This window comes from Pan troglodytes, chromosome 4, assembly GCF_028858775.2.
Source record: "Pan troglodytes isolate AG18354 chromosome 4, NHGRI_mPanTro3-v2.0_pri, whole genome shotgun sequence".
NCBI classification, from domain to species: Eukaryota; Metazoa; Chordata; class Mammalia; order Primates; family Hominidae; genus Pan; species Pan troglodytes.
Window position 1 is genome coordinate 35,968,606 of NC_072402.2, and position 72,089 is coordinate 36,040,694.

Consider the following 72,089-nt stretch of genomic DNA (forward strand, 5'->3'; position numbering starts at 1 on the left):
GGGCCAACTAGGAATAGGACAAGGTAGAATAATCACTTGTGTGCTGATAAATATTTAACAACCAGTTCTCTGGAGCCCTGATTTGTAGTGTTTGCCAGTTTCTGTGTAAATACTCCCACCATGGCCAATTTCAAACTACCAACCGTTTAACAATATTCCTAAAACTTGAATAGTTGGCTCTTATGAGCTGGTAGGAGTTGGCTTCAGCACACTGCTGGTTCTACATGCGTCTTTGTTTCTTGTTTTGCATAAATAACAAGTTTTGTCTTCCCAAAAATGTAATAAGCTCCCTAAGGGATGGAATTATGTTCTAGATCTCCTGTGGGCCCATGGTTTCTAAAATAGTTATAGACACAAAAGATTTAACCAAGAGAGTCTGTTTCCTGTGGACATACTGCGTTCTTCGGCTTGCACAGCCGACAGCAGGGAGGCTGCCCCAGGGGTGGGCATGGTGTGGGTTGCTGCCTTCTTTCACCAGCCTCACTCTCATTGCCCAGGCTGGAGTACAGTGGTGCAATCTCTGCTCACTGCAGCCTCTGCCTCCCCAGCTCAAGTGATTCTCCCACCTCAACCTCCCAAATAGCTGGGACTACAGGCAAGTGGCACCACACCTGGCTAATTTTTGTATTTTTAGTAGAGATGGGTTTCGCCACGTTGGCCAGGCTGGTCTTGAACTCCTGGCCTCAAGTGATCTGCCTGCCTTGGCCTCCCAAAGTGCTTGGGACCACAGGCAAGTGCCACCACACCTGGCCCCATTGGAGTTTTTGATGTAGGAGATCAGATGTCCTGGATTACAAGGCGACACACATCTCCAGGCTGTACATGAGAGGAGGTTGTCCAGAAATCCTCCAGCTCTCATGCATGTACCATTGTATTTTCTCACTGTTAAAGTCATGATAAAACTGTGGTGTTTTTTCTTCATACATAATTTAATATATCTCTAGGAATTCTGGAATAAGAAAATATATAACTGCACAGCAATATTCTTTGAAACAAAATTTCTAGAGAACTTATAAAAATTTGCTTGGATCTTGACTTACAACTGAAATACAAGAAAGGCTAGTGTACAAATTAGGCAAGTTTCTGCCCTGTACATCCAGCTACTGGTACCACAACTAGAGGATATGTTGTGACTTTTTGAGTTGAGGAGGACTTTTATGATCATATACACTCTACTGTCCTTTCACTTAAGAGGCATTCATTCATTCATTCTTCGTTTATTAATTCAGTAAACATTTATTGGCTATCTACTACATTCCAGGTACTGTGGGGATATTGATTGTAATGACATGATCCTTTATTGTCAATATGCTTACATTCCACTAGGGGGAGCCAAATATATAAATAAGCTTAAGAATTACGTTGAAGGGGCCAGAATAGAAGTCTGTGGAAGGTGTGGGATGGGAGGACAGCATCAGAAAGAATTGGGCAAATCTGTCCCAGGACTAGGTCAGAAAAACGCCTCCCTAGGGAAGGTGCCACCCCGAACACGTGTTTCTGAGAACCCTTACCCGAAATAAGGAGGCTGCCGAGGTGAGCATGGAACGGTTAGGCGTTTTGTATGGAGCAAACTGGGGGGACCCCAGCTGAGACCTCTGGCCTGGGCCTTGTGATTCACGCATAGGCTCATCTTATCGGCCACCGGGTCTGAGACGAAACCACCACCCTGCAAGTTAACAGGGATCCCTCCGAGAACGGGCACCTCAAAGCCTGAGCCACGTGAGTGCAATGTCTGAGCAACACGGTTTTTAAAAATGATCTCTTCTCCTTTATTGCCATATTCACATAAAACGTTTTGATATATTTGGGTTGGTAAAAGCCACAGTGTATATAAAGAAAATTGAAGTTAAAATATATATGGTTTTAGTGTTCCGAAAAGCAGTTACGGATTGCTTCCTTGGTTTAATTATCGAAGCGGTCGAAATTCTGGGTTTGAAACTCTTGGAAGTCCTCAGGGATGGTGTCTGCAATAGGAATGGGCACAGGGAGGTTAGCGAGGCTCCTTCCACCCCGGACCCCTGCCCGCGGCGCAGGCGTCCTGTAGGGGGCGCTGTTAGCCCGCCCAGGAGGCCCTGCAGGCCCTCGCCGCCATTTTCTCCTGCAGGCTGCTTTGCAAACCGTTGGCTTAAAGCCCAGGAGTGCTCCTTCCCGGCCCTGCAGAAAATCAGCAGGCAGAATGGATTTTGCATCTGTGATTATGTTTTAACCACATGAAAATAAAGGCTTCCTGTAAATTAAATCTGACTGGATTTCTCACTGAACCCCAAACCCTAAACCATGCAGTTAAATTCTATGGGTCTTAATTTCCACATGGATAAAATAGGATAAATGCGATCTGCTTTTTACTTCTGGTACACAGGGACTATCAGGTTTTAATGACTATGTGGTATGAACGTTGGGCTTTTGCGGGGGAAGCGCGGTATAAAAATAAGGTGGCAGTGTTTGACTAATTCTAGTAACAATGTTGAACAGTAACGAGAATGCACATTACCATTGCAGCGATACTTGAGGTTGGACCAGATGATGTTTTCTTGAGAGAAGCAGAAAACGCCAAGTCGGCCTCCACGCATTGTGGTGTCTATGGTGACTCCAGAGTCAGCCACCAACTCAGAGCCTTCATAAAATCGTACCCTGCAGACAACACAGCCAGAGGGGCCTCCATGAAATCCAACCCGGGGTAAAGTGCCCACTGTGAGGCCCAGGGGCCCCACTTCTTATACGTACCTGCATCTTTACTCTGTTTGAGGCTCCATTTTTCGCTGACCTGGATTGTACTGTAGCTGTTTCCACTTACTTACTACACTGGAAGTCCTTGAGGGCAGGGACCGTGTGTGTCCGTGTGTGTGTGTGTGTGTGGAGGGGGGTGGGGGGTGTTTCTTCCCAACTTCTGTCTGTCACAGGGCCTAACATGATGTTGGTCACACTATCAAACTTGAGTTAAAAATCAAACCAAACCAAACCTGATGTCTTGAGTGAGAAAGTTTTGTGTCTTGTCATGTGAGTTGCCTTGTCTAGATACCATGCTTAAAAACTTCGGCTTTTCCTTTGGTCTGATTTATATCTTTTGGTGGAATCTCAGAGCAATGATTCTCCACAGGAGACAGCACTCCCTAAGTGGAGTTGGAGGAATCTGTGGGGACACTTTGGGTTGTCACAGTGGCACTGAGTGATGGCAGCCCGGGATGCTGGATGGCGAGCAATGCCCTGGAGAGAACAATCAAAACCTGTCCTGCATTCCGTACACTTCTGGAGTGTTCCTCAGACACCAGGGTAGGTAAAGAGCAACTATCAGGGCCTAGAACCTGACTCACTTTCACTTGTAAACAGCAAGTATATTTTGCACAAATTTTAATATAAACTATATTTTCCAGGGTAAATTGAGAAAATTTGTTTGAAAATTAACATTCTAAAATGTGTACCATTTGAGAAATTTACATCGCTGTCATCAACACCAGTGTAACATTTAAGTCACTGACACAACAGTCTGTTAGAATGTCACCTTTGTAGTGATTCTAGGCATGGGTGCAAGTGTCTGTTTCATTTTGTCTTCTGGTGTGGCTGTGCTCAAGTATTTAAATTATTTTGTTATAAATTATTCTTATTTCTCTATGATATTGTTAGGGCTCACATTGATTTTCTAGATTATACGTGTAGGTAGGTTGTAATTTCTATGATTCCATTTTGGGACGGAAAAGGGGGCATTTCAACATATTTATAATAAAAAAGGGGCATTGGGCTTAATAGGGCTGAGAACATGATCATCTTACTGTGAGACAAAAAGAGTACATTTGACATGATGTCACAAAGAGAAACAAAACATGAATTTGCCCTCATGATTTTCTTTTTTCCACAAGGCTGCTTTCCTGCCCCGATGAGGAGAATGCACTCAGTACTCCTTCCTAAATATACTACATAGGCTAGGATGGGTGTTGATCTGCAAGTTCAAATGAAGAAGAACACTATCTACATTTCAAAGACACAGCCCTAAGCCTCCTAACTCCTGAGAATACTTAAAAAACAACAACAAAAAAAGTCCTATAAAGAACAAGACAGACTACTTTGGCTTACATGATGATCAGTTCATGCCACATGTAGTAGATGTCAGGCTTTGTGCTAGGCACTGGGGAGATCAAGATAAAATAATAAGCTATGGCTGGGCACAGTGGCCCATGCCTGTAATCTCAGCACTTTGGGAGGCCGAGGCGGGTGGATCACGAGGTCAGGAGATCAAGACCAGCCTGGCCAGCATGGTGAAACCCCATCTCTACTAAAAATACAAAAATTAGCCTGGCGTGATGGCGCGTGCCTGTAATCCCAGCTACTCGGGAGGCTGAGGCAGAAGAATCACTTGAACCAGGAAGGCGGAGGTTGCAGTGAGCCGAGATCACGCCACAGTACTCCTGCCTGGCAACAGAGTGGGATTCCGTCTCCAAAAAAAAAAAAAAAAAAAAAAAAAAGATACAAGCGCTGCCCTCATGCAGTTTGTGATCCAGTAGGGAAGACAGACTGTAAGGGACATAGTGCAGTCAGGGTGAAATGTGCACTAGTAAGTGATTACACAGGGCCCAGAGGTGCCACAGGGGAGGGTGTGGAGAAGAGACCCTGCCACACCTCTTACCTCGTACCGAATGGCACGTCCACCCTCAGGCTTCTCTGCAGAGCATGGCAGAAGGGCACAGCCATCCAAATGCACCAACCCCACAACGCTGGGTCGTCCCCTCAACTCTGCTCCTTCTATCCCCATCTTGGTCCTACTGTCCTGTCCGGGTGGTCTGACCCTGAATACCTTCTCTCCCACCTCTTTTCTAGGTTCCCCATCCTGCGGTCACAAAAGTCCTGGCATGTCCTTGGGGACTATCCTAGGTCAGAATTGCTCAGGGAAGTGAAGGCTCTGGGATGCAGAACAGAGAATGCTTTGCTTCTAGAGCAAGGTAAGGAGATGGGGCCTCTACCTACCTGATATAGCCCACCTGGGGCCTGTGCTGTAGGAACCAGCGGTAGGACACCTTGTCCTTCCAGCCCACATTCCTGGAGTCCTTCCACAGCAGCCTGACCTGGTCACTGGTGTCCCCCGTGTGCCACAGGGAGTTCCGGAGATGCTCCCCTGGACCTGTCTTAGACTTCACAGCCTGGATGATGACACAAGCAAGGTTTTAGGACAGGACACAGGCACCACCCTTCCTGCTTCCTGGATCTGAAGTGATGATCCAGGTTATAGTCATGGTTATAATCCGGCTGCCTTGGATTCAGAACAAAGCATAAACACTTAAATGTCATTTCTATGGAGGTGACCCCAACCTTTTACTACTAAGCCTTGCCCAGTATTCCATTACACATTCCATGTTTGTTCCTGCTGCACATCCACTGCTCCCTACATTTGCCCAATGAGGGCTCCTATCAAACGTCTGGCTACTTAAGTCAGCCTTGTGTCCTAGCAGGAGTGACAGAAGTAGCCCATCAGCCCTCCTGTACAAAGTTGGACCTATCGATGAAATTTATTAGCCAGTTTCCAAAACAGTGTGCCTGAAGATGCACTCTAAACCTTCCCTCTCTCTGACCTCATGTAGGCTGGGATTCCCACCATTAGAGGTTAGAATGTAGCTGGCACACAGGAATGAAGGCAAGGGTCAACTGTAGTCTTCCCTGACTCTAATGTTAGCATAAATGCATCAATTTTTTTTAGATTAACTAAGTACCACATGGGAAAACACAATATCTGAAAAAAGATGAGAGGTCCAGAAGAAAGGGAGATGAATGACTTCAAACCGCCAATACCTTGAGCTGAATGCCAGGTTCTGCAACTGCTCGGAATGGGGTGGCTTGCCAATACGTCTGCTCTGTCTGCTTCCACATGACCACGTAGAAGCTGGAGCTATCTTGGTAGCCAAAGATAAAGCCTGCATAGTCATCATCTGTCTGGGTATTCACATGGAAGGTCCCTTCGAAGTCAACTCCATTAAAAGCTGTGTACCCTGTAGGGACCAGATAAGATTAGAACAATAGACAAACCACACTAGTAGCTGGAAGAATTCTATGAGTGGCAACTGAGGCCCTGGACATACCCACTGCCAGGCCAGGATCACTGTTCATGGTCTGTACAATCTCCATGCCCTGCAGAGAGAGTTGAGGGAGTTCAGAACAGTCTTGAAGGGGCCAAGTAATCTTAAGGAAGCTCAAAACCTCAGGCACCATATGAGTGAGTGGCCGGTGATGTCTGACGTCCATATAAAGATTTCATTATCTGAATAGTTGCTCTATTGTGTTATGTGCTCAAAGAAAGCATGTGCTTGTAAAGGTTAAAAAAAAGCTCAAAGCTGAATGAAATACGTTTGCTGAGACTGTCACTTAAGCTGATTGAACAGGCCCTTAACTGGGGAGCATACAACATATACTTCTAATCAATGTGACTTGCTCTGTGACTCTGGAAAATCTACTAAGCCTCTCTGTGCCTGCATTTCTTAGTTACACAATGAGGAGGATATGCAGAAGGCAGTCTGCTGCAGAGATCAGAAGTGTGGGTTCTAGGGTCAGACTGCCTGGGTCCCAATTCCAGTCAGCTACTTACCACAGTGCTACCATCATTAAAGCTGCTACAATCATGAAAGCTGTAGCAGACAATTTCATCCTCTGTAAAATGGGCATAATTGAAGTAGTCTGTCATAGGGCTGTTGAGGAATAAGAGCGATGTGAAGAATGCCTGGCTCATTGTCTGCACCCTCTAAACATGACCTACCACTATCAGAAGGGCCTCTGTTGAGAGGCAAGGCTGAGCCATTGCCGCCCATGTGACACTCACCTGGTTCAGGACCACCCAGTTGGGATCGATCTGGGCATCCCCTTCAGGATCCAGGACCACGGTCTGGTAAGCCCTGAAGTCGGTCAGGGTGACCTCTGCGTTCTCTGGGCAGACGTCAATCCGATCAATGACCTGGTCCTGGTCAAAGTCAGACTCACAGATGTCTCCCACTCCGTCGCCTGAGTGGGGTGGAGAAAGGACAGGAGCTCAATAGCGCTCACACCCACCGCCACTCCTTGGCAGGGAAAGGGGCTGCATGAGGAACAGAAGGGCTCAAGCTCCCACAACCAGGGCCATGATTTCCCATTCAGTGTTGGGAGAGGAGCCCTGGGGACATGTCTGAGCTGGTGCCAGGCCCCATTCTGGAGTCCTTGTACTGGGTGACCAGGCCAGTCCTCCCAGAGGATTTTGAAAGATCAATTTGAGCAGTTGCCCTCCACTCTGTCCTCAAGAAGTTCTTATTACCTACAGTTGGGTTCACCAACTGGTGGATCTTAAGCTTGACCTCACATAAGCAAATGTCTACAGCACCTTCTGGACTGTAATGTATAGACAACAGGGAAATTATTGTTACCAGAATATCTCTAAGACTAACTTCTGGTGGCCCCTAGACTGAATGTGGCCCCCACGTGTGTGTTGTTCAGCTAACGTGCTGGCATTTTTGCATGTGCACTGCTGTGGATGGGCATGCCCTCTCCAGGTCACTTCAGTCCCCAACACTCCCTGCTGTCTCATGTCTGGCTTGGTGCAGACCTTTTCTTATCTGCCTGGCACCTGCAGGCATCTGTGTTTGTGAACCCAGCATATACCACTCCTACTGTGCCATTCTCTCTATCCTGCTCCTTTTCTGGGACTCCCAGTGGAAGGTGGCAGGTGACAGGTAAGATGGTGGAGCAGCTCTCCAAGCCCTTTGGGGACTGAGCCACAGTGTGTGGCTGCTTCCCTGACCTGTGTGATGGCATCCTAGGGTTGTTCAGGAAGATGCAAAGCAGCTCAGTCCTGACTGAGTTGGAGACTGGCGTCTACCAGATATCTGCTGTCCACACAAGCTGCAGCTATGCAGAGAAGCTGGGTGTGGAGAAGCAGCTGATGGGAGCTGGGGATATTCTGAGTTGGTGCCTGGAGAGAGGCGTGCCCCCATGTGCCTGGCTGAAGGGAGCCCAGGGGTGCTGTGCAGCTCTGGGCTGAGCCTGCTTACTGTTGCTATCCTCCTGGGCTGGGTTGGGGACCAGCCGGCAGTTGTCTGGTCCAGGGGGCACCAGGTCTGGGATACCATCATTGTCATCATCATCATCACACTCGTCACCAATTCCATCCTTATCGGTGTCCAGCTGGGCACTGTTAATGACGGTGGGGCAGTTGTCTGTGCTGTCCTGGTGCCCATCTCCATCACTGCAGGAGAAAGGACAGGTGATGTGGCTCACAGTTCAGCAGGGAACAGGAAGGATCCATTTTTAGGAAGGAGAGTCTGTGCTTGAGGTTTTTTTTTAAACCAGGGTTGGCTTTTAAAATCAAACCCACTGGGGTCATTCCCTTAGATAAGGCTGCCCTATGGGCCTCAGAGACAATTTTCCCATCCCCAACCTCTTGAAACAAGTGAGTCATTTCCTACTCAAGAAGATAAGGGTCTATTTATTTCTATGATTTATGACCAGATGCTCCTATCAGTCCCTGGGAACTGCTAGATGATACTCAACTCAGAGGATGTGTGAGGGGAACAGTGACAGGCAGTGGAACCAGACAGCCTCAGTGTAAATCCTGGCTCAGCCACTGGCCAGCGTGTGACCTCAGGCATGACACCTGACCTCTCTATGGCTCAGTGTCCTCATCTGTAAAATGAGAATAGTACCTACCTCATAGAGTTGTTATGGAGATTAAATGATGAAAATCAGAATGTTGCATATTAAATTTCAATATATGAAAAAGTGCTGACTCTTAGGAAGCCCTACAATGTTTTCTGTTATATCACTCTTCACAATCCCTGGCTAGTGGATCCAATGAGGATTCAGACCTGAACGCCATGGGGAGAAGGGCAAAGTGAACAGGGCCACGCCTTCTCGAGGAGAGAGTGTAGGCCGGGCTCAGTGCTGGTCTACAGGACTTCTCAGAACTCTCCTTCTCTGTCCACCTGACTTTCCGGGCTGAGGGGCCACCTGAAGATGAGTCTGCCCTGCCTCCAAGAGGTGTCCTGGAGTCTGAGACCTCTCATGGTTACTCTGGAAAAGAATGAGCACTCCTTTAGACCTGGTCCACCTGCGGCCTGTCCTGCGCCAGGAGCTGCCCCTGCACCCTTTTGGAGAGGGAAGCCAGGGACCAAACCATGCTCTAGGGCCACACCTTCCACATGGTACAGGGGGACAGAAAGGGTCCAGCGAAAGTGAAGTCAGCCTTGACAAGCAGAAAATGATGTGGCTCAAACAGCAGAATCCCTGTGCATGCAGCAGGTCTGCTTTATAAAACACAAAACTGAGCTATTTCCATTAGCAGCCGTTCTATGTAGCCCTGAACATTTTAATGCAAAAACAAGCAGTTCCTACCCTCTTCTCCAAGGTTCAACTTTGTGGGAATTAAAACATAGCACAATGAGTCATTTGTTTTGGGCAAATATCTAGAGGCTGGTGGGACAGGATATTTTAGAAATTAATGTAGATAGTAGTCAGAGTGCAAGATGACCTGCACCAGGGAACATTCTTGACGCACATCATTTAGGGCAGTTGTCAGGATACAGTCCCACCTTCCCCTCAGAAGAGGAGAGGGACATCTGATGTCAGGCTCTGTTGCTGACGTGCCTTTCCTTGTACTGTGATACCAATAATAACATGGCCCCTGTTTTCTGCATGTCACCCTTGGGCCAGCACTGTGCCGGGAGCTTTACCTACATTATCTTGAATTTTCACCATAACCTGCACGATGCATTTATTTATCTCCTCTTTGCAGATGAAGAAGTTGAGATGCGAAGAGACTGGGAAATATGTTTAAGTTCACTTAGCTAGTACAGTCAGGCCTCTGTATCCGCGGTTCCGTATCCACAGATTCAACCAACTGAGGATTGAAAAGATTTGAAAAAGAACAATAAAAAATAACAACAAAAAAATACAAATAAGAAACCAATGCAGTATAATAACTATTTACCTAGCATTTACATTGTATTAGGTATTAAGTAATCTAGAGAGGATTTTTAAAGCATATAGGAGGACAGGTATAGGTTATATGCAGATATTACATCATTTTATATAAGGGACTTGAGTATTTGAGGATTTTGGTATCCTGGGGGCAGAGGGGTATCCTGGGACCAATACCCTGGGACACTGAGGGATGACTATATGTACTTTGCAGCAAGGACACAGAGGATAATGAAAGAGATGCACACTTTGGGAGGCTGAGGCAGGTGGATCACTTGAGGCCAGGAGTTCGAGACCAGCCTGGCCAACATGGTGAAACTCTGTCTCTACTAAAAATACAAAAATTAGCCAGCATGGTGGCACACACCTGTAATCCCAGGTACGTGGGAGTCTGAGGCATGAGAATTGCTTGAACCCAGGAGGTGGAGGTTGCAGTGAGCTGAGATCATGCCAGCCTGGGTGACAGAGCAAGACTCCATCTCAAAAAAAAAAAAAAAAAAAAAGAGAGCTGTGGCTTCATAGGAGCTGTCCTTGAGTAAGGTTTGGGTCAGGAACTGGTTTTCTGCAGGGCAACCTCTGATCCAGGTATCAGGAGAGAAATTACATCTTTTTTTGCTTTGTCTTTTAGAATCCTTTCCCTCTCATCCTTGTCCTGGCTGCCTTTGTAAGAATTCCCTATGGAGACAAAAGGGTTTAGAATCTTGGGTTGCAGGTGCCGCTAGGGCTGAGTGACACACGTCTGTTTTTGGTGATGTTCTTCCAGAATCTGATCAGTTGATCCAGCCTTGAGTCTTAATGTGGGACTCCATCGTGTTGAGCTAGGAGGGTTCACAAAACTCACTTCCACAGAACAATTCCACTTAAATAAGGAAAACTGAATTAAAAAAATTTCAAGGACCAGGAAATAATAGCAGTCCCTCAGCAAACTGACAGCCTTCTATTTTGAGATGATGGTGAAGTTTTTCTGAGCTGAAAGAATATAAAAATAAAAGAGCTAATGTCTATTGAGTGCTATGTATATAACAGAAACCATAATGAGCACTTTCCATGGATCAACTCAATCTTCACGATGGTCCTATGAGCTAGATCTATTGTCATCCTCATTTTACAGATGAGAAAATTGAGGCACAGAAGTATTAGGTAATTTGCCTAAGGTTAGCTGGCATGTAAGAGAAGGAGCTGAAATTTATATCTAGCTGTCTTATTCCAGAGCCCATCTGTGAAGCATGATGCTATATTACCTCTCCTGAAATAGATCTCACTTGCTGGAGTGCCTAGTAGCCTATTCTGACACCGTTATACCCTATACAGAACTTTCAGGGAGAATTTTCATGGTAATTCTGACCAGAGGCAGGGCTATTATCCCACCAGTAGCTCAGTCCACCCAGAAAGATCCCAAGGAATGGAGCAGCAGGAAGTTCTGAAATTTAAAACCCTCTCCGGGCTGGGCGCGGTGGCTCACGCCTGTAATCCCAGCACTTTGGGAGGCCGGGGCAGGCAGATCACAAGGTCAGGAGATCAAGACCATCCTGGCTAACATGGTGAAACCCCGTCTCTACTGAAAATACAAAAAAATTAGCCAGGCATGGTAGCGGGCGCCTGTAGTCCCAGCTACTTGGGAGGCTGAGGCAGAAGAATGGCATAAACCTGGGAGTCGGAGCTTGCAGTGAGCCGAGATCGCACCACTGTACTCCAGCCTGGGTGATAGAGCGAGACTCCGCCTCAAAAAAAACAAAAACAAAAACAAAAAAAACCCTCTCCGGATGTTTGCATCTGTCTCTCTGCAGTTGGGAGACATGCCATACCTGTCCTGATTGGTGTCACAGGAGTCCCCAACCAGATCATTATCCACATCAGACTGCAAAGAGAACAGCACATGTTATTTATTCCTGGGCCTGCACGTACCGAATGTTCCAGAGAAGGCAGACATCACCCATCATCATTGGATTTGGGGAATTATTTCTCTGGAACTGGGGTGGTGCAAAACTGCAAAAGGACAACACCATATTGGTGTAGGCACAATGCTGAATTTTCAAAAAAGCCTTCTAAAATATCAAGCTACATGGATGGGCTGCCCACACACCAGATGAGCTGATTGGAAAGGGGCGCTGGGGTAGCATGGTGGCAGGTGGAGGCATGGAACTCTGGCATGGGTCACAGGGAGCCAGCCATAGGCATGGGGAGAAGGCAGGTTGATTTTGCTTTGCTTCTGCAATTTGCAATTTGGCCAAAATCGTGAGTGAGTCACAGAGGGCAACCATGACTCCCCTCTCTCAGGGCTTTAAAAATAAATGACACATCATACCCAATTATCCAGACAGGGAGGAGGAGTGAGAAGGGAGATGCAACACATCCCTGGCTGAACTTAATCTGAAATGTCCATACATAGGCTGTGTAGGGGTTTAGGGACTAAAGGGACACAAGGCTCCCAATGGTTAATTTCCATGCTCCGTTTTCCTTTCTGCAGGAAAAATACTTGTATTGAGCATCATGAAGTTCATGTTACTAACCTCACAGGCAATCGACAGCCTGGGAGATAGTCCCTAGGGCTTCAGATCTTGTGTGGTGTTCATCCCACCATCTTCAGGCCCACAGTGTGTCATTTTCCCACCTCTGCTTTGTTAGGTAAGTGGCAACAGCTAAGAGGCTCTGCTGTTTTTCTAGACACCCGTCTTAAATGAGTCTTTGCATAGAGGAATTCAGCCTGGAGTTTGAATTCCCCAGTATCCTACTAACCTGGTTAGGGTTGCTGACATCAGGACAACTGTCACAGGCATCCCCCACACCATCACCATCCTTGTCCCGTTGGTCACGATTGGGAAATTTTGGGCAGTTGTCCAGAATGTTTTTTATTCCTGTGAGAAAGAAATGCTTCCTTGAGTCAGGGGAATGTCACTGACTTCTAGGTGCTGGAGAGATCAGGCGCATGGTGAGTCGCTTCTGCCTGGGCCAGTGTCACACAGAGACTACCCTTTTCTGCAGTTATCCAGAGGTAGCTTCAAAGGATGGATTCTGGGAGACTTAAAAATGAACAGATCTCAGAGGTATTTATCGACTGAATTCTAATTTGTCCAAGATGTCAAGGGCTATGATAGCAACCATGAGGAGGGGATCATGATGGCTGTATGGGCCGACCCTGGAGAGGGAGGATCTTGTGGGTATCTGAGCTATGACTGAGACCCTAGGGCTCTAGGCAGTGTTGTGCTGGAGCTGGGTCCATTGTGTCCCTCTCTTTTCAGTTTTGTGTTTGATGATGTCACATTGGTAGCTTGAAATCAGCAATGAGGACAATACGGAGTTACATCATGGAAACTGGAAAATGCTACCAACTAGGGCTTTCTGTGATTTGCTTACCAGATATACCACTGGAAATGGGTCATCAGTTAGGCTTGCAGAAGGTGAGGTCATGTTTTAGGGGGGTGTTCATGTTCTGGAGTGGTGTGTGTGTGTGTGTGTGTATGTGTGTGTTGGGGCAGGTGGTATTTCAAAAAGGTTTTTCCTTCAAGGGCCCACAATGGGATGTGTAGCCTGTGATGCGTAGTCTGTGACCCTGCTCAATGCCTTCTCATTCACTTCTCCACTTCTGGGTCTTTCACATGTAGAAAGGATAGTGGAGAGTGAGGACAGGTAGAAATGGGAAGGGAGATGCCCCATAAAGACACACTCTGTCAAGACACTGCTTGAAGGGGTCATACAAAGTTTCTGGCAATGATACAGAGTCCTGGAAACATCCAGAGCCATTAGGTAGTGGAGTGGGCTGTGGGGTCTCCTTCCATAGACACAAGTCCACCTTGGGTCTTCCAGATGCAGGCCACAATGAGCCACCCACAGCTGGAAGGCTCTGAATCAGTCATTCTATTCCTACTCTCTCAGAGAACAATGGAACAAGGTCAACTGAATTCCAAATAAAAGACAAAAGCAAGACAAATCTACCATCTCCATCCATGTCATCATCACAGGCATCTCCTCTTCCATCCCCATCCGTGTCTTTCTGGTCGTTATTTAAGACACTCAGGCAGTTATCACAGGCATCCCCAAAGATATCTTTATCGCTGTTCCTTTGGTCCACATTGTGAATCAGGACACAGTTATCCTAAAAGATGAAAGTATAGAACATCACTCAGACTTTTACTAAATCCACTTCCCCCATTGTTGTGAAGCGTCAGCACTCTGGTGGCCCAAGTTTGTCAGTTTTATATTTCAAACATCTGTGAACCTTATAGGGTAAAAAGCTGCAGTGCTGTGGAATGCAGGCATGGAAACTAACATTTGGGATGATTCATATACATAGTTGACATCACAGGCTTTCTCCCATCATCCCTGGTACATGGCAATTCACAGGCCCTCCCAGCAAAGCAGGTACCTGCTCATTCAGGATCCCATCTCCGTCAGCATCCTCGTCACAAGCGTCGCCAATGCCATCTCTGTCTGCATCTTCTTGGCCAGAATTTGGCACATATTTGCAGTTGTCCTTAGGGGGAAAATGCAGTTCCGAGTGACATCCTACATTTGTGTTAAGCCAGTAACTGTTTCTGACCTCAAGACACTGTGGCTTTATTGTTGGTGGCTGTTTCACTTCATCTGATATGCAGCTACTTTACAAGTACAATTTTAAATTAGATCCACAGAACCTCTCCCCATAGAAGATGTGACTTTGGAAAGCCACAGTGCATGTGTGCCTACTGCCACCCCACACCCCTTACCTTTTTACAGTTCCTGGCAGAGCATGGCAGTTCTTCGTCGGGGTAACTGTCGATGTCCACATCCTTTCCACAGATATAGCCATCTCCAGCCCAACCAACTCCACACTGTAAAGGGAAAGCCCATCAGAGGCCTGGGAAGCTGAGCCTGGCAGGGAGCTGGTGGCTGACAAGGGCCTCTCTGCTCCTTTGCTCAATCCAGGGGGAGGGCCCAGAGTCACTCAGCCTTGTTGGGTGGGGCTTAGAAACTATTTAATTGCACTTGAAGAGTGTAATGGTTCACTATTCAAAAGATGTAAAGGGAGACTCAGAGAGAAAACTCTCCCTCCCACTCCCACTTCCAGGAACAGGCAGAGCAGCAGAAGGGAGATGGGAGGAGGGGACCCAGAAGGTCACAGGGAACTGGAAACGCAGAGGGAGAGAAAGCTGACCTGGGACGGGAGGTAAAGGAAGGAGGAGGGAGAGAGTCTGAGGAGCAGAGTCTGGGCCAAGGGAAATCAGACTTATGTGAGCACAGGTTAAATTTCCTGGCCTCACCACCCAAAATAAGGAGCTTTCAGACCAGTGACTTCCTCAGCCGCAGCCTGCCTATTCTCAATCATCTGTGCTCTCCCTCTGCAACCAGGATTTAGGAGGCAGAACTCCAGAGAGACCCTCCCGGGCTCCTGGTTCCTGCTCACTTGCCCCAGCAGGGCATTTGGAAGGCCTGGAAGGCTGATCCACGAGGTTGATCCTTGACTCACTTTAATGAGGAAAAAATGTCCTCTAGGAACAAATACATTTTTAATGAGCCATTTTCTGGCAGATTCAATTATTTTAGTAGTCACACCAAGTTTATTAATCCTTTACCATCTGTCGTTGTGCCTTATTACAAATTCAAAAACATATTAAGAGCCCCATCACCCACCATCCCAGGGGAGTTGTCAATTTGTTCACAGAAAATGGGGATTTCAACAGAGATATACACTTGTTTCTCAATGACTGCTTTTTGGTAATAAACAAGCCCAACCATGAGGAATTCAGGAAATTGCTGGGGTTATTCCCCCTCTGATACACCACATTCTTCCATCTGACCTTGTTACAGAATATCTGTATTGCCAAGGAGGGCTGACTTTATTATATTTATTTATTAACTCATTTTTGACTCTTATTTTTCCTATTTGAAAAGTGGTAGGCTCATTGTGGAAAATTGTGTATGCATAAAGATAAAGAAGCATAACTTTGAGATAAAGATGGAAAAGGGCTCCGAGAATCCATCTTGCTACTCAGGGGCGATCACTGTGAACCAGTGACCCCAGAGTCTGACGGGCCACCTGCCGAGGGCCTGGCACCCCAGGAAGTGCAGAGGAGGGGGGCAGCTGAAGTCTGCTGATTTTTCAGTGCCTAGGATCCCCAGGACTTTGGATCCTTGGATTTGGGAATGGATGGCAGGCTGAGGACTCCGGATCCTTGGATTTGGGAATGGATGGCAGGCTGAGGACTCCGGATCCTTGGATTTGGGAATGGATGGCAGGCTGAGGACTCTGGATCCTTGGATTTGGGAATGGATGGCAGGAGCATGCCCTCTCCTTCACATAGAGCCCACTACAAGCTCAGCATGAGACCCATGTCAGGCCCTGCTGTGACTGCTCTACTCTCTTCCCAGCCTCCCCTCCCCAGACGAGCTCCATGGCTGGAGAATGCACAGGAGGCGTGACCATTCATGGGGCTGTCCCTGATTGGAGTGGAGGTAGACATACAGCATGGCGCCGTCTGGCCCTGCCAGTCACCTGCCGAAGACGGGAGGTTTCTCCCGGAGGGACTATGACAGTCCCCACCTCTACACGATGGCCCACCCCCCACAGGAGCATCAAGGCAGACAGACTCTGGAAGTTGTAAGGATGAGGACAGTTAGAGACGACAGCAGGTATGTTGTCATTATACAGGCAGGTAGATGGGGCAGAAGAAGGAAAGGGGAGAAGAATGTTCCTTCACCTCCCTGCTGCTGGCTTCTGGGCCTTTCCATAGAAGGTGCTTGGGAGCTGGGGCTTCACCGGAGGCTCTGGCATCCAGGTACCCAAGTGGACAGGGTTGCCCCCCGGCCAAGAGGGAGAGAAAAGGCAGCTGATGGTTAGATGGATGTCAGGCTGCTCCCCACAAACTTGGTGGACCCTGTTCCTATTACACTCCATGCTCATTTAATTGCAATGCTTTCATTTTGGAGTACTTTTACCCTGAAGCACATAGAAACTGGAGAGAGGTGGTGTTAAAAATGGAAGAGGAAAAATGATAGAGGAAATCAAAAAACAACTTACCACACATGTCACATCCCCCTGCCTCTCTTCAATGCACTGGGCATTCACACTGCAAGGGTTCAGCTCTGGGTTTCTGCAGTTTCTTTCCGCTTTGCATCCCCTTATCTGATCACCAGTATACCCCGGCTTACAAGGCCCACAGCGGTAAGATCCCTGCAAGGAACAAAGATCAGGTGATGAGCTGAAAGCTGTGGGCAAAGGTACAGTTTGAGCAAAGGTACAGTTATTGTGTATATTTTCACAGGTACTCATTGCTGGCAGGAATCAGGCATCAGACCCATGCCTTCTTCTCTGCTTACATGTAAGATCATGTGAATGTTGATGAAAACACCATCAGACTGGAGGCTGCGTCCGGCCACTCAGACAAAGAAGGAATAGAAGTGAAGGAAGAAGGCTGGACTGTGAACCAATGACACTGAGTTGCCCGCGCCACCGTGGAGGGCATAGGGGACAGGCCAAAAGTTCCAGTGAAGTCCTGGGAGGTGGTGTGAGAAGTTTACTCTGGGGACAGGGAGATGATCTGCTTAAAAAGCAAGTTAATTTTTCTTATTGCTGTTCCTTTGGCTCTTTTACAATGGAATGGGTGCACAGAGAAATGCTGGTGGCCTGCATTGAGAATTTCTGATGAGGTAGGCTGAGAAACTGACAAATGAGCTGTCAGCTCTGCTGCAATGACACTTCAGGGGCCAGGTTTCTTTAGCTTTTATATATATAATATATATTATCACACTGCACACTATATATGTAATAAATATTATACAATATGTTTAAAAAATGAAAATTAAAATTTTCATCTTTATTGAGGTATAATTGACAAAACTGAATATATTTAAAGTGTGCAGTGTGATGATGTGATATACGTATACATTGTGAAATGATTACCACAGTCAGTTAAGTAACACATCCATCAACTGACATAGTTACCTTCCTTTTTTTCTTTTTCAGTGAGAACACTTAAGATCTGCTCTCTTAGCAGATTTCATATATATAATATAGTATTATTAACTACAGTCACCATGCTGTACATTAGATCTTTTTCATCTTATGCAGTTTTATTGGCATAAAATTTACAGGTCGTAAAAGACATCCATTTGAAGTATATATAGTTTAATGATTTAAGTCACTCACAACCTCTTAGTTGCCAAATCCAATGCATGCTTTCCAATGACTTGTCTCGATCTTTCAGCCTCCCTGGCTGTGCTCGCTCCTTTTTCTGGCTTCTGCTCTTTTTCCTTGGCCTAGTCCTTCGTTTTTGGGGTTTCCTGGAGTTCTATTTACTGTCTACTTTCCTTCTCTCTAGGTGGCTCAGTTATTACCTTTACACCAAGATCTCGCAAATCTATTTGCAGACTACTTTGTCCTGGTAAAAGCTGAGAAGCAATAAATCCCCATCTATTCCTAAGCAATATAGCATTGCGGAGAAGAACTCAGGCTCTGTAGCCAACCTGGAAGATGTGTGACCTTAGTCTAAATACGTAACATTTCTTTTTTTTCTTTTTGGAGACAGGGTCTCCCTCTGTCACCCAGGTTAGAGTGCAGTGGCGATCACAGCTCACTGTAGCCTCAAACTACTCTTGTACCCAAATGATCCTTCAGCCTCAGCCTCCTGAGGAGCTGGGACTATAGGCATGCTCCACCATGCCTGGACTTAATGATGTAATATTTCTGTCCCTCAGTTTCTTCAATTGTAAAATGGGGATAATAATAATCCCTGTTTATGAGGTTGTTGTGAGGATTAAAATAAGTGACTTGATAAATGTAAAGTGTTTTTACTTACAAGGAAACAAGGAACCTAGAGGCTGGATAACTTTCAAATAGTCATACACGTAATCAGTAGTTCTTGATAGTCAACTCTGGTACATCTCTCATCTTGGACACAGTTTGATAGGAACTTTCAGAAATAAAACCCATATCTGAATACTTAAGTTATAGGCATCCCTAAGTGCTAAGCACTTTAATTTAATACAATGAAAAGTTTTGGAAAGTTTTTTTTTTTTTTTTTTTTTTTTGAGAGGGAGTCTTGCTCTGTCGCCCAGGCTGGAGTGCAGTGGTGCGATCTCGGCTCACTGCAAGCTCCGCCTGCCGGGTTCATGTCATTCTCCTGCCTCAGCCTCCAGAGTAGCTGGGACTACAGGCACCCGCCACCAGGCCCGGCTAATTTTTTTTTGTATTTTTAGTAGAGACGGGGTTTCACCATGTTAGCCAGGATGGTCTCGATCTCCTGACCCCATGATTGAAAAGTTTTATGAAAATAAATAATGCCATTTGGGGATTGTGTAGTCACCAGTAAAATACTGAACTATTAATATAAACTACCAAGCTCTTCACAATTTTAAAATACAGGAGTAATAATTTACTCAATAAATAGTTATCTAATAGCCTAATATTGCAACTTTGATAGAAAATAAAGAACTTGGCACTTATAAAATTATTCTTACATAAAAATTACTTATAAAATTACTCATATTAAACACTTTTTCAGCACAAACTTTTGCCTTTATTCTGCCAATCAAATATATTATGCCCACATGTTCTAGGTGTGTTTGGAAGCTATGATCTATAAACATACACTTGTTTTAATAACCGGTTCTGCTTTGATAACAACAGCTGTGAGAAATACTTACCAAAGTATTAACGCAGATCGAGTTGGGAACGCACGCTCCATTTCGACACTCATCAATGTCAGTGCAGACCTAGTGCAGAAAAGTTCAAAGCAAGTTTAGCGAGACATGCTGCTTAAATAGAAATGCAAATAAATCTCCTTTGTTTTGCTATCTTTGTGTGAAGTGAAGATGCGGAATTTCGGGTAGAATGGTAATCTGAGGGTTATTTGTGCCATCTCCCTTGCATTTGTACCAGTTTGTACTTAATCTAATTGCAAATGAGAATTGCTTTCATGGTATTGAAAGTTATTCAGAAAAGACAACTTGTATAATTCATCTGTTCCACCACTTTTTTAGGTTAGGAAAGTTTTATTTTTTTTTTAATCTTGCTTGGGACTCAATGTAGTTCTCCTAAATGAGGATTCTTAGCTTTTTTCAATTCTGGAACATTCTCAGCTTCCCCCGACTGCTTTCTAGCCTTTCTTTGGAACTACAATTGGATGAATATCGAACTTTCTTGTTAATATCTTCTTTTGACTCCTAACCTCTTGTTTATATGCTCCATGTCGTTATTTCTCTGTGCTGCATTCTAGATGATTTCTTTAGATTCACCTCTTAGCCTATGAATTCCCTGCTAAGCTGTGTCTAATCTGTTTTGCCCATCTATTGAGTTAAGTTCAACGATTTTCCATTGATAAAAGTTTTATTTGTCTGTTTTACAAACTTATCTGTTTTTCTCACATTGCCCTATATTTTTTTGTTGTTGTTGTTGAGACAGGGTCTTGCTCTGTCGCTCAGGCTGGAGTGCAGTGGCACAATCACAGCTCACGGCAGCCTCGACCTCCCAGACTCAGGTGACCCTCCCACCTCAACCTCCCAAGATTGCTGGGACCACAGGCATGCACCATCACACCCGGCTAATTTTTTTGTAGGGATGGGATTTTGCCATGTTGCCCAGTTGGGGCATTGCCCTATTCTTTAAGTATGGTATTTATTTCTTTACCTTTTTATATTTACTTTGAATTTATCATGTTTCCTCATGGGAGTTTCTTTATATAAACTGCCATTTTTGTTTATAAGCATATCTTCAGTAGCCCAAATTTTGCCTGTGGGCATTCCATTGGCCCTGAATTTTGGCGTGTCTTTACAGAGTGGTGTGCCTTTGACTTGAGTCAGAGCCCTGGGGATTTCACTTCTTCATGGCTGGTTATTATTTTAATTTTTTGGCTTGTGTTTCTGCATTATATGTATAACAGATTTGGAACTCATAACTGTATGTGGTACAAGTGTGGTGCTTTGATTTGCTGTAGGCAATTTTCATTTTTGTCAACCATGTCTTAAAGCTGAAGTCAAGCTTCTTTGTTGTTTCTTAGGGCTACTAAAGGTTTCCTGTCTCCTTGTAATGGATAAGGTGGTTCTCTGAGGGTCCTGGACTTATGCAGGGGTGTTAGGCCTTTCCAAAGTTCCCAGACTACATTGCTGCATCCACTCCACACAGGTGGTAAAAGCCAGGTCCCTGTTACTAAGACCTGGACCCAACTCCCACCTCCCAGGATCTGCTGTGGCATCAGCTCTAGTCACAGTTCTGGCTTTGAGTTTTCTCTTTGTTTCTGGACACTGTGCCATTTCCTTTTATTTTCTTTGACTTTGGAATGCCGTAACATTTGCTGTTAAATTTAGCAAGGTGGCTCCCTTCCACTTCAGTTCTGTCTGCCTTGTTACTGGAAATCTATTGAGAAGTGCTCCTTACTACCTTACACCAAGTACCTTATGTTTCCTTGGTTTGTTCTTAGAGATTTTGTCTTTAGAGGACTCTTAACAGCTTCTTATCATTCCTATATGTCTAGCTGGCCTCCCTTTTCTAGTCTAAAAAATCATGCCCTCCAAGGACTTCATGATTAAAACACCTAAAGCAATGGCAACAAAAGCCAAAATTGACAAATGGAATCTAATTAAACTAAAGAGCTTCTGCACAGCAAAAGAAACTACCATCAGAGTGAACAGGCAACCTACAGAATGGGAGAACATTTTTACAATCTATCCATCTGACAAAGGGCTAATATCCAGAATCTACAAAGAACTTAAACAAATTTATAGGAAAAAAATCAAACAACCCCATCAAAAAGTGGGCAAAGGATATGAACAGACACTTCTCAAAAGAAGACAGTTATGCAGCCAACAGACACATGAAAAAATGCTCAACATCACTGGTCATCAGAGAAATGCAAATCAAAACCACAATGAGATGCCTTCTCACACCAGTTAGAATGGCGATCATTAAAAAGTCAGGAAACAATAGGTGCTGAAGAGAATATGGAGAAATAGGAACACTTTTACACTGTTGGTGGGACTGTAAACTAGTTCAGCCATCGTGGAAGACAGTGTGGCGATTCCTCAAGGATCTAGAACTAGAAATACGATTTAACCCAGCCATCCCATTACTGGGCATATACCCAAAGGATTATAAATCATGCTGCTATAAAGACACATGCACACGTATGTTTATTGTGGCACTATTCACAATAGCAAAGACTTGGAACCAACCCAAATGTCCATCAATAATAGACTGGATTAAGAAAATGTGGCACATATACACCATGGAATATTATGCAGCCATAAAAAAGGATGAGTTCATGTCCTTTGTAGGGACATGGATGAAGCTAGAAACCATCATTCTGAGCAAACTATCGCAAGGATAGAAAACCAAACACCGCATGTTCTCACTCTTAGTTGGGAATTGAACAATGAGAACACTTGGACACAGGGTGGGGAATGTCACATACCAGGGCCTGTCATGGGGTAGGGGGAGGGGGGAAGGATAGCATTAGGAGATATACCTAATGTAAATGACAAGTTACCAGGTGCAGCACACCAGTATGGCACATGTATACATATGTAACAAACCTGCACGTTGTGCGTATGTACCCTAGAACTTAAAGTATAACAATAACTAAAAAAAATCATGCCCTCTAGAACCCTTTGATAGGCAGCTAGGAAATAATAAACCCCTGCCCTTCTTCAAAGCTAATAATTTCCCTAAGGTAGTAAAATATATTTATAGAACAACCATTTTTAAGGCCTAAAAACATCAAAAAGAATTTCACAGTCAGTCAGTTAAATAATGACCAGAATATAGTAGAGCATTTGGAAATAAATGGAGACTGTCAAGAAGTACTCAAGTGCTTTATGGCAATTTATAGCTTACATAAGAAAAAGGGGAGGTTGCCTTGGGGGATTATTTCTACTCTTAAAATCCCCTCATCTCTGAAACAGCTTCGATTGGCAACAATGACTCTACAAAAGTGACCTAATTTTTCAAAGCTTTTGTCTCCCTGGTTCTCAACTTATTCTGCAGGACAAAATGTTCAACAGCTATCAACAAAATAAGACTGAAATTACGCCAATAGCCATATTACCCCATTTACTGTTTTTCTAGTGATACTCTATTATCCCTTCTTAAAAGCTTCCTCCCTTCTAGATTTTATAAATGTAAACACTCAGAAATGGTTGAAAAACTTCCTAATTTGCTCGTTTTGCACCATGACATTCCACATGGCCTTGGCTGCTCATGGAGGTAAAGGTTTATACCAAAGAGGTGGGAACCAACCACAGTTGTTTTGTTAAGATGAGAAATGAATAGAAACCATGACTTCAGCCTACCTGCTTGTTTGACTTGGCAAAACTGATCCCAACACCCTGCACCATGGGCCCTGTGAAGCCCACTGGGCAGGCGTCACATCTGAAGCCAGGAGACAAATTTATGCAGCGCACGCCCGGGTAGCAGGGATGGTATTTGCACTGGAGACAAAAAAGTTCAAAGTCTTTAGCCACACCGAGAAAACACTCTCAAACTTTTCTTCATCTATTTGCACATACTTGTTTAGTCATTTAACTATCTTTTGGTGGAAAAAATAATAAAAGAAAATAAAGGCTTCCAACTCCAGTTACCCACTGAATCCCTGACCACACAATCTGAGGTTGCTTTTTAGTAGGCTTTGCTGTGCTGTAGAATAATGGCACATGCATGTTGAAAGGGTCCTTGATATTAACCAGCCTACCTCTCAATGTAATAAGCTCCCTGATATTCTGACATGGAATTTGCAAATCTCTGTGAAAGGACTATGTCCCTGGACCACTTAGCTGGCTGTTAGATGCCTCCAAAAGCATCAGCAAACCAACTACTCAATCAGAAAGACCTCCAGAAGGCAAAGCCAGGGCCGGTGCCTCTTCATTACCACGTTATCCCTCAGGGCCTGTGCCTGCCTCCATGTCCTGTCAAGTCCATGCTATTCCAAGGCTCTAGGAATCTTGGAGATTGTTTTTTTTTTTTTTTTTTTTTTTAAACCACTTCAACTAATGTAAAAAACATGACCACTTCCTGCCCTTTCAGAAAGAGGAAAATTCCACCTCACAGATAAAAACCAGATGCAGTTCAGTGAAATGTATGCAGTTGTTTCTCCAATTGAGGGATTACTAGAGACCATCTTAATTGCTTACTACTAGAAGGTAATCAGCTGAGTGTTACTAACATTACCACGGGCCTGCAGGAGCCCCAGGGAGTCAGTGTGCCTAAGTTCTGTACCTGCGTCTCTCCCCTGCGCTTCTCCTTTCAGCCTTCCTTGGGCTGGGTGGGAGGAGAAAGGCACATTGAAGGCACGTTTTGGTGGCAGCCTTGCTACCTGCTATGAACACTGCTTTGCAACTGGACTGGTGATTGCCTAACCATGTTTTTTTTTGTTTGTTTTTTTGAGACAGGGTTGTACCCAGGCTAGAGTGCAGTGGTGCCATCATGGCTCACTGCAGCCTCAACCTCCTGCCTCAGGCAATCCTCCTGCTTCATCTTCCAGAGTAGCTGGGACCACAGGCACATGCCACCATGCCCAAGTAATTATCATATTTTTTGTAGAGATAGGGTTTTGTCTTGTTGCCCAGGCTGGTCTCAAACTCCTGGGCTCATGTGATCCTCCTGCCTCAGCCTCCCCAAGTGTTGAGATTGCAGGCTTCAGCCACTAGGCTGGCCTGCCTAACCAGGGTCTTGAAACAGTCTCTTCTGGGGCTCTGCCAGCCGGTCAAATAGCTGGTATTTGCTGGATGTGCCTCCTCTGGGGCCCTCCCTGGGCACGTTTAGTTACTCATAGGTTACAGGGCCTCCCCCTTGTTGGTGTGAGATTCCCCTCTGCTCCTTTATTTCAGGAAGCCTGAAGAAATCCACGGTGACTCCTGAAATATACCCTTAGAAAAATCCCCCCCTTCCACATTTGCAAAAGTGGGGGAAAAACAAAATTGTAGCACAGACTATTTAAGAGAAATAACCAATGCAAATGTCAGCGTGTAAAGCAGAAACCTCAGCACTGTAGCCAATGGAGTAGAAGAGTTGGAAACACAGAGGAAAAATGACAAACGCAGCCATAACCTTGGGTCATGTCTCCTTCCGCCATCCCTGTGTCTCAGGGTCTCCAAGCAAGTGGTTTCGATGGAGCCTGGAGGACAGCCCAAGTCAGCCCTTAATCATCAGCTTGGCTTCTTTTTCCAAAAGCTGCAGGGTGAGGAGGATACTTAGGGATCCCCTCCCAGTCTAAGTGAACTTTTACCTCATCAACATCAATACAGGTGATCCCGTTTCCTGTGTAGCCCTCGGGGCAGGGCCCACACTGGAAGCCATCTCTGCTGTCGGTACATTGGACACCTCGGAAACATGGGTTGGAGTCACACCGACGAGGTGGGCGTGTTGGCGGTGCAGGGGGAGCCGGGGGCACCACTGTGCTTGGGGTCGGAGACTGAAACTTGAGAGGACCTAGAGAAAAACAATCATCCACAGGCGTATTCACCGCCAGGAAGATATACAGAAGGCAAAACAAAATTTGGTTTCCTATTGAACTTTTCCTCCCTCCCCTCCATCTATGTGGTAGACCTTCAGAAACTGCGGTCAACACAGCCTCACCGCAAGCCCTTCATCAGCCTGCATCATCCGACTCAGGCGAGCCCATTACTAGAAAAGCACTTACCGCAAGCCTGGCATTCAGCTATGGTGTTTCGCAAAAATGATGTTTCCTTAACCTTTAAAAACGAGAAGGGGAAAAAAGGATTGAAAAGGAATGCCTGATATCATCCAGGAATGAAAGAATCCATGTGGAGCTATCTATGTAATTTTTTTTTTTTTTTGAGACAGTCTCAGTCTGTCGCCCAGGCTGCAGTGCAGTGGCACGATCTCAGCTCACTACAACCTCCGCCTCCTGGGTTCCAGCGATTCTCCTGCCTCAGCCTCCTGAGTAGCTGGGATTATAGGCATGCACCACCATGCCTGGCTAATTTTTGTATTTTTAGTAGAGACGGGGTTTCACCACGTTGTTCAGGCTGGTCTCGAGCTCCTCACCTCATGATCTGCCCACCTCAGCCTCCCAAAGTGCTGGGATTACAGTCGTGAGGCACCGCACCTGGCTCTCTGTAACACTTCTTACAGTAGCGTTAGCAGCCCTTGATGGCTCCCGCTCTGCTTAGAGCCATGGTGTGTTCATCACGAGCTTGGACCCCATTTCCAGAGAACTTCCAGCAGAGCCCTGGCGTGCGGGGCTGCGTGGGCCCCCGGAGATCTGGCTCAGAGGCTGCCCCCGTGCCTGGGCAGGCCTGCAGCTCCACTAGCTTGTGGGGAGCTGCTCTAAGAAGACCAGGGCTTTTCTGATGATATGTCCCGCTTGTTACCTGCTGTCTCAGAAGGTCCTTCACCTCTCCCAGGAGTTGGTTTAATTGTGTCATTTGACCCAAGAACTGCCGGTTAAAGTCCCCTGTAGGAACAGCAAAAGGCAAAGAGTTTTCAGCCAGTGATGGTCATTTCTAAGTGACTCAAAACCAAATTATTCCCCAGGAAATCATCCTGACAAGATGATTCAAAAACCCAGAATATTTGAATTTAATTTGGGGTAATTTCTTTAATTCAGCTAAAAAAATAATGATAATGATGCCACTGACTAAGTCTAAATTCCATGTGAATCATAAAAATAAAAGCATAATGAAAATATTCCGTGCCCTGGATTTTGTTCAAGAGACTGATTTTCGTAGATACGTTTTGTTGGGCTGCTCTGTTGACAGTCCCACTTTTCCGTGATGGGACCCAGCCTATTCAGGGTCTTTGGAGTTTGTGTTGATGAAGGTATGCAAACTGCCCAAGAGCCCACACCTGTGCCTGTGGCAGCCAGTGGCTCACTCTGCTGCAGGAAGCAGTCTTGCAGGCTGGCCACCTGGAACAGTGAGCCTCTCACCACCAGCTTCAGCTCTTCCAAGAAGTCCTGGAAGAAATCACATTCATACCACAGATTGCTGACACTGTTCAAAAGCCAATGTGCTTGCCTACTCACGCAATTTTCATAATCAAGTAGTCCTGTATACTTGGACCCTCTGACATCTTACATAATTTTGTAGGATCACATTTTTTCCTAAAGCCTGCCAGCCCTATCTTTTTGACTAAAGTGAATATGTAAGTAGCCAGTAGCCTAGGAAAATGCTGGCATTGTCACCAAGATAGCTGAGAAAACCAAAGGCTCTTTTCCCACATGGTAAAGGAGTTATTTTGTGACAGGAGCCTCTTAAGAATTGTCTGTAATTTGTTTATGGAATTTAGATCATAATAAATAAGGTGTTAACCCCAATTTTAAACAGTATTATTTTTTGGTTGTCTTGGCTCAAGGGTCTAGCAAAGCCTCTGACTTCTTTGGGATATGAGAATGAATAAATGATATCTTCTATGATCATTAGGTAGTTGGCATCATATTTTTACATTACGGGTTGATATTATTCATTGTTAGTCAAAAAGTCAATTTCCTTGCCCTTTTATCTTGTGAATTCTGCTTGCAATCACCTTTATTATATCTATATACAACAAAACGTTTATGTTAACTGCCAAAGTGAAGTCATCATCCTTATTTTAGAAATGAGCACAGCTAAGGATTTTCAGAGGAATTCTGCTTTTTGATTTAGCTAAGATTTAGGCAACATGTGCTATTAAACACACATTGTATTGGACATCAGACTATAATCTCCGCAGAGTCAGGAAAATGACTGGCTTTGCCCACGATGGTAGCACTAATGCCTAGAATGTGCCTATTTGTTGACTGACTGAATGAGTGAGTAGGTGACTATGAGACTGAGCCACTGTGATCACTACCATGGTCTAAGGAGGTAGAGCTTCTGAGAAAATTCCAATAAGTACAGTTTCTGATGACTTTGTCAGGGCTGAGTCCTGACTTTTAGAAATTGACTTATTTGGTGGTGAACACTAATTTCTGAAATAAGCAGTGACACAATTTCTGACTGTCATTCTGATTACGTGTGCTACTATGGGGATGCAGAAATAGAGTTTAGCATATCTTTCTATTAATTTTTTTCCATATGTAAATCTACATTAAAAATCTCTCTCTATATGACTGAAAAACAAAAATCCCCCAAAACCTTGGATTTTAGCTTTCTTGGAATTTCTGATTAAAAATCCTTCCTGTTGTTCAAGGGCAAAACTTCTAGGATCAGATTCATAGTTTTTATATTACTATCTAAAACTGCACAGCATTCCTACTTGCAATGGAAATTATTGCTTACACCCTGCTTCTCTGTACAAAGGGCTCAGAGTAGCTTGTAACTAAAGCATATATTAATATAATGAATTAACAAATGGAAAGTGAGGATTGAGAGGTAGCAGACAAAAATAATGTGGGCCATTACAGATGAACATAGTTACTGATTTGACATTGGCTTATATAGCGGATGAAATTCAGGAACTTTAACCAGTTATACATTATTGGAAAGGACAAAGAATACTAGTTCTTTATAGAAAACAAAGCACTGCCTAGCACAAAATTCTAAAAGAAATGTATGTGGCAATTTCTACAGCAGGTGCGATGACAGAATAATAAAAATACCATCAACATGGAGTAAAACAGAAGACAGAGGTGATGGTATCTTAAGACCAAATGCAGCTAAGCTAAGCTCCCTTTTGTTAGTGGATGTTCTGACAAGACCTGTGAAAATGCTGTTATGAAAGCTTGGCAGTTTCTAATCATTCTTTTTTATTTTCATTATAGAAAATTGAAAATAGATAATGTCATCACCCTGAGGTAGTTATTTTTACTTTTGCCCTTCCTTTTCAACGTTACAATTGTATCCAGAGTCTCTACTTATCATTGAAAGCACAAGCTCTCAATTTCGGCATCACATTAGAATTGGTGTTTTAAAAATATGCTGATGCCCCTAGCATAAAAATATGCTAGGCCCCACCCGACAGATTCGGATTCAGTTTGTCTTAGGGGCAGCCCCCTATCACTTGCTTTTCAAGCTCCGCAGGTGATTCTGATGTGCAAGCGGCATTAGACCCACTGACCTGCAGCAGAAAATTTCTCAGCACACTCCTCTGCACTCCCTAGGCACTGGCAGCTCATTTTTCCACTTCAGAGAATGGTTTGTGGGTTCCTACCTGTGGCTTCCTCTGGAAAGTCCTCAATTCAATGGTCTCAGGTTTCTGGGAGGGGCCAGCAAAGGCCCTGGGGAGATTGTGAATGGAATCCACCTGGATGCAGTCCAGGTAGAGCTCTAGGGAGCCGGCCCCTCGCTGCAAATTGCTCAGCCTCAGGAGGATCCTGTGCCGCCTTCCGTCTGCCAGCTGCAGGTTGTTGAAAACCACCAAATGCACCTTCCCATCGTTCTTCAGGTAACGGAGGATGGCTGGAAGCAAGCACAGGTCAACCAATGGTGTGATAAGTGGCAGAGGGGGAAGTGGAGGGTCAACAAATGGTGTGATAAGTGTCCTGTGCTGAACAGCCTCCTGGTAACAAGACTGGGTTGCTGGATGGAATGTGAGTGAGAAATAACCACAAATATTGATTCACCATCTTCTGTGTGCTAGGCACTGTTTCAGGCACTGGGAACCAACTCTTCTCCTGAGAATGTTTTGTGTTGATGGAGAAACAGACAATATGTGGCAAATTTGAAAATAAACAATACAATTCTCATATAGTGATAAGTACAATGAGCAAGCAGAACCCCATCTGAAAGCAAAGTAAACTCTATATAAGCGTAGAGCATGAATCCATTCATTCACCAAACACTTGCTGAGCACTACCATGGGGCTGGGGGCTGTCCTTAGGTGCTTTAAATACTTGATTTCTTCCCTTTTTTTTTTTTTTAAAGACAGGATCTCACTCTGTCCCCCAGGCTGCAGTGCAGTGGGACGATCTCAGCTCACTGCAACCTCTGCCTCCTAGGCTCAAGTCATCCTTCTATCTTAGCCTCCTAAGTAGTTGGGACCACAGGTGTGAGCCACCACACCCAGCTAATTTATATATTTTTTGTAGAGACAGGGTTTTGCCATGTTGCCCAGGCTGGTCTCGAAATCCCGAGCTCAAGCGATCCACCTGCCTTGGCCTCCCAAAGTGCTGGGATTACAGGTGTGAGCCATTGTGCCCAGCCTAAATACTTAATTTCTACTCACTGCAACCAAATGCAATTGGAATAACTATGGACGAGGAAAGTGAGTCTCAGATATATGAAGGCACTTGCTCAAGGACATAGGAAGTGGCAGGACTAGAATCTGAACCTGAGTGTGGTTCATTCCATGACTAAAGCAATGCTAGGCATGCACAGGCCTTAGTCAGCACACATCAAATCGAGTGTAATCTGTCATATCGTCCCTCAGCAACCCATCCCTGAATTTAACAATGCTCAGTTAGATAATAAGAGGTATTGGCTGGGCACAGAGGCTTATGCCTGTAATCCGAGCACTTTGGGAGGCCGAGGTGGGGGAATCGCTTGAGTTCAGGAGTTTGAAATCAACCTAGGCAACATAGTGAGACCTCATCTCTACAAAAAGTAAATTTAAAAAAATTGGCCAGGCTGGGCGCGGTGGCTCACGCCTGTAATCCCAGCACTTTGGGAGGCCGAGGTGGGCAGATCATGAGGTCAGGAGTTCAAGACCAGCCTGACCAATATGGTGAAACCCCGTCTCTATTAAAAATACAAAAATTAGCCAGGCATGGTGGTGTTCGCCTATAGTCCCAGCTACTCAGGAGGCTGAGGCAGGAGAATTGCTTGAACCTGGTAGGCGGAGGTTGCAGTGAGCCAAGATCACACCACTGCACTCCAGCCTGGGTGACAGAGCAAGGCTCCATTTCAAAAAAAAAAAAAAAAAAAAAAGGCCAGGTGTGGTGGCACATACTTGTAGTCCCAGCTACTTGGGACACTGAGGTGGAGGATTGCTTGAGCCTGGGGGATTGAGGCTGCAGTGAGCCATGATCGAACCACTGCACTCCAGCCTGGGCAAAAGAGCGATCCTGTCTCAAAAAAAAAAAAAAAGAAAAGAAAAGGTATCCATGGTTGTAAAAGAAGGACTCCCATCTTATTTTCTGTTTTTGTTTTTGTTTTGTTTTGTTTTGTTTTTCCTATGTGGGTAGCTATTCACATATCTGCTTAAGCCCACATATCTTTTGGTTTTCGGCCTTGTTTTTTTACTCCATTATTGTCCTGAACATAAGAGGCCCTGAGCTAAAATCTGCTCTTGGAAGCTGACCCTTTGTGAGTGGAGCCCATTGGCTAAGGTTTGCCAGAAAGACCAAAGTGATTTCAGCTAGTGTCTAAACACGCCTCTAGGTGCATCCACAGGTACCATTCCCAAACCCAGCACTTTGGGAGGCCGAGGTGGGCAGATCACGAGGTCAGGAGTTCAAGATCAGCCTGACCAATATGGTGAAACCCTGTCTCTACTAAAAATACAAAAATTAGCCAGGCATGGCTAATTTTCACCGGAAACAATCCCAGGAACAAGGTCGGAGGCTAATTGCAAATGTTGCTGGATAAGGGAGGTGGTAAACACATCATTGCAGCTGCAAAGCTCTGGCCAGTCTTCAGCTGTCCCAGGGTGGGAAAGCCTTAAGTAGAACTTAAAGCAGAACTTTTCTGGAGGGTAATTTAGTCACATGCATCAGAACCTTAAACATGTGTAAACCCAACAGCCCAGCATTGCCACTTCTAGGAACTAAAACTGAGGAAATTAAAGAACAAAAAAGAAGCACTTCAGCACTGTCCTGGGTTATAGAAAAAAAAAAAGCAGCACCAAGATGTATGGGTGAGAATGTTCATTTCAGAAATACTTATTGTAATCAACACTTGGCACAACATATATGTCCAAAAGGAGAGGGCTGGCTACTTAAATTACAGTATAATTATAAAATGGAATACTATGGAATAGCTGAATATTAAAAACACAAAAAGACATTCCCAGTATTTTGTTAAGTAAGAAAAAAAGGAGATATAGGTCAATATGGGTTTAGAAAAAAGTGTGCATGTGTATATATATGTACATATATGTATACATACATACCTAGAAGATTAGAAGAAAATATGTCTACATTAATATGGTTATTTGCTGGGTGTTTGGATGGTATTTTTTTCTTCCTGCTCATCTTCATTGTTTTAACTTTTCTACAAGAAACAACCATTACTTGTATATAAAAATAATAAAAAGATATATATTACACATATACACCCAGACTGTGCTGCTGTTAATCTGTGTGATTTGTGGCAAGTAACTTGGACCATCTTTCTCCTCAGGTACCTTTTCTGTAGAGTGTAAATGCCAAGATGGTGCCGCCCAGAGATGAACTAGCCAAGAATACCTATTTATGTTGCAGTATCGCCAAAGAAAATAATCACTACTGTGGAACATGAAGGATATATTTTAAGGCTTTCTCCACATTAGACTTTCTAGGTTCATTTTCCCACCCTTCTGAAATCTGACTCGATTTTCCAGTTGACCACAGTCTGAAGAGAGCCAGTTGGCGTGAGGTTCTGTGACCTACACAGATGGTGGGAGGAGTCAGACGGGAAATCTCTTATGTCGACGTGGTCACCACCACTTGCTTCTTGAGGGAGAAGAATCGGAAAGACCTGGCAAGACAGACTAGCTAGAAGGGCTTTCTGATTCCAGAACAATACTAAGTTTCCTGAAGTAAAGTATTAAATAAATATAAATAAATGGTAAGACATATATAAATGTGGTATGAAGAGGAAGAAAATAATGGAATGGAGGGAAATAGACACAAATAGAAATTCTAAGGTATTTCTAATCTGGGATAGAACAGAATTCTTCACATGTACCCCTTAAATATGTAAAAATTATGTATCAATAAAAATAATTTGTATCTGAAAATTTTTTTAATGTTGAGAATTTACAATAGTAACTGCACAGCTGGAAATTAGAACCATATATAGTAACCAAAAGAGGGAGAAATTGAGTCCAAACATATGCACTAACTCAATTTTTAAAAAACTTCTATTACATTACTATTTAGAACAGTTTTGCAAATACCTGTAGTTTTTACAGGCCAAGAAAAATACCACTTGGACCACCAAACTTGAATTAGGTCACACACACACTCACTCACTATCTCCTTATTTCAGTTATGGCCACTACCTCTGTTCGCTACATTAACTGTTTCAGAGCATACACATAGTGGCTTATAACAAAAACTCTTGATTTTTCTTCCTCAAACTAAGATTTCTGTGAAATTCAAAGGAAACATATTTTCTTGGGCATGTTGCCTGCTTTTAACAGGGCTTCACAGGGTATGTGGGCCATGGTTTATTTTCATAACTAAATAGCTGGGTTTAATTTGATGAATAGTACCTAGTGGGATACTTTACATATAGCAGATGCACACTAAATGTTGTTAATATAAACTTTAAATGAATAATTAAATGATTGTATTTAAAGCTTTTTATATAGAAAATAAAGTTTAGAGAGCAGCAATTCAACATCTAATTCCAGGTAGCAAAACCTCCTATTGTGTTCATACTCTCATTTAAGTGGATTCTGTACTTCTGCCTTGCTTTTTGTTGCAATGTAACACTCAAATGACAAATCCCTCATGCCCCTAGATCTCATGACAATAGCAAAAGAAAACGCAGGCAAGGAAAACCATGGAAACTTCCACCTTCACAATGTCTGTTTGTTAGCAGAAAAATTATCAAGTGCCTTGACATTTCCCATTCTTCACACTTGATCCAATACTCATTTCTCTTATGGCTTCCATTTTTCATTTTCTTTTTTATTGCAAATTCTTTACTTCAGTGCCTCTACACTTATTTTATTATCAGAGCAGTTAGACTACCCAGAGGGAAAGCAGGCTCAGGAAACTCAACGTTTTCACATCAGTCATATGGAGTCTGGAAAAAGCAGAAAGCTCTGGCCCCAGGAGCCTGCAGCCTGTTGGGTGCGAGTTTTCCTCACCTTCTCCAGAGGCAGCATCACTGGGAAGGGGAAGAGAACAGACAGGGTTCCCTTCCTCTTGCCAGCCCCCTTTCCCGGTGCTCATCTTGCCCTATCTTATCCCAACACATCCACACATAGCAGAAGGAGCAAAACGCAGGGGAAAACACTACAGCAGGAGGAAGATGACCATTTTGTCCCTCCAGGAAGGAAGAAGCAGCCAGGCCCCTGAGGCTGGAACCATCCCACCTCCCGACTCGACCACACCTCTGCCTGGCCACCACCCTGGAAAGCACTCAGGAAAACAGTCACTGGGTATGAAACTGTCTTTGCCAAATTATAACTCAGGAAATTATGACAGTGAGAGAAATCAGACCTAACCGACTCTATCTGGCTTCTAACACTTAAGCTTTCCTTGTTCATTCCCGGGCACGGGCCGAACTAACTTTGGGAAGGAATTCAGTAGATGGTTTGACTCTGAAGCAAAATTGATAACAGCCCTTTCCCGAAGACCCCCTTCTTGCCTGGGGACCAGTCTGCCTTTGCAGGACTAATAAATTAGCTACAGGATTAGAAATTACAGTTTAGAGGTCATGCAGCCTCTGGCTCCAAGAGTCTGAGCAATCCCCAAATTGCTCCCCAAATACCTCCAAACTGGGGGTAACATCACTATTGTAAAGCCTAACATCAGTGCTTGAGATATTTTGCAGACCCTGCACTGGATGTATCAGCTGACACCACCCAGACCAGTAATGTGGCCCAATCATTTCTGCCATCACACCCAGGAACAGAAGACGTTAAGAAAACCTAAGTTCGACCCACTATGATTTCATTTCCAGCCTGACCAATCAGCACTCCCCACTTCCCAAGCCCCTACCTGCAAAATTATCTTTAAAAACTCTGATCCCTGAATGCTTGGGGAGACTGATTTGAGTAATAATAAAACTCTGGTCTCCCACACAGCCAGCTCTACGTGAATTACCCTTTCTCCATTGCAATTCCCCGTCTTGATAAATGGGTTCTGTGTAGGCAGTGGGCAAGGTGAACCCACTGGGTGGTTCCAGGTACAACTCTGTTTCTTCAGCTGCAGCACATTGAGTTCACATCCTCGGTTTTCACTCACCACCAGCTGCACAGGTTTTCTTGGCAATTGCAGCTGGTTATTGTGCAGGGTTAGTACCCAGAATGCAGTGCAGATTGGATTGGAACTGAAGGCTGTCAGTCAGCGGGTGCTCAGATCTCAAACGGTGTCTCTGACTCTGCTCCACCTCTGGGCTGCTCTGTTAGATTCCTGTCTCCCCTTCCTACTTTAGGTCTCTTTCTGCACGGACTTTTTGGACTGAGAGATTGAACTTCTTATAGGACTGTTCTGATCGTTATTGCCTCCTCAAAGCAAGCAAGCAAATGAAATCCTTCAATAACTCCCTAGTGGATTCTAAATAATGTTTCAACTCCTTATCCCAGGACTGGCCCTAATCTTCCCACCACCTTAAGTCCCTTCATGCTGCCAAGTCTATATCTTACTGATTTTCCCACATCCCATAGTATCTGAGGGCACCACTACAACTACTTATGGGAAGTGAAAAAAAATAGATAAAATAGAGTGTGTCCACTCTGACTTTTATTACTCACAATTATGTCTTTTTAAAAATGTGGAACACTTTGTTGGTTATATAAATCCTTTCCCTCTAAACTTGGCATCTTTGTGTAATTGACAATTTGGTCAGGAGTTTGAGACCAGCCTGGCCAACATGGTGAAACCCCATCTCTACTAAGGATAACAACAATAACAAAAAAAATTAGGCGGGCGTGGTGGCGCCTGCCTGTAACCCCAGCTACTCAGGATTGCCTGATTTTATGGCACTGTCCAAGAGCTACATTTCCATGCTTGGGACCAGCAGGACACAGGAACCACATAGCCCAGTCTGATTAAATACGATTTCAGTGACTGGCAGGAGATGAAAAAGCAAGCCCAGGCAATGAAGATTTGAAATATTGCTATCTTCAGAAAGAATTTTCAAAAGATGCTTTTTGAAAAGTGGACCTGGTAGTCAAAAATATTATGATATGTTGAATGTCAAAGTTATGAAGCAGGGTGCCAGCTTTAAAGAACTGGAAATGATAATATTTTGTCTGCTTGGGCAAAGGAGTCCAGAGTGGCCTGGCCTGCAGGCAGCAAACTCACAAAGGTAGTCTGGAGCTCTTTGCTTTGTTTGGCAAATGGCTTTGCTCTTTGGCACTTTTAAACATATGATGGAAGCCATCATTGTCAACCTTTCCTCTTCTTTTTAAATAATTGTACATTTAAAAATTGCCTCCTTGACATTAATGTCTCTTGTGATGGATATTCTTGTTTGCCTTTGCTTATTTATCTTCATGCCCTATACACTAGGTCTTTGTAACTTTAGTGCTTTGGAAATACATACAAAAGGTAAATCAGCAAATTGCTTTTTCTGAAAGTACTCTGGGTGACTCCTAGTTGTGATAAATGCAGTCTGTTTCAAAGTTTTCTTATGGCAATTTGAATAAATGTAAAGTATACAGAGTATATACACACACACACACACACACACACACACACATCTATCTAGTGAAACGAAACACAGCAATTATGCTAAACATCTGCAGAGGACTTTGTGTTTTGAAAAAGTATGAGATTCATCATAGTATGCAACTATCTAGTAGACAACAAAGCAGTGAGTGTGCACAGAAGCCCAAGGTCATGTTACAGGAAAGAGGTGCAAAGCAATTTCTTAAGTGCCTATGAAACTTCTCTAGCCTTGGTAGAATGACAAAATACTAGCATTATAAGTCATCCAGCTTAATATCTCACTTCACAAATTCCTTCAATAAAAGTGCAGCCTCTACCAGCACATTTCCAGTAACAAGGAACTCATTACTTTGCAGAGAAGTCCATTTCACTTTTGGATCACTCTCCAAGATTTTCCTAATACAGAGCCAATATCTGTTTCCTCTGTCTTCTACCAATGGATCCTAATTTTACTCTTCAGAGCTAGAGAGAGATTTAGTCTGATCTTCATTCCAAATGACATTTTTCAAATATTATTTAAAAATTATTTTTAATTATTTTTATTTTTTTGAAACAAGAGCTTGCCCTGTTGCCCAGGCTGGAGTGCAGTGGCATGATCACGGCTCACTGCTGCCTCAAACTCCTGGGCTCAAGTGATCCTCCTGCCACAGCCTCCTGAGTAGCTGGAACTACAGGCATGTACCACCGAGCCAGGCTAATTTTTTTAAAAATGTATTTTTGGCTGGGCGCGGTGGCTCATGCCTGTAATCCCAGCACTTTGGGAGGCCGATGTGGGTGGATCACATGGTCAGGAGTTTGAGACCAGCCTGGCCAACATGGTGAAACCCCATCTCTACTAAGGATAATGACAACAACAAAAAAAATTAGGCGGGTGTGGTGGCGCCTGCCTGTAACCCCAGCTACTCAGGAGGCTGAGGCAGGAGAATCGCTTGAACCTGGGAGGTGGAAGTTGCAGTGAGCTGAGGTCGCGCCATTGCACTCCAGCCTGGGCAACAGGGTGAGACTCTGTCTCAAAAAAAAAAAAAAAAAAAAAAAATATTAATTTTTTACCCAGACTGGTCTTGAATGTGTGGACTCAAGTGATACTCCTGCCTCAGACTCCCAAAGTGCTGGGATTACAGGCATGAGCCACGGCACCTAGCTCTTTTTTCAAATATTGTAAGGCAATTTTCATATTTTTCATGTCTTCTGTCTGGCTTCTTCATTTCTCTAGTTCCTTTAACTTTTCTACTTAAATGTGGTAAAAACAAAAAACAAAAAACAAAACCAAACAAAACAAAAAAACGGGGTCCAGATAGGTGCTCTTTTGGTGACTCTTTTCAAGGTAATCTTTGACTTGACAGTGTCCCTGTGAAATGTGTCCAGGACTAGACACAGTATTAGATGTGGCCTGGACAATTAAGAGTACAGTGGGACTCTTAGCTTCCTTAACCTGGCCATATGTATGCACTAATGAAACCTAAAATGTAAGGAGCTTTTTATAAACAGTTGCATCACAGTATCTGTTCATTCATTCATTCGGCAAATATTTTTGAGTATCCATTATGTGTCAGGCACTATCCTCAACACTGATTAGGATTTGTTGTTGATTAGAGAACTCTTAGGACAGATGTCTCACATCCTGAACTTCTGCAATTTGCTTTTCACTCCTAGTTGATAGCTTTACATTTATTCTTGTTAAATTTCATCTGATTGATTTTGGCCCATTGTATTATCTGGTAGGACTTTGTAAATATGAATGATAGTATCCAACATGTTCAACTCTTTTCTAGCTTTGAATTGCAAACACGATAAAATGCTGTCTTTGCTCAAGTCACTGACATGTTGGACAGTTCAATACCCAAGACAGAGCCCTGTCAAAAACCACTAGATAATTTGCTATATCTATATATAGATATATATAGATATAGATATAGATTGCTATATCTATATATAGGGGACTTATCAACCCCTAGCGGTACTATTACCTAGCTCGTTCTTTTTTATATTATTTAGAAAGGTATAATAAGCGACTTCATCCAATTCTTTTCTGAAGTCAGATACATTATGTTCACAGCATGTTTTTTTAATCTATCAGCTTTGAAACTTTACTGAAAAAAAAAAGTTTGGCATGATTTATTCTTAGTAAATCCACTTTGTCTTAAAAAAAATCCCAGATTTCTTTTCTAGGCAATCCCAAAATACATGAATAATCATATAACCCTCTGGAGCTCTGTCCTAAATTTCAGTAGCCTGTGGTTTTCAGAATCCACCCTTCCCTTCTTTATAAAAATGGAAACATTTGCCTGTCCTGTCTTTTAGGACCTTTCTGTTCTCCATGATTTCTAAATGAACTAACAGTGGCTCCACTATGACTTTCTTCACTAAATATCCCAATGTGTAATTCATCTGCACCTGAATAGTTAATCTCACTAAAGAGAGTGGGCGTTTTTCTGCTATCTCCTCATCTAGCTTGGATTTTTGTTTTCTTTTAACTGTTCTTGACAATTTGAAGAACACTCCCCTTGATGGGTAAGACAGAAACAAAAGAGCCATCTATGACTTACCTCTATCACCTGTTAATCTCCCATTACCTATTCCAGGAGGTAGGTTTATTTCTTCCATATCTTCCATATCTTATTCTGAACATGGCTAAAAACATCCATTTTATTATCTTTTGTGTGAATCACCAACTTTGACTCAATTAGGTTTTAGCTTTTTTGTCCTAATTATTATAGTTTTGTGTCAAATTTTAAAATTCTTTCCATCTTCTGCACATGACCACTTTAAAATTAAGCTAATTCAAGGGCATGTCATAGGAATATTGTGAAAGTTAAAAGGGGAAATAGGCTTTGAGCTTTTAACACAGTCCTGGTACATTAAAAAGACTCCATAGGGCCGGGCATGGTTGCTCACGGCTGTAATCCCAGTACTTTGGGAGGCCGAAGCAGGCAGATCATCTGAGGTCGGGAGTTTGAGACCAGCCTGACCAACATGGAGAAACCCTGTCTCTACTAAAAATACAAAAATTAGCTGGGTCTGGTGGCGCATGCCTGTAATCCCAGCTAATTGGGAGGCTGAGGCAGGAGAATCACTTGAACCCGGGAGGCGGAGGTTGCAGTGAGCCTAGATCGCGCCATTGCACTCCAACCTGGGCAACAAGAGCAAAACTCCGTCTCAAAAAAAAAAAAAAAAAAGACTCCATAAATATTATTATTAATGTTTGAGGCCCCTCATTTTTTCCACTTATTATTGTGTCTAAAATTTTATTTTTTAAGCTCTACCATCTCTCTTAATCTATATTTCTCTTTAGCTTGCAAGCTTCAGAACCACTACTCTGAACTATTTGACATGTCCTATCCTTAGGCTAAGGAGTTTCACTGACACTCTCTGGTCATTACAGCAAACACTTTGGGTTTCCTTCACTTCACAGCACCAAGTTGTTCTGAGACAATCATACTAAGACTAAAGAAGCAGTTCTTGTGTTTCTTTTTCTGAAAGGTGAAATTGTCATCAAGGCAAGCCAAGAGTTCACCAAACCATCATCATTAGAAAACAGTTGCCTAAATAGTGGAAATCTGTCTCTAATACTGTTTAAGAGTATGAAAATTTTATTAAGCCTCATAGTCTGAAGAAAGTTATTATACCTTATATAATTCAGTTCTTGCAACCAGCCTGTGAAGTAGCTATTATTATCCCCATTTTATAGGCAATCAACCAGGGCTAAGAGAGATTCAGAGATGTATTCATGGTGATGCAGTTTGTGACTCAAACTCAGGATACAAATTGGAAAGTTGTCTTTACGCCAGATACTAGAAGAGCATCAGCCATATCTTCTATCCAGCCAGGTGGTTTCTGCAGGATGCTTATTTCTATCAAGATTTAAAGGCTGTATTACTCATAACCTGGCAGATCACTTCTACCAGAAATACTACCTGTATCCTCTTACATCCTATTCCAAAAGCCCTTCAACATTTATTCATTAAAAAAAAAAAAATCTTTTTTTGGCTGAGTGTGGTGGCTCAGACCTGTAAGCCCAGCAATTTAGGAGGCCGAGACAGGAGGATCACTTGAGGCCAGGAGTTCGAGACCAGCCTGGCCAATATGGCAAAACCCCATCTCTACTAAAAAAATAGAAAAATTAGCTGGGCGTAGTGGTGTGCACATGTAGTTCCAGCTACTCGGGAGGCTGAGGCAGGAGAATCAGTTGAACCTAGGAGGCAGAGGCTGCAGTGAGCCAAGATCTAGCGACTGCACTCCAGCCTGGGTGACAGAGCAAGACTCTGTCTCAATAAATAAATAAATAATTTTTTTAAATTACCTACTATGTGTCAGATATTGTGGAATCCCAGAATTTCACAATGGTGTATGTCATTTTTCACAAACAAGAAGTCTACTCTTCTCAGCCTCCATTTATTCTTTTCAATCTATCCATGAACTACTTCTATGTACAAGGCACCTTGCTAGGTGCTGCAGCAGATGCAAAGATAAGGGCTGTATAGTCCCTGTCTCAAGGGAGCTCCCAACCAAATGGAGAAAAGACCTAGAAGTAATTCAAGTACAAGGTGAGCTAAGATGAATGTCTTCCTTAAGAGGTACAAAGTCGTATTAGAAAGAATATCAGAAGGAGCTGGAGATGGGTCTTGAATGTGTAGGATTTGGGTGTCGAGAGGTGAGGCAGGATATGTGTCGAGGGAGCAGAGAGCAGGAACAAAAGGATGGAGGAGAGGCAGCATGCGCGGCCCCAAGGAATGGCAACAGCCTATCTTGGTGAAGCTCAGGCTGCATGGAGGTTGGAATGAGGGATAAACTGGAAAGGCTGCTTGGGGCCATGCAGAGTGGAAGCCCCGAATGCCTCGCTGAGACATGGGTACATTATTCAGTTTGGAAAGGGGGCCACTAGAGGTCTCAGAGGTCAGATGTATCTTGATCCAAATTATGTTTGTGAACAGTAATGAAGTGGCCTGGGGTAGGCTGACTTGGAGAGGGTGAGAGTAGAAGCAGAGAGCTCAGTGGCAAACTCTTTCTTTGCAGTCTTCATTAGCTACATTTTAATTTGTTTCAGGAGGTCATATGAGGCCCAGATGACCAAATTCTGCTCTTTGATGCTGTGTAGTCACCCTCCTTCATCTCCCAGTCCTGGGCTTTAATGGAGGGAAGGGTGTGTTTTATTTCCTACTCAGGTGTTTTAAGTCAGTAGAGATCCACTTGGATTTCTTCTGTTTCACCGTTTTCCACGCAAATCAGCAAAAGAGGAGATCAGCTGAACCTTGGCCAGATGAATGCTGTCTGGAGCCTACCATGTCCAGGTAGATAATTTATGGAGGGTTGTGGAGAGAATTATGTCAAGTCAGCATGGCCACCACTGAACACTGCAGTGGGGAGTCTCAACCACAGGCTCTGTCTTTTCCTTGGATCTGATGGACCCAGTGACTTCTTTTTATTGTTCCAGTCAGAATGGACTTCTCTTTCCTGAAACTTTTATATTCACCACTGCTGGCAAATCTTCGTATTTTTTTCCGACTGCTCCAGTGAAACAACTTCTCTGTGTCATTCTTCAACTCTTCAAGCTCTAATAACAGCATAAATCCCTCTTTGCCTTATGAGAATTCTCATTTCTAGATTCTTCCAGGACTCCTTCTGCCCCCATAGTTTCTAAGAACAATTTATCTTTCCTAATAGGTTGGAGGGTAGGGAGATGTTCATCTTTCAGTTCTTCATCTCAACCCTTTCATCTTTTCCTCTAATTTTTTTTTTCTTTTGAGACAGAGTCTCGCTCTGTCACCCAGGCTGAAGTGTGGAGTGCAGCGGCACAATCTCAGCTCACTGCAACCTCTGCCTCTTGGGTTCAAGTGATTCTCCTGTCTCAGCCTCTCGAGTAGCTGTGACTATAGGCACATACTGCCATGCCCGGCTACTTTTTGTATTTTTAGTAGAGACGGGGTTTCTCCATGTTGGCCATGCTGTTCTCAAACTCCTGATCTCAGGTGATCTGCCTGCCTCAGCCTCCCAAAGTGCTGGGATTACAGCCCCTAAAATATTTGATCAACTGGTATTTACAGCTGACTCACATTACTGGTGATTCTTCAGAGGAAACATACTAACGATCCCCTTACCCTCTACCTACTGCCCATTAAATCCAGTGTTACTCTTGTCTACACAAACTGAAAGGATCAGTTCAGGGGAAGTTGCTTCCTTGTGTTTCCCAGCAACACAGACTTTCCACAATGGGCTCACACATACTGGCCAATTTAGAAATAGAGGGTGAGAGGCAGTGAGGGCAAAAGCTTGGAGCAGTTTTTTACTCTGCAGAGGAACTTCTGGCCATTAAGCTGGATGAACCAAAAGAAAAATCTTTGCAATGCCTCTGAAATAGACAGGTTAGGAGAAGCTGCTGATCCACAGATGAAGAACGGTGATTTTTATGATCACAAACTGAGTAGCTGGGTTGTCAGAAGATGAGCAGTTCCTTCAACAGATGCTAGGCAAAATGGGGCTGTTTGATTCAAGGCAGAGACATGGGCAGAATCCCCCCTCATTAGGGCTGAAGATGGGGAAAGGGGGACAGGAATGGTTGACCCATCTGGTGGCCATGTCCTCAGACTCACTTTATTATCTGACACCTCCTCAAGGTCCCTGACAGGCTGTGAGGCACATACAGAGAAAGCAGACTTGGGAGTAGCGTGGAAGCAGGCAAGAAGCACGTTGGAATCTGACAGAAAAGAAGGGGTTAAAGTCCCATTCCTTTATACTTTTAACTTTAGAGTCCTAAGAAAGTTAAGAATTAGAAACTTCTTTCATTTCCTAATGCCTGCAGATTTAAGTGTACAATCACAAATATAATCTAAGAGAGAGTTTGAAGCACTAGGAAGTGTCTACTTTGTAAAGCAAACTGAAATAAACATAAAACCCAGCCAGAAGAACCAGCCCTCCTATTTTATTAAATGCATGAAGCAGCAGGAACACGCATCTGTCACATTCCTTAATAAACAGGAACAGGTGTTGTCCCCCGGGGAAGGAGTGGAGGAGAAGGCAATGAAAAATAGTGACCATTTTCTTTGGGACTCACTTCTCAGTGCTTATAGTAACTCACTGCGGCAACAAAACAAATGACAGCAGAGGGATCAAACCAGTGACAGGCCTGTGTAAATTGGCACGCACAGGGAGAAAAGAGCCCTATTCATCCTGTTCTACTGGTTGAGGTATATTCTTTCCATCACGGCCAGGTAGGTGCTTAAGGAGCTAGGAGCTAGGTCTACTGAGCACTGGCTTCAAAGGGAACATAAGAATAGTATGGGGTGGCTGTCATGGGCTAAATGTTTGTATCTGTCCCCTTCCTCCCGCCCCATCAAATTCATATACTGAACTCCTAATCTCCAGTGTGATGGTATTTGGAGGTGGGGCTTTTGGGAGATGATTAGGTTTAGATGAGGTGCTGAGGGTGTGGCCCTCATGATGGGAATAGTGACCTTATAAGAAGAGACACAAGAGAGCTTGCTGTCTGTCTTCATCATGTGAGGACACAATAAAAAGATGGCCATCTACAATCCAGGAACTGGGCCCTTACGAGGAGCCAAATCTGCGGGTGGTATGGTTTGGATATGGTATGTCTGTCCCTGTCAAAACTCGTGCTGAAATTTGGTCCCCAATGTGGCGGTGTTGGGAGGTAGGGCCTTGTGGGAGGCATATGAATTATGGGGTTGGATCTCTCATGAATGGCTTGGTGCTGTTCTCGAGACAGTGAGTTTCAGCTCTTGTGAAAATGGATTAGTTCTCAAGGGAATGGATTAGTTCTTGAGAGAGTGGGTTATTACAAAGCTAGGATGCCCCTCAGGTTTTCCCCTCTTCCCATGTGTCTGCTCCCTCTTTGACCTTCTCCACCACGTTGTGACACAAGAAAGTCCTTGTCAGAAGCCAGGGCCATGCCCTTGAACTTCCAGCCTGCAGGACTGTGAGCTAAATAAATCTCTTTTCTTTATAAATTACCCAGTCTCCGGTAGTCTTTTATAGCAACACAAAATGGACTGAGATGGCACCATGATCTTAGACTTACCACTGTCTAGAACTGTGAGATGTAAATGTCTATTGTTTAAGCCACAAAGTCTATGGTATTTTGTTATAGCAGCCTGAGCTGCCTAAGATAATGGCTGAATTGTCTCTTGTCCTCTCTGTTCCAGAACTGGATTCAGAATAACATGAGGATGAGACAATGTCAAAAAGCATCTTGGTCACAGCAATTCTTTTTTTCTCCCAATGTCACTTTCTTCCTGAACCGCCCCCCACCCCCCTGCCAATATAGGTAAATGTACAGTAAGAAGAATTCAGTATTAAAAACTGAAATGACTAGTGAGTGAGAATATAATTGTACAAGGAAACCATCTCAAAGACAGTATACCCCTAATCCTGGAATAGAAAAAGGAGATTTTTAAGAAAATAATTTCAGCAAATTTGCTTACCTTTGTTTAAGCGTCCCATCACAGTAAATTCAAAATATTTACTGTTGTCAGTTGAAGAGTAAAGACCGAAGATGGTGGCTGAACTTTTAGTCTGCAGCTTGAAGGTGGAAATCACATAGAGATCATTCAGGGCGGGGTCTGTCAGGACTGGCAGCAGAGCGCCTGGGTTTAGCCTCTGACTGGAAGATGGGAGAAGGTCAAAGACTGGGAAGAAGGGAGAAGAAGGGGTATAAGTGAAAGATTCAATTTTGGGGAAAACAGGGTTTCTTTGTTGGGGGGGGGCAATTTGACAGTAAGCTACAGAGTAATGTAAACTAATCTTGTAATCCCTTTTCCGTATTGCCAAACTCACCAGTTCTTCCCTGTCACTTTTATAGTGGCTGGTCATGTGAGCCAGAAGAAATACAGCACAATATTCATCACTGGGTGTAGCCCTCAAGAGAGAGGACTGAACTTGCAAACACAAAATTGGGTTTGGCTGAACAAGTAGCTCTGAAAATGCCCACCAGGAAAAGTACTAAAGGCTTAAAGTACAAGGGGGATTGGTGAAAGCATCCAAGCCATTGCTTTACTGATGTCTCCAAGCAGTGAATTTCTGTCACGGAGTCCCATAGGCACCTCCAGGACCAGAGCCAATTGTGTTTTCCTGGTCAGTGACAAATGACAGGAAATGCAGCAGAAAACATGGCTATGGTGGTAGATGTGCTGGTAGAAAGTGATTTGCCACCTTTGTGAGACCTAAGTGTTCCCTTTGTGCCTTTACAATTCTCCAACATTTCTCTGTTTAAAAAAATCCCAATGTGGAAACAAAACAAAACAAAATGATGTGGTTTCTGTCTCTTGACTGTATCTTGACTGATAGAATTGGTCTACAAAAATCAGAATCTGCATTTGTATAAGTTGCTTTTGATCAAGCAAGCAGTACTTTCTCTCACAAACTTTGTAATATTTATGAAAGCTATGAGAGAGTATGCCCAGAGTTATTTAAAAGGCAAAGGCCAAATTTGGGTAATACTCAGTGGAAGTTATTTAGTATATCTATTAGCAGATGCAAATATCATTTGAACAATTCCATAGGCTGCAGAAACTTCAGCACCTACAGCTGTCTCTTGGATATAATAATCTGGTTATTAAATGGGTAATATTGACAATTGATAAAGAGTCCTTACAAATCAATAAAATGATAAGCATCTTAATAGAAAAATGGGCAAGGAATATGAAAAGGCAATTTACATAAAAAGAATTACAATGACCATTAAGTATATAAATAAATGTTCATGTATTTATCTAATGATGCAGGAGTTGCTAACTTAAACAATAACGTATTGTTTTCACCATCGAATTGGAAAATTAGTAAATACAACAGTACTCAACTGTTTGTGAGGGTTCAGGGAAATGGGCACTCTCTGTACCACTGTGTAACATTTAAAATAGTATAAACATTTTGAAGACAGTTTAAACAACAGTATCAAAGGCCCTAAAACATATGTGCTCCTTGATCTAGCAATTCTGCTTATGGGAATTTATCCTAGGGAAATAATGGATAACATGGTAAATGATTTAGGTACAAGAATATTAGACACTAGTGGTAATTCTAGAATTTCTATTTAGGAAAGAATTAGATGAAAATCTAATTGGAAAAGAGGTAAACCTGAGCTCTGTTGGTATAGCATTTTGCTATGAAAACATTAACTGTCCTTAGCAAAAAAAAAGAGAAGGGCTTGGCTGAGATTGAGGGGATGGTTAAAATCATCCCAAAGCATCCTGTGACACTTGCACTTGTTCAATAAATTATTATTTACAATATCAAAACCAAAAACAACTTAAGGGTTCTATATTATAACCCTGGCTAAATACATTTTGATTCTTCCAAAAAGCAGAATACTACCTAGTTTTAAAATGTAGCTGAATACTTACAGATGTGAAAAGATGTTCATGATACATTAAGAAAAAAGGATTCTAAAACTATATGTATAACGTAATTCCATTTGAAATATATTTTTGCATAGAAAAAGATGTGAAATGAAAGACAATACAACAACATGTTAATGTTAATAGAAGCTATCCCCGGGTTGCATAAATATAAGTTTTAAATTTCCTCTTATCTTTTATTTTATTTTTTGCTTATCTAACTTTTATCTTTTCTACAATGGGCAGGTATTGCTTTTGTAATAAGAATGAATAAAAGTTCTAAAGCAAACAGGCAAAAACCTAGTTACTCAAGAATATCTACCCCTTTTAAAAGACAATTTGTCTTCAAACTGGATCTATACTGTATTTTTCACATGTACCAGGGGTCCTTACACAATAATGAAATTAATATGAGATGTGTTGGAAAGCAGAACATTTACTGTGCTCCTCTTAGTGCCTATATCCCTAAACCATAAACACTGTTGCCTACTGCATTTCAAAAGGGAAATTGGATTTTTTAATTTTCAAGAGAATTGGAAACTTTACATTTCCACTAATGAGGGCAAAGGGAAATAAGGCAATATGTTTTAAAGTTCCATTCAGGACAAAACATCTTCAGAAAAGAGATATGTATTTAAAGTATGGGAACTACATTCAAAACAAAACTCTTAGTACTCTTGGTTCTTGCTTTGACTATGATCAGGTTCATGATGTAACTCAAGCTAAACTTGCGGTATTTCAATCTATGGTTCGTCTGATTCATTTGCATCTCTCTCAAGAGGCAGAGATGGGATTAGTTAGTAATGAACATAGAGAGTGTTTTGAAAAGGAAATGAGACACTACCATTTTCTATTAATGTTATTACGTTTAAGTGCCAGGATCAAAGCACAACCCTCTACTGTTAGAGGTGAAATTACTGCTACCAATGAGCGCAGCTACCATGGTATGTAAATTGAATATATACTAATTTAAGACCAGCAATGAAGCTCAGAGGAAGAAGGAGATAATCAAATTATCCTGTTAAGCCTGATAATTGCAGACTAGATAATGCAATAAAAGAATCTATCAGAAACTTAACTTAATCAGATCATCTACGGCAACCAAATTACCCAGATAATTTAGGTTGTATAGGCCGAGTTCAAATCTCCATAAAATGGTCAGGTATGTCTGAGACATACCTAAGGCACACCATAAAGCTGTATGTTCAAAAGTCAAGAACGTATATAACACAAAAAAATTATACCTATAAATTCACACTTGCCAAATATCATTACAATAAGACTTTTGAAGTGTTTAAAAGCTTCCTTTTTTACCTTCCTAGAAGTATGGGGCACGGACGACAGCATTTCAAATATTTCAACACAAACTAAAAGTTAGCAGTACTCTAACCCCTGAAACCACAGTTCTGGTTGTCTGGTCTGGAATGAAAATGAGTTATTCGGCGAAATGCAGTTTAAATGTGTGATTCCAGCAGCGGGAGGCAGGGAAGTTGAGAACGCCTTCATAGGCAGTCTTTGCTTTGGCTACAAGAGGAAAAACAACTTTTACTTCAAGTTGTGCGTCTCTTCCAGTTTTACTTCCACAGTCAGTAATAAATCAACCCAGGCACCAAGTTCAAACAGATGAAGCTCACGCCTGACCAGTTAGGGCCAGTTATAGTCCTAAGATCTTTCTTTGCTTAAATCATGTCTTCCTTTTGGTCTTTACAAAAAATTCTGTTTAACTGCTTTCTACCCAATGGCTATTTCACCCCATTTCACCAAGGGGTTTGAGGATTGTCCAAGTATCTTTTCACATTATTTGTTGAATTTTTACCGTTTCATAGAAAAAGATCAATTTCTTTCTTTTTTCTTTTTAAATTATAGATTCAGAGGGTACATGTGCAAGTTTGTTACATGGGTGCATTGCATAAGGTGGGATTTGAGCTTCTAGTGAACACATCACCCAGTGAACGTAGTACCCAATTGGTAGTTTTCCCAACCCTCCCCCCTACTTTTGGAGTCCCCAGTGTCTACTGTTTCCATCTTTATGTCCATATGTATCCACTGTTTAGCTCCCGCTTGTGAGAACATGGTATTTGCTTTTCTGTTCCTGCCTTAATCCACTTAGGAAAATGGCCTCCAGCTGCATCCATCTTGCTGCAAAGAACTGATTTCATTGAAAAAGACCAGTTTCTCAGCCCTTCCTATTTACCTCAGAAATTAAGACATCAAGCCAACCCTTGAAATAAACTTTCTTTTTGTCGTTCAAGCAAAGTCAGAGCAGAAAATGCAGGTGGCAGGGCAAGTAGAGTAATTCTGCGTCTTTCTCAGGGATGTCAAGAGCAGACTCTGGGCAAACATCGCTCTGCCTGAGGAAGGATTTAGGGAGCAAGGCTGCCTGGAGGGAACCGGCACAGGGTGCAGGACCCGGAATTCACCCTACACCAGAGCCTAACATGTTAAGAGGTCTAGGACCGTGTAGCAAGTTTTGAAGGCAACCCCACCCCACATCTTTGCATAGTCTGAAACAATTTTGCATCCCCCAACTATTTAGGCAATTGTTCTCATCATTGGATAATCGAATTTCGGAAAATTCTAGACTAATCACTACCTCCAATCACAATATGCTTTGATTGGGCCCGGGAGGGACAGAGAGGGGCTGAGCAAGGCCCCAGGAGCACAGGGCCGAGCAAGTCCCTCCACTCACTCAGCAGATGGGGCACCCGGTGCCCGGCGCTCCCGGGCCCGACCCGACTTACCCTGGGGGGTGGCCTGGGCGCCGGCCGCTAGCCACCGCTGCAGGACCAGGTGCAGCAGGAGGACGGCGGCTCCGCGCGGGGCCAGCATGTTGGCTCTTCCTGCTCCCCGCGAGGCCGGGAGCGACGGCGGCGTTGGCCCCGCCTGGGGGTCCCCGGGCCGTGCGTTGAACCTCGGTCGGCGCCCGGGCCGGCGCCGCAGGTGACCCGTGCTCGGCGTCCGGGCTGCCGTCGGGGGCGCGCTCGCGTTCCCGCCGCGCGGTGCTGGGGAGCTGACTGCTGGGCTCCGCGGCAGCGGCCGGGCGCTTTATGGTGCGGCCGGGCGGGGGAGGGCCGGGGCGGGGGCGGCCCCCTTGGCGGGATCCCCTGTCCTGGGAAGAGCTGGGCAGCTGGAGCAGCGAGCCGGGGCCGCAGGGAGAAAGGCGCGGGTGTGAGGATGGGAAGGAGCCTGGACGGACCAGGTCCTGGGGTGGGTGTAGACACGGCCCCGACGCGCGAGGGTAGGAGCGAAGATGGGCAGTCGGGGCTGGAGAGAAAGGGGTGCTGAGCAGAGGCACTCGGGGCCACAGGGGAGAAAGGAGCGGGAGGAAAGGGGCGAAAGGGAGGAAGAAAGTGACACTGACCCACCAGCTTTGGGCACCTTCAGTCCCCTACTCCTTGCGCTCCTTTTGTTTTCTAAAAAGAAGAATATCCTTTGGATCGGCTTTGAATGCCCACCTTGGGTTCCCTTGCGAATGAATCCTGAACTTCTCCAGGAACGCTCTGCCTCCTAAAGTGGCCCAGAGAGTAGCGAGTTTCTTTTATTTCTTCAAGCTTTTCTTGAATACTTGAAAGGCTGAATTTTTTTCTCTATCATTTTGAGACACAGTGAAAGTTTGAAAGTTTTTGTGTTTTTAATGGAAATAAAACACATCTCAAGGAATCCATCCAGACAGAGCCATTTCTAGGCTGGCGAATCTGTGCTTTATGGATAATTCGTTTTCAGTATGGTTTCCAAACGCCCTGCTTGCCCACCTCTATTCCTCTGTCACCAAAGATTCCGTGTGACAGTTTAAAGGTACGGGAGTAGAACTTGAAAGAGATCGGAGGAACGCAAGTAATTCGTCCTTTTCCTGGGCAAAGCTCCCGGAATGATATGGATTAACTAGAGGAAAAAATATTTGATAAACAGTGGCAAAAATTTCTCCTCTGTAACAATCTCGACTAATGGAGAAGATCCAGCAAAGTATTGCTATCTCTTTTATGTCTCAAATAATTCCATTTCAAAGTTTAATAAGCCACAAACTGGGAGATTAATGCACCATTTTATCCCCAAACTGTGCTAAAATAACCTGACACCAGTTATCACTCAATTTACAGCTAGCGACTTGGAGATTTGTGAGCTATCTGCAGAGCTCTCTAATATGTAAGGTCCAATACAGGTCTATCCAGGGTTCCTTTAATGCCACATTACTCTACAGTCACTCTTTGGAATGGGGCACCATATGTCTACACATGAGAGAGCACTGAGAGACACAGAGGATGTGCATACATATCAACTAATGAGATACACTAGATTTGGGAACATTCAAATCTCCAGACCATGTTCCCAGGAGTGGCCTGGGTTTGAGAGGAATCTAGGCTCCCAACCTATGCTTCAAGCAGAACAGCCTTGCCTTTCTATGTTTTTACAGTAGACTTCAGAGATTAAGATTTTCTGTGAAGACAATATTTGGATGCTCAAAATTTTGAAAGCCACTATTCAGTGGTTCTCAGCTGATTGGGTATACCAGAATCTCCTGGGGAATTTAAAAAACAGTGATTAGGTGCCTACAGGGAACAAATGAAACCAAACATCAAAAGAAACAATATGCTATATCACACCATAGACTACTCTGATACATAAAATAGGGTTACTCCTTAAATGAGTCACCAAGCAAGCCTAGTGGATGCCTGTGAGAGTTCTTGTGTAGTGTGCCACCAGACACTGCCTGTTTCCTCTCAGATCTGGTGCTCACCTTCCACTGCATGCTTGTCAGCAGTCTAGATAAAATGGGAGACTAGAGAGCAATAAGAAGGTAGAAGGTAGAAACTAGAGTATTTACTTCTCTGTGACCTGAATGGATGCATCTTCTTTGTGACTCTTGCAGGTGGGGTCCACCATGATTCTAGCTTCTGCCTTCTCACCATTTGCACCCTCCAGCCATGACATTGGAGGTCACTTACTGCAGTTGCTAAAATGTGGATTGCCTCACTCTTCTGTTTGACATCTCAGTTCTTCTACTATATATGTAATCATTTCCCTGTATTAAATTTCTTCTATTTAAAATACCTAGAGTATTTGCTAGGAATCTCCATGGTGAGGACAATGCACCACGTGCTGCTGGAGGTAGATGTGTTGGAGGGCACCCTGCAGTGCCCAGAGTCTGGACGTGTGTTCCCCATCAGCCGCAGGATCCCCAACATGCTGCTGAATGATGAGGAAACAGAGTTGATCGTGCCAGGTGCCAGTTTTTCTTTTTATGACCGTGTGTATTTTTGTTGATGTTACCCTGTTTCTGAATTCTGCCATGTGTGTCCCCAACCCTTGACCCAATGATACACCAGACGCACAGTGTTCTTGAGCACAATAGTATTTTTTCTCATTAAAGATTCAAAACCAAAACAAACAAACAAACAAACAAACAAAAAAACTAGGAATTTTCGATCCTAGCAAATTCCCAGCAAAATAGCTTGCACATCATGATGGTTAATGTTGAGTGTCAACTTGATTGGATTGAAGGATGTAAAGTATGGCTCCTGTGTGTGTCTGTGAGGGTGCTGCCCAAGGAGATTAACACCTGAGTCAGTGGACTGGGAAAGGCGGACCCACCCTCAATCTGGGTAAGCACCATCTAATCAGCTGCCAGCGTGGCTAGAATAAAGCAGGCAGAAGACGGAAGAGCAGACTTGCTGCGTCTTCTGGCCTTGATCTTTTTCTGTGCTGGATGCTTCCTGCCCGCAAACATTAGACTCCAAGTTCTTCAGCTTTCGGACTCTTGGACCTACACCAGTGATTTGCCAGGGGCTGTTGGGCCTTCAGGCACAGACTAAAGGTTGCACTGTCAGCTTCCCTACTTTGAGGTGTTGGGACTCAGTCTGGCTTCCTTGCTCCTCAGCTTGCAGACGGCCTGTTGTGGGACTTCATCTTGTGATCGTGCGTCAATACTCCTTAATAAACCCCCCTTCCTATCTATCCTGTTAGTTCTGTCCCTCTAGAGAACTCTGACTAATACACACATATAGGCACACAATAAATTTTGGTTGACTACTAAGTGTAACGGAAAAACAAAAGAATCAAATGACTTTCTGTTAGCCTAACAGAATTTACAATCTGGTTTTGCTTTTAGAGGGCTTGCATTTTTATGCAGCCATTCGCTAGGGAGTCTCAGTAAACTTTATGTCCTCAGGTCTACAGTAAATTTGATTATAATAAAATTAATTTAATTAGCTATGAAATATATGATAAAGGAGACAAAAGAGTTTATTTTCACTTCCATGCCACTTCTTATTAAAATATCTATTCATGTACTTACATTGGGTTTTATTTCATTTATTTTAATAATGTATTAATTTGTTTGATTTTTTTTCCAGTATCCAACTGTGAGCTCCTTAGGATTATCTCATTTAGTTTTGTAACTCTAATTCCAAGTACAGTACCTAACATTTAGTAGTAAATATATCATTGAATTGACTTTCCTTCTCTTAATACTGTAACCTAGGATAAGAGTTGTGACATATTAGTAATCCATTAATAGGTGCAGTAGGTTACAAAAATGGCCCCAATTCTTTGCTCTTCTGTGAACACATCTTTTATTTTTCTGTGTACACATCTCATGGCTTGGCCACGTAACATGCTTGGCCAACAGGATTTTGGCAAAAGTGCCACAAGCAGAGGCTTAAAAAGTGCTTGTGTTATTGGGCTGGTTTACTCCTGCACCTTTGCCTTTGCCATGATAGCATGCCTGTGCTGGCCTATTGGAGGATGAGAGACATAGAGCAGGGTACAGCCCACCCCGGCAAAGCCAGCCAAGATCAAGCTGACAGATGAATGAGTTCAGGCAAGATCAGCAGAGCTGTTTAGTTGACTCCAGATGTGTGAGCAGGACACATTTATTTTTGTATACCATTGAGGTTTGGGGGTTGTTTGTTATGTAACAATATTGTAGCAATAGAGAACTGATATACTACATTTTATTTCTTTTCTAATTGTTGTAATACAGAGTATGACTTAATTTTTGATGTTTGACTGCAGACAGTTCTCAAGCCCCACCACTTCCCTTCCTCTCTGCCCCACATCTGAGCAAACTGATAAGAATGCCTAGGTGCTCCTTCCTTGGCACTAGCACGAAGTTCCAACAGTAAGCCCTAGCCCATGTACGGGAACCCTCACCACAGCCCCACTCCTAACCACAATAAGAATCCCAAAGCCATTCTCCTTTCTTGTTCTCTCTAGTTTTCAGACCAGCTGGGAAGCCCATCTTACTCTCCCCAAAAAAAACATATTATGTGAGCAATAAACCTTTCAAACCCCTTTGCTGCACGTGTGATGGCATTATTGATTTTGATATCCAAACCCAATTTTGAGAGTGGGGATCTATCCTGCTCCTGTGGGGTGACTATAGCACCATTCTTCACAAGTGGGGGAAATCACCCATACTGTGCACTGATATTTGGCACAACTAAGTAGAAGTTTTATACATATGTGTTAATTGATATAGGTATAATAATAAAGTTACCATTATTTATGTCAGGTTTTCCACTTGAATTTTTGAAGGAAACAGAAATGGATATAATGATTAACATTAAAAGATGGATAAAGGGGCCAGGCATGGTGGCTCATGTTTATAATCTCAGCACTTAGGATGCCAAGGTGGGAGAATCACTTGAGCCCAGGAGCTGGAGACCAACCTGGGCAACATAGTGAGACCTCATCTCTATAAAAATAAAAATTAAAAAATCAGGCCAGGCGCAGTAGCTCACGCCTATAATCTCAGCACTTTGGGAGGCCGAGGCCGGTGGATCACAAGGTCAGGAGTTCGAGACCAGCCTGGCCAACATGGTGAAACCCCTGTCTCTACTAAAAATACAAACAATTAGCCAGGCATGGTGGTGGGCACCTGTAATCCTAGCTACTCAGGAGGCTGAGGCAGGAGAATCGCTTGAACCCGGGAGGTGGAGGTTGCAGTGAGCTGAGATTGCACCACTGCACTCCAGCCCAGGCAACAGTGCGAGACTCTGTCTCAAAAAAAAAAAATTAAAAAATTAGTTAGCCATGGTGGTGCCCACCTGTGGCCCCAGGAACTTGGGAGGCTGGGGTGACAGAATTGCTTGGGCCCAGGAGGTTGAGACTGCAGTGAAAGCCATGATCATGCCACTGCATTCCAGCCTGGGCCACAGAGCAAGACCCTGTCTAAAAAAAAAAAAAAAAAAAAAAAAAGATATTTACATTCTACCATGTGATGACATTTATACTCTAGCACTGGGAAAGGCAGACTTTGGACTCCTATTTAGTTTAGTATTAATAATAAAGGAAGGTGCTTAAGCGACAGGAAAAAAGCTATTCCAAAAACTACTTAGCACAGATAAGGGCTCTGTAAATGAAGCTGGAGTCTTTTGATTAGTGTGTAATTCAAAGTAGAATTTTCTCCCCAGAATTTAGAAGATATTTTGCTTTAGCAATTAGGCACTGATGATTAGTAAAGCAAGAAAAGAGGTGTGAAAAATCAGTCATTTTCAATCTAAGTGTCTCTATAAAAAATTATCATTAACCTCTTTAATATATTTTACTAAATAAAGTGTAAAATCCTTAGAAAAATAGCCAGAAATCAATTGTGAGGACATGTTACAATTAATAATTATGTATACATTTAATAATTACGTATATACCAAACTTGAAGTCCAGAGAGAGTTTATAACAACTAGGATCTCTTAAAGTAATTGCTTGCCTTCATTAAACAACACATTTATCCATCCATATGGTGGTTCCTGCAATGTCTAATGATAACAATGATTATCGTGCCAGGAATATCCCTTACTGAGTGCCAGGTGTCTAGATGTATTTGCTAAGAAAATATGATGCAGAGTGTAATGAATTAATATGGCATAAAACAAACTTGCAAAATACATGAAAATTACATGAATTTGGATCCTGCCTCAGCCTCCCAAGTAGCTGGGAATTTTGGATAGTTTGATTTTATTTGGGCTGAAGTTCATCTATGGGGAAAAAATGGTTTGCAAGCAAATGAATAGTATTACTTCATTTCCTGGGGGCATGTTTGTCCTAACTAAAAGAACTGTCACATCAAAGGATTTTAGTAGTTAACTTTCAACAGGAAAATCAGTGCTGCTAATTACAAATTACTTCTAATTAGTTCATTAAAGCTGTAGTGAACAGATGAGACTATATAAAAAGAGTGTGTAAAATAAGAAAAAACGGGGAGGGGGGTACAGGAACACTGGGGAACACTAGTATTAAGAGCCTAGTAGAAGGAGAAGCCAGAAATAAATACTTAAGGATGCAAAAAAAAATCTGGAAAATATGGTTTTGTGGGCCGGGCATGGTAGCTCACGCCTGTAATCCCAGCACTTTGGGAGGCCGAGATGGGTGGATCACTTGAGGTCAGGAGTTTGAGACCAGCCTGGCCAATATGGTGAAACCCCATCTCTATTAAAAACACAAAAATTAGCTGGGCATGGTGGTGGGCGTCTGTAATCCCAGCTACTTGGGAGGCTGAGGCAGGAGAATCGCTTGAACTCGGGAGGTGGAGGTTGCAGTGAGCTGAGATCGCACTATTGCATTCCATCCTGGGCGACATATCAAGACTCTGTCTCAAAACAAACAAACCAAAAAAAAACAGTATGGTGCGGGGGAGGCATAGTGGATAGTATCGACTATTTTGACCTGTGTGGAGAGGTCAGGCCAGATAAGAGCTAAAAACTGTGCTTGGGTTTATCAACTCGGAAGTCACTGGTGACTCTGTTGAAAGCAGTTTGATGGAGTAATGTGGGTGAAAGAAGGGCAGAGTATTGCTATTTGAGGAGTGAGGATGACAGAATAGGAAGTGGAGATGGTAAGGGTAGATAAGTTGGTGGGTTTTTAGAGACAGTGGCGGAGGTGGGGTGGGGTGGGGATGTCTTGCTGTGTTGCCCAGGCTGGTCTGAAACTCCTGGGTTCAAAAGATACTCTTGCCTCAGTCTCCTGTGTAGCTGGGATTGCAGGTGTGCACTACTGTGCCCTGCTAAGGATAGATTAACTTTTAAGAAGTTTGTCTGTAAAGCAGAAGGTATATATAGAGCAGTAACTCTGTGGGAGAGATATGAACGTATTTTGATTTAGGTCGAATAGAGCTGCCAAGGAGGGAGGAGTTATGGTATTTTAGGTTTTCTTTTTCTTCCTTTTTTTTTTTTTTGGAGACAGGGTCTCACTCTGTCACCCAGGCTGGAGTGCAGTGGCATGACCTCGGCTCACTGCAGCCTCAACCTCCTGGCCTCAAGTGATCCATCTCAGCCTCCCAAGTAGCTGGGATTACATGTGTCCACTACATGCCTGGCCAATTTTTGTATTTTTTTTTGTCGAAATGGGATTTTGCCATATTGCCTAGGCTGGTCTTGAACTCCTGGGCTCGAGCAGTCCACCTGCCTCGGCCTCCCAAAGTGCTGGGATTACAGGTGTGAGCCGCCGTGTCCTGCCTGATATTTTGTTTTTTTGTAACGGGTTTTTCATTTTATGTGTCACGTCACTCCTCTAGCAATGTAAGCTTTGCAAGAATGAAGCCTGTCAGTGTAATAAACGGCAACAAAATTCCCATCTTGGGGATTTATTATTGCCTACAACAGGAAGTCCATGGGGAGAGAGCTGTGGAGGTGCTTTGGTGAATTAATGATGTTATGCCTGTGGACCAATTCCTGGATTTCCCTCATGGTTGCAAAATGGCTGCTGCAGCTCTAAACACTGTCTCTTTACATGATATCATCCAAAAGTAGGAAACAAGGAGAGGGTGGGGATTCTGCTCTTGTAGCTTTCTTTTTTCCAGTGAGAAAAACCTTTCCTAGAAGCACCCCAACAGACTTCTCTTCAGGTCTTACTGTCCAGGAGTTGGTCACAGACATACCCCTTTGTTTGCCAGGAAGGTGGAAAAGTAACAATCTGTTTTCTTCAGACTATTATAAGAGGTGGACTCTACCAGGAAGAAAGAAGGAGAAGGGAATGGATTATTGCCAATGTCCACATGATTGGCCACAAGTTCTGTGTCTTCCGCTTTGTTAGTGCCTGCTGCAGTGCTGGGTGTTTACAGGTGGGTCTTTGGCAAATAGTTTTATTCTCCAGTGAGGTTTATAGTGCAATAAAACAAATATGTGAGGTAGAGAGGAGAAGTAATGTCCTGGTAAATCAGAATGGGAATGAGAGTGTGGGGAAAAAAATTAAAGTCTTAGGGAAAAGTAAATGGGCAGAAAGAGAGAAAATGACTTCAATTTCAGTGGTTTTAATGTGAAGAATACTCTTAATGTATTAAAAGTTTTAGACCAGGGACTGGCAACTATAGCCTATAGGCTGAATCTGGCCCACTGCTTGTTTTTATAGGATCAGTGAGCTAAGAATAATTTTTATAGTTTTAAATGATTGGAATTTAATATTTCTGATGTGAAAATCATGTGAAATTCAAATTTCAAGGCTCATAATTAAAGTTTTATTGGAATACAGCAATGCTATGTCCATTTTTGTGGCACAATGGTACAGTTGAGTAGTTGTAACAGAGCCCATGTGGCCTGCGAAGGGCTCAGATATTTACTCTCTGGTCCTTTACAGAAAAGGTTACTGACCCCTGTTCTAGATCATGCCTTTTCTGGCAATCCTTGTCCATTAATATTAGACTCAATTATTAAGCAGAAGAAAACACAGAAGGAAGGAGAAGGAAATATTAGTGGGCTTCTTTTCTTGCTGGTAGTCCCTTCCCTACTTTCTTATTGACTACTCAGATCTAGGAGTCGAGGCACACAGGGCATTAGAGTTACCATCTTGCCTCCTAGTACCGCAAACTAAAAAATATTAAATCTGTTGTTCATCTCCTTCTAAGTATAGTGTTTCTTTCCAGTGGTATTAAAATGACCCAGGTTCATATAAATTTCAGGAGAAGTAGGAGGGAATTGGTCACTGACTTGAAAACTGTTTAATGGAAATGTGATTTCATGTATGGATCTAGGGAAATGTATACTGCAAACATAGTTTATTATTCCATTTGAATGTTAAATTCCATTGGTATGTAGCATGTGCTTTATCACGCATGTCAGTGAAAAATGACTTTCCGACCTATATAATCCTCACAATAGGATTTCCCTGTGGAGTTCTGCCATGCCTCTTCACCAGAAGAGTTTTTGAGTATGGGTATAATTACTAGTGATGTTGATTATTTTGGCTACCACATTTAAAAATTGACTAATGGGAAAGGAAAATAGATGTAACAAATCTAATAAAGTTTACCCAGAAATCCAGGGTGAGTAAATGTAGTAGAGGAATTTGGAATAAGAACAGAGAAGAGGAACGTGTGGAGGACCTCAGAAGGACAGGTGAGAGGCGACAAAGGGTCCCTCAAGGATGAATGAGCTCATCACATCCAGGGGTTTTGAGCACTGATTCCTTTAAAGCACCTATCAGGAAGAGCTCCTCCTGAGTGAGCCCCAAGCCCCATTCATGATTCCTTCTTCTTTCCTTGATGTTCCCCTGACCACTCCCTGCAAAGTAAGAGCTCATTTTCTAGTGCCTTTCCAGTGGGGCCAGGTACTTCATCCACAGCAGCTCCCTAAAGTTGCTTGTGGGGTCACGGGCTTTGGGGCTAGTTCTCTGAGGGCTGCAGTGCCTTGAACACAATCTTTCAACACTGTCTGTGTATCCAATAGTTAAGCAGCTAAAATCAGAGGCCTGCAGACTTGCCCTAGCATACTTTATCAGGGCTTCTTCTGCGAGATTATGACTAGTTTTTCTCATCTTCTTTTGCACAACACAATGTTCTAATACATATGTCCTTGTACTCATATTCATGTATGCATATATATGCATGTTTATTATAAGTAAACATATATCTACACATCATCTTTTTCTTTTTCTGTGGAAGAGTATGGTAAGTTTTTACTGCCTAGAAACCCACATCATAATAATAACCAAATTTAAATATCACATTCAGATAGGGAGCTTTGTCTTATATTTGATCTCATTTAATCTTTACAACAATGAGATGGGACAGATGAGTGCCATAGTTATAATTATAATGCACCAATTTTTTCAGCAGGTACTATAGTTATAATTTGCACTGCACAGATTAGAAAACTGAACGACAGGGAGATTGAACAACCTTCCCAAGGAAATGCCAGAAAGTGGACTCGAACTGAGGTCTTCTGACCCTAGGCACAGTGTCCCTCTACTTGCCTGCACTGCCTTAGGGAGAGTGAATGTCTGATCAATGCATAAAACTTTGCTTCTGGGGCACACTACGTGAATTGAGGCCATGAGAATGCATTTCTTGTAATTAATTTAACATACTTCCTTCTTCACATATTATGTGAAGCCAAAAACTCAGTTTTTTAGTATTTGCTTTTTTTTCTCTGTATTTTTAGAAAGCCATTGCCAAAATGGTTGTGGTCACCAGCATAATACATCATGATATAGCTCTGTCCCGTGAAGGAATCATAATGCTATGTATGATCTGGAGAGGCAGCACGGTGGAGCCACACCTGGGTTTGAAACCTGGCCCAGCCACTTACTAGCTGTGTGGCCTTGGGGAAGTCCCTTACACTCTTGGATGAATAAAGGAGTGGTGTCTTACTTTCCTCACTGGGAAATGGGAATGATAGCTACCTTATGGGTTAAGAACCAGCTCTAGGGTGGTGCATAACATATCATGGCTCTCAATGAACAGCATTGGGCTTCTGACTTCAGGGACCTGAAACTGATTCCCAGGATGCATGATCTTGAAACATTTCTGAGAGTGGCCGGTAAAAACAAGAAGGGGTAGTGTCCTGGTTAGGAGTGCAACAGCCTTTAATACTGGCTCCATGACTGTATGACCTTGGGAAGCCATTTAATGGTTCTGTTCCTTAGAGTGGTCATTCATAAGATGAAGATGCTAATGGGACCTGTTTTCACGTGAGTGGAAAAGCCAATAGTACTGTTCTTAGTTGGAGGATGAATATAAACACTTAACCCAGTGCCTGGCACATGGTGGTTTCCTTATTATTATCTTTATTTTTGTGGGTGCTATGGTTTGGAGATGGTTTGTCCCACCCAAACTCATGTTGAAATTTGATCCCCTTTGCGGTGGTGTGGGGAGGTGGGCCCTAGTGACAGGTGTGTGAATCCTGGGGATGGATTCCTCAGGAATAGGTTAATGCCCTTCCACAAAGGTGAGCGAGTTCTTACTCTCGTGGGATGGATTAGAATGGGATGGGTTGTGAGAAAGAGCCTGGCTCCTTGGTTTCTCTCTTGCTTCCCCTCGCACCATGTGATCTCTTTGCACACACCAGCTCCCCTTTTGCTTTCCACCAAGAGTTGAAGCAGCTTCAGGCCATCACCACATGTGTGTGGATGCCCAAACTTGAACTTTTCAGCCACCACAATCATAAGCCAAATAGACCTCTCTCTCTTTCTTTTAAAATAAACTACCCAGTCTTGGATATTCTGTTACAGCAACACTAAATGAATTAAGACAGTGGAGTTCAGATGTTTCCATTTGTAATTGAGTTTGTTAATCTATTATCACCCAAAGCTTAAATAAGAGGAAATGGGGAAACTGTAGGTTATTGTTGACAATCTTTGAACAAGTAGAGCATACTCTGTTAGGGAAGGGGCACCAAACCCTCTTGTAAATGGAAGGAAAATACAGCCGGACTTAGAGTAACTTTTAATTGCCCTGACTACAAGTAGAATGAGTGAATTCAGCTGCTTTTGTAACAGAGCAAATACTGAGCTCCCAACTCAGGTGGAGTCTGTGTTACTTTATATAGAGATACGATATATCTCACGTGTATATGCAGGTACAGCTAGGTATATTGTGCAATGTAGAGGTGAGACAAATAGAGTTCAAGGGCTGGTTCAGGCCAAACAAGGTCTCAGGATAAAAATATCCAGCATCTACAACCTGTAATTGACACTCAGGAATAATTATTCCATGATAATCAGGGACTGGGTTTTCATGTGATGTTATAATTCTGAGATTTGTTTTTTGCAGAATCATGTCTGTTTACTTTTTTCTTTATTTTTCTTTAATAAATAATTGAGCCTGGTGTTCTTGCAACTAAGGAAATTGATGATAACCTACTCAGTTATCCAGGGGAAAGGTCTATCCTAAATCTTAAGGGGAGGCTTGAATAAAGGGGAGTGGACCATCCTTAGGCAGTAGTCTAATCCCGAGGATCCCAAGCCCACTACACTAAAAAGGAAACCATGAATGACATTGGCTTTAGAAACCTGCTTCTTATATAAAAATGTCCTTACAAATTAAAAAGCATGAAAAAAGAGATGTACTGCACTTGTCAACAGGGCTATTTCCACATTGTTATGAACGTATTTATGACTTTTGAGAAGGTGTTTTCTCATGATCTGGCCTATCTTCATACTTTTTTTTGTACAGAATGTAGAATTCTGAATTCACAATAATTTGAATAAATGAGCTGCACAAATTAGGGAAAAAGATTGGTTTGATACAGCAGCTTTTTGTGTTGAGACAACTATATTTTCAACTGTGTAATTGAAAGGTGAACATGCTGGATTTATGCCTTAGGGCCACAAGCTTTTTTACAGTATTATGGTAAAGAATTTTTTTTTCAAAACTTGCTTGTGGTTGTAACCACTATTTGAATCTCTTGCTTGTGGCTGTAACCACTGTTTGAATCTCTGCAAGAACTGGAAGAAAAGTGATTGCAATTTAACTTCCATTTAAAATGCTGTTGCATTGAGACTTCCGTTTCTAGTAGTGTAATGTGATGACATACCCTGAATGATCCTCCCAGTGAAAATAACTAAAAACTTGGGGTAGAAATTTTAAAATTAAATGAATTATTGAGCTGGCAAGAAAGCAAGAAACGTATAGAGACCAAATATAAAATGAAAGCCTGAGTCCTGAGAGGGAAAGCGAGTGCCAAAGCTAGATTTTACCCTGAAAGTGCCTGATAAAACCTCGGACCTTAAACTTCTGTTGTATCAGCAGCATGGGTTGAAGAGATTAAGAAAAAGACATCCTAGGGTGAAAAGCCCAGTAGGAAACCTTTCATAGAAAACTGAGACATCAGGAGTCGCACCCTCAGTGTAGGGTAGCTTAGACATAAACCCTCCTCCCAAAAGGAGAGAACAAGAAATTTGCCTCTCCCGATTTTGGCTGTGGAGTAGAGGAGAACACCTCTAGGGGAATTCATGTGATTTTCTGGTTTGTTTTTACACTTTCCCACAAAATTTAAAAATTTGTGGAAATTCTGAGCCTACAAAAAAGTTGAAAGAAAAGTACAAAGAGGCCAAGTGCAGCTGCTCATGCCTGTAATCCTTGTACTTTAGGAGGCCGAGGGAAGAGGATTCTTTGAGGCCAGGCGTTCAAGACCAGTCAGGGCAACATAGACCCCGTCTCTACAAAATATACAAAACACAGACCCCGTGTCTACAAAAAATACAAAAATCTAAGCTGGATGTAGTGGCACATGTAGAGGCTGAGATGCAAAGATCCCTTGAGTCTGGGAGTTTGAGGCTACAGTGAGCTACGACTGTACCACGGCACTCCAGCCTGGATGACAGAGACCCTGTCTCTAAGAAGCAAAGTACTATGAACAGTGCTCTTAGAGTCACTACTTTATCTCATATGCCTATACATATGTGTGTGTGTGTCTGTGTATAGATAATATGTTTTTTCACTTATTAACATACTTTTATTAAAATCAACTATTTTTCAAAATGAAAAAATTTAGTGATAAGACTAGCATTGCTTTACCTTTTTGCAAATCTCTTTTATGTCTGAAAATGGAAGACAGTTGGATTCTCAAGTCTGCTTCTTCATTTGATGCACTGCTTTGGTTAAAGTATATGAAGAAAAACTAGTTTCACATGGACTTGCAGTTGGAGGGAGAACTTCAGGAACCCCCTGAAATGGTCTCAGGTACTCCCAGGAATCCTCAGACCATATTTCGAGAACCACTGCAACAAAACTGTTTCTCGGTTGAAGATTCTCTATAGCCACCAAATTAGTACTAGAATTGGCAATTCCTTCTGTGGCCCAAAACATTTTAACAAGTTGTGATGAGGTAGTGGTAGTAAAGGAAACTTGAACTCTTGTGTTAATTCAATTTTAGGTGACATCAGTTTTTAAATTGAGTTCATACATTTGCCAGCCAAGATTACATATTACAATTTTTTAAAATTTATTTTTCTAAGCTAAGAAGAGAAAGCAACATGTCATATGCATGCAATGTTTACATTTGTATAGTGGTTTTGCATTTTATAAAGCCTCTTTCTGTGCCCCATGTAATGCCATGTAGTCCTTAGAAGCCTGCATTATAGAGGAGGAAAGCTCAGGGTAGACAGGCAATGTGCCCGAGATTGCCATCAGTAGCCAGCCTATGCAACCAGGACTCAGAGCTGGGTGTGATGACTCTGAATCCCACGTTCTTTCCTCATTCAGCTGCCTGCTGCTATCACACCAGAGGAAGACAGGGCTGACTGCTGTTTTCAGGGTCAGCGATCCACATTCCCCCTTGTACAGTTGGAGTCCTCTGACTAAGCGATGCACTCAAGGACAATCCTGTTCTGGCTCTAATGAACACACATTTCACTTTGTTTGTTTGTTTGTTTGTTTGTTTTTTGTTTTTTGAGATGGAGTCTCGCTCTGTCACCCAGGCTGGAGTGCAGTGATGCGATCTTGGCTCACTGCAACCTTCGCCTCCCGGGTTCATGCCATTCTCCTGCCTCAGCCTCCCGAGTAGTTGGGATTACAGGCTCCTGCCACCACGCCTGGCTAATTTTTTTTGTATTTTTAGCAGAGACGGGGTTTCACCATCTTAGCCAGGATGGTCTCGATCTCTTGACCTCGTGATCCACCTGTCTCGGCTCCCAAAGTGCTGGGATTACAGGCGTGAGCCACCGCGCCCGGCACATTTCACTTTCAAAAGGTGGCTTTTCAGCCTTGGAAGAGGGGACCCTTCATTTACATTCACTTTTGTTCACATACACAGGAGACAGCATTCGCTCTAGAATCCAACTGGACTTTATTTGACACAGAATACGATGTGGCTGCGAGAACAGCAAATGGCAAAGACAAAGCAGAAAAGACACAGTTCTATCTAATTTATAATTAAGTGACAGAAGGGCAAGTCATTAAATGAACCACAAAACAGTTAAGCTTGATGGAAGAATTCTTTTTCTGGTGTCCATACTTTTGGAATTCCTATTGTCTGTTGTCCAACAGACACAGCTGTTGTGTTTTGAGCCAGTGAGAGAGATAGTGAAGTGAAAAGCACGGTTACAGGCTCCCCGTGCAACGGTACACACTTCTGAAGTGGCAGACTCTTGGTTAGCTTGACATTCTATGCAGATCCATGCTGTGATTCCTGCAGATGGCACAGTTATTAACCATAACATCCCAAGCCCAGAGGGCTAGCTACTGCATTTCACTTTTTTACTTCAAAGCACTGCTGTTGGTACTGCTTGGGGTATCCACATCCATTGCCACTGCCATTTTGGACCAGCTTTTTTTGTTTGTCTGTTTGAAAGCCAGTTATAAGCACAGGACACTTTACCCTTCAATACTTCAGCAGCCATCTCCTAGATGAAGGACATCTCTTGTATAATTACAATATCCTTATCTCACCTAAGAAAAGTAATGATAATTCCATAATGCCATTTAATATACAGTTTGCATTCTAATTTTCTTAAGTGACTCCCAAATATCTTTTATGACTTAAAAAAATCCAGAAATCAATGAAGGGCATGCCTTGCATTGGGCTGTTCGTCTCTGTAGTTTCTTTTGATTTCTATCTTATAAATTAAAGTGTACATACGTGTGTGTGTGTGTGTATGACTTTTTTGAAGAATCCAGGCTCTATAGAATGTCCTAGATTCTGTCCTATAGTCTTGATTTGGTCAATTATTTCTCATGATTAGATTCAAGTTAAATATTTTTATCAATGATACTTCATAGTTGATGTTGCCTCTTGTGGTTTTGTAGTTCCAAATTCATGCTACTATAGTTGAGCCAGTGAGAAATGCAGTGGAAGTGGAAAGCATGACAAGAAAAAAAAAAAAACAATCACAGAGAGAACTGGTAGTCCTCCTAGGCAATCGAAGTAAAAGAAAATCCTTTCTGAAGGACACCAACTTTAACCAGTTCTCAAAAAATCCTACAGATAACATTCTAAAGAATATGAACTTCCCTCCCAACACACAAAGACAAAGTATACTAGGCAAAAGGCACACCAAGTAAGAGCCAGAGGAAATAGCAGACAACATCACACTTTCACAGACTTGCAGATATTAGAAATATCAGAAGTAAACTATACAATAAATATATTTAATATGCTTTAAGAAATAAAACAGACATTTGAAAATAATGACAAGAAATAAAAAATGTTTAAAAAATAGGAATATTTGGGCTGGGCACGGTGGCTCACACCTGTAATCCTAGCACTTTGGAAGGCCGAGGTGGGCAGATCACCTAAAGTCAGGAGTTTGAGAACAGCCTGGCCAACATGGTGAAACCCCATCTCTACTAAAAGTACAAAAATTAGCCGGGTGTGGTGGCAGGTGCCTCTAATCTCAGCTACTAGGGAGGCTGAGGCAGGAGAATCAATTGAACCCAGGAGGCAGAGGTTGCAGTGAGCCGAGATCATGCCATTGCACTCCAGCCTGGGCGACAAGAGCAAAACTCTGTCTCAAAAAAAAAAAAAAAAAAAAAAAAGTATATTTGAACTGGAACTTCTGTAAGTGGAAAATATAATTTAAATTAAAATCAATGTATGAATTAAACAGCAGACTGGACACAAAGAGATAACTAGTGAAGTATAAGATAAATCTAAAGAAATCATATAAAATATAGTACAGAGAAATGAGATTTCAAAATATAATAAGAGAAAAAGAAAGAGTTTTTGAAAAAGTCCATACACCTAATTGGAGCTCTGGAAAAACATAGTAGAAAGAATGGAAAAGAGACAATATTCCAAGGAAAAATGGCTGAGAGTTTTTCAGAATTGCTGAAAGATGATAAGCCAAATCACAAGCAGATAAATACAAATAAAATAATTCCTTGGCACATTAGAGTGGAAGTTCAGAACAACAAGGTCAAAGAGAGGATCTATCTTAAAAGTAGCCAAAGATAACAAATCACCACAAAGGAATAAAAATTAGAGGTATAGCAGTGTTTCCAACAGCATTGATGGAAGCCAGAATATCATTTTCAACGTGTCAAAGAAAAAAAAAGATCAATCCCAAATCCCACGATTAGTAAAAAGATCGTTTAAGAATAAGAGTAAAATAAAAGACATTTAAGACAAACAAAACTGAGTATAGATCCTCACAAAAGAAAATTTCGAAGGATATACTTGAGGCTCACAGAAAATGAATCCAAATTGAAAGTCTGAAATTCAAGAAGAAATGGTGAACAAAGACATTTATAAATAAATACACTTCAACACTGGCCATATAAAACAATGGTGATGACAATAATAATAGTGTTTAATTTGTAGAATTAAAAAGCAAAATAGAACTAAAACACTCAACTAAAACAACAAATAAAGTGGCATGGGAAGCAATTTGATTAGTCTTATAATCCCCTTGTATTTTTCAGAAGCAGGTAAAAGGATTTAAACTTAGATTTTATTAAATATTAAAATATTTGGGTTAACCTCAAATGAATAGACAGAGGATGCATTATTTAAAAATTAGTAGATGGAAGAAATTGAGCAAAGAACAAAATTCCTTAAAAAAACACACATTTTGTTGGGTTGCATGTTGTTAGATTGTATTGTGGTATTGTGTTATCCATATCACCGAGATTTTCTTATCTAAATAAAAAATTTCTTTCAGATTCGAGTGCCAAGAAAAAGCTTTCTTTATTTGGGGAGGTTTTCTTTACGGTATTATTTTGTACCTATTATAATTTCATGTATGCTTTTGCCATCAGGAAGCCCAGCTTGAACATTGGCCTCCATTTTAATAATTATGTAGGAACTAGCATTCTATACATCTTTGTAATTCTAATTCCTCCTCCCAGCTTTGTCATCTTTGTCATCTAACATTTATTTTTATTTTTCTTGATCCTGATTTTTATCTTGTGTTCTTATCATCTGTCTTAAATGCTTTGGAACAACTTAAGTAGGAATAAACCAACATAATTGAATGGATCAATAAATAAATATAAAATGATTAAAGCAAATAGAAGATTGACATCTGGGAAGTGGAAACTCTTTTGCTGTTTTGTTTTTTCATTAGTGTCAGCACAGGGAGTGAGGTATGGGTTAATCTATCCGTTTTGAATCAGTTCATCAAAGGTTGGAATTTTAAGCAGTTTGTCTATGCTTGAGGTTTTGGGTAGCTGCGGGCAGTGCAAATCACTAACAGGACAGGCAAAATCTATTATGAAAAGGAGAAACAAAAACTTATCACCTCACATTGCCAATACTTCACTGATCATTTTTTAGGGCTAGCAATACTATAATCCTAAATACAATAATATGTGTATATTATTTGTTCATCATTTACGAAGAACTCAGTTTGGTTTCTCAAACAGAAATTGTCATCAGTAAAGAACCTGCCCTGCTTTCATACAATGAAACAGTTGAATTTGTTACAAGATTTTGTCTCACTGGATTCATTTTGTGCTAAAAATAATACCATTTCGCAGACCAATCCCACTCAAAAAACTCAGTGGAACACAGAAAAAGAACACAGAAAATAAAAATGAAATAAAATAAAACATGATGACATTTCAACACTACAGTGTAGGTGTTATATGGGAGGAAGGCAACAATGGGGTGACCCCAAGAATTAGGCTATGAAGGGACATAGCCCTTTGCCAGCTGAGCACATATAATCGGTCAAAACAGTATGCAGTCACATCTTCCAGAAAAAAAGAAACTTCACTTTAATCTGTCATGATTAAAGACATCAACACGTTTAAGGCAAGACCATGTCAATCAGAAAGGGAATCAGTGAGTCACTGAGGTTTGGGAATGTGTGACACAGGAAGAGTCAGTGAGGCAAAGTCTGGCAGTAGATGCATGAATACTGTCCAGGGAAGGGTCTTCCTGGCCCCAAAGACAGCCCTTCTGGTCCAAGAGGCAGACAGAAACACATGGTGGAAATGGATGCATCATGTAATTATAGGCTGACCCCATTAAACATCACCCTTGTTGCTTGCCAAGCAACTTTCTGTTAAATTGGCTTCCTTGCAGTTTGTCTAAGAATGTACTTGCCAGGCTGATGCTAATGCTCACCTCGTAAAAGACACCTTGCCTTTTAATGACAACATTGGCAGTCTGCTTATTATTCTTCAGCTTCTTTCAGGCACTGACAAGAGTTTCTGCATCTCTGAGACTGAAGGCCTGACCCTGGTCCCTGGTGCCTTCATCATGGAAAGGAACACTTGCCTTGGGAGCCAGCATGCCAGTCTTCCCTGCAACAGCTGACCTTCCCCAGGGACCTTCTCCGTGAATGTTGACAACCAGCAATCATTTTACTAATGATGAGGATGATGTTGTTCCAGTGAAACACAGTATTATCAGGAGGTTTCTTATCAGAGGGAGAAATGTTCCAAAAGGCATAGGGATCGGCACCAGAACATGGACTTATCCTTCCTGTTATACAGCTCACAGGGATACTGGTGATCTCACTCCCCTCAAAGGTGAGACAGGCTTCAGCCCTTGAGGGGGCGTCCTCTTACCTCCCTAAGTACTTGTAGGCCTTTATAGAGGGTCTCCCACCATGACTAGGCCTTGCAAGCCCCACAAGGGCATACTCACCTTGGCAGAACCTGATAGCTGGATCATCTAGGGGAAGCCCATACCTAAGATGCTCAGCCCCTACTTAGTTCTTGCTGCCACCAACTCAGTACTAAAGAAACCAAAACTTTCCCCATCCCCTAATTGGATATTTATTTCAACGCCAAAAGGAAAAGTATGATAGGGTTACACCTTTTTTCCTTGCTTCATCTCTTCTCATCTAAATTTGGAAAATGTTCTAAGGTTGAGTACTGAATGTTAATTATTTTAGAAGATGTAAAGTTTCCATTAAAAGATTTCTTACCAGAATGGTGACATTTCCAAGTTTTTGAGAGTCACCACATTTCAACTGGCAAGGAGTGTTAGCAAGACTTTGGCTTTATCTGAATCTGGTAGTGATGAAATAAAATTATCAAAGAAAAGACGTCAGTTATTGAGTGCTACTCTTTTTCCTCCTTTCTATACATAATAAGGTTTGAAGAAATTAAGTGACAGACTTGGATTAACACCTGGTTCTCCAGACTGCTGGTCCGGTGCTCTTTCCACTTTCTCATTGAAATATACTCCATAGTTCCTTGGCTATTTTCCTCACTCTTGTCCAATTCAAAGTCTCTTCTTCACATTCCTCATACCCCAAATGTCTGTACCTTGGGCTATAACCCACACATGGTCATAAATAAATACCTGCAGCTACTCCATGGTATCAGACACTTTCTCCCTCTCTTCCCCCAACTACTGGCTAACACCACATCCTTGGGCTTGAGTACCACTTTTGCTGAGCCTAAGAGATATCTGAACTCCCTAACATCTCAATCAGTCTGAGAATGTTGATGCTTCCAAGGGTCCTGCTGTATCCACAGAACATAATTCTGCTTGTTCCAGAGATCCCACCACATCTGCGAGGGACCACTGTCATGACTGCTGGAATCATCAGTACCTCTGTTGGGAACCAGAGCTGTGTCTACTACATACCATTGGCACATCACCTGAAGACCATGGTCATATCTGTTGGAGGCCACCGGTACATCCATTGAACATCCTCTGATGCTTTGGACACTGTGAGATTCCAAAGCTGGGCAGCATTTGAAGCAAAGTTTGAGACGTTATCTCTTTCCTGGTTAGGTGGGACATATGTATTGTAGTAAGTGGTGGTGGTGGTATCAAGACAACACTGTGCTGTACCCCAAAGCCTTAAGGAGTTTTTACTGAAACCATTCTTTTCACAATTTACTTACAATCCCACCTCTACATGGGACTCAGTGATGAATAACAGGCAAGCTGGGCAAGGAGACATAGCCAAGAGCTGGGCTCCAAGCTATGTCTGGAATCTCTCCTTCTGGGGTTTTGTTACTGGATCAAGTTGACTTTCTTCTTACCTTATGGTAAACTTCCTTCAAAGAGGCTTACTTATGGGGTATCTACTATTAGAACTGTCATTTATCAGTGCTTACTACGTTTTAGGCCCTATGCCAAGAACGAATTATACATCATTTAATTCTCACAACAGGCTTGTGAAAGTATTATTATATCTCTATTTTACAAATGAGGAGATGAAGGCTTAGACGGGATACAGACTCTTCCAGGGCCACAAACCTAATAAATGGTAGAGCTGGGGTTTAAACCCAGACCTGTGGAATACTGGAGCCTGTTTTCTCAATGCCATGCTACACGGCCAGGGTGCAAATATACCCTGGGCAGGCTGTCACCTACCCACTATCAGACATGCCCAGCTATAGCTAAATCCCAGAGGCAAACATAAATAGGGCTCAAAGTGGGGCCCTTCATGGAGATATCACTTTATTCTTAAAATATGACAATGCAGGATCCCGGCTAGACCCCTTTGAGTTTAAGAAATTACACACATTTGGCCAGGTGTGGTGGCTCATGCCTGTAATCCCAGCACTTTGGGAGGCTGAGGCAGGCAGATCACCTGAGGTTGGGAGTTCGAGACCAGCCTGACCAACATGGTGAAACTGTTTCTACTAAAAATACAAAAATTAGGCAGGCGTAGTGGCGGGCACCTGTAATCCCAGCTACTTGGGAGGCTGAGGCAGGAGAATCACTTGAAAACAGGAGGCAGAGGTTGCAATGAGCCAAGATCGCGCCATTGCACTCCAGCCTGGGTGACAGAGCGAGACTCTGTGTCAAAAAACAAAACAAAACAAAACAAAGAACAAAAAAACAAATTACACACTTTTGATGGGGGGAGAGGGCAGAAACTTGCCTTGTTTTGAGGATCCCTTGGCCCTGCTGATATGCAGCTGAGAAGTCTCATGTGTTCCAGCACTGAGTTTCTGGGAGATGATGGGGATAAGGGCACAGGGGAGAGGAGAGACGATGTCTAGCAGAGTCAAGTGCTGCGCAGGAGAGTCCCAAGACGGGGCCAAGTGGGACCTCGTGTGACAGCCCCAGTCAGTAGGGGTAGAGATTTTCAAACACACTTTAATCTGAAGATAGAATGCCACTACTTAAGTAGAGTGAAATTTCCTGAGTTGTGAATCTGGATCTTAGTTCCAGCATACTTTGCAGATGGGATGAGGCTTTCTTATTAGGCATATTTCAGGTGTTTGTTGTGGGGACACTCAGATTGTCTCAAGTGATGGACACTGATGGCCAGGAAGCCAAGGCAAAGAGAGCCCAGGAAATCACAGCCTTGGAGTGGGCCTGTGAGGGGAAAGTGAGAAGCCCTGAGTCTTGATAAGCTTCTTAGCTTCAAC

At 42.8% G+C, this 72,089-nt stretch overlaps 1 protein-coding gene and 1 pseudogene across 1 annotated transcript; both read right to left on the reverse strand.

Annotated features, from left to right (window-relative positions):
• Positions 1-1,745: 1,745 nt before the first annotated feature.
• THBS4 (thrombospondin 4) lies at positions 1,746-49,719 on the reverse strand. Its single transcript, XM_016953084.4, has 22 exons — positions 49,396-49,719; positions 44,744-44,947; positions 28,973-29,220; positions 26,690-26,798; positions 26,215-26,297; positions 25,521-25,572; positions 25,107-25,309; positions 23,176-23,313; positions 19,537-19,605; positions 16,913-17,065; positions 14,622-14,726; positions 14,282-14,389; positions 13,852-14,011; positions 12,655-12,773; positions 11,724-11,776; positions 7,995-8,188; positions 6,797-6,975; positions 6,063-6,111; positions 5,776-5,972; positions 4,957-5,129; positions 2,492-2,631; positions 1,746-1,964 (listed from the first exon to the last, which is right to left on the reverse strand). The coding sequence occupies exons 1-22, from the start codon at positions 49,481-49,483 to the stop codon at positions 1,903-1,905; spliced, it is 2,886 nt and encodes a 961-aa protein (XP_016808573.2). The 5' UTR covers positions 49,484-49,719; the 3' UTR covers positions 1,746-1,902.
• Positions 49,720-64,733: 15,014 nt separating this feature from the next.
• Positions 64,734-65,253, reverse strand: LOC107974553 (RING-box protein 1-like; annotated as a pseudogene).
• Positions 65,254-72,089: the final 6,836 nt, after the last annotated feature.

Bases quoted from the DNA above. Each gene is read 5' to 3' on its own strand.
- THBS4 (XM_016953084.4), bottom strand. From the start codon at position 49,483: ATGCTGGCCCCGCGCGGAGCCGCCGTCCTCCTGCTGCACCTGGTCCTG. The intron at 25,310-25,520 runs GTAAGTGCTTTT...GTTTTTCTCTAG, and splicing joins AGCTGAATGCCAGGCTTGCG to GTCCTCTCAAGTTTCAGTCT. The intron at 17,066-19,536 runs GTAAGTATTTCT...TGTTCCTTGCAG, and splicing joins CGATCTGCGTTAATACTTTG to GGATCTTACCGCTGTGGGCC.